Here is a 72,089-nt window from a genome sequence, read left to right on the forward strand (position 1 = left end):
AATTTTACTTTACTAGCTAATAAATATAGCATTATATGGGGCATTGCCTTTACTATAACAAATATTTCAGTTCTTAAAGATGTGCTGTATATGGTACATTTTTTCATAAATTATTTTATATTAACTATTAATAAGAATCAAGCACAACATTGTATGTCTTTAACTATACAATCCTGTACTTGTTTATTCAGATGTAAATCCTGCTGCACTGATATGGTGCTATTCCCAGGTAAGTGGGTACAGGATTGCAGACAAAATCCACTGACTAGAAGTTTTGCTGTGCAGTCTCTATTTTTCGGCTCATAGATGAGTTCCATTAAGTTCAGTGAGGCTTTGTTGTTGTTGTTAGTTCCGAAGTTGTGTCCGACCCATTGTGACCCCATGGACAACATTCCTCCAGGCCTTCCTGTCCTCCACCATCCCCCGGAGTCCACTCAAGCTCACGCCAACTGCTTCAGTGACTCCATCCAGCCACCTCATTCTCTGCCGTCCCCTTCTTCTTTTGTCATCTATTGTTCCCAGCATTAGGCTCGTCTCCGGGGAGTCCTTCCTTCTCATTAGGTGGCCAAAGTATTTGAGTTTCATCTTCAGTATCTGGCCTTCTAAAGAGCAGTCAGGGTTGATCTCCTCTGGGACTGACCGGTTTGATCGCCTTGCGGTCCAGGGGACTCGCAGGAGTCTCCTCCAGCACCGTAATTCAAAGGCCTCAGTTCTTCGGCGCTCAGCCTTCCTTATGGTCCAATTTTCACAGCCATACATTGCAACTCCATGTAATAAGTACTGGACTCTGACCATTGTGTTGAGCTCTAATAAGAGGCATCTATTTAAATGCTTGATTTTAGTAGTTTTGCATCACACAAGTCATCCGAGAAGGGTGTTTACTGACATTCACTTGCTTACTTTGTAGTTCAGATCTAAAATAGACTACGCCAAACCAACACAGCTTTGACTTCTGACATTTGGCATCATTTCAGGAGAAAGGAATCCAATATGACATTATTAGCATAGAGGTCCAAGTGCTGTTGCTTTACTTTATAGGAAAAAAATTCATACCTGACTGAGATTTATTTGAGGTTTCATTAACACAATGGGAAAAGCTCCTTACGCATACATGTTCAGGGAAGGGAATAAAGACAGAAGTTGGCTAGTCAATATAGCTAGACAACAGATCTCATGAAAGTTGATCTAATAAAGTATGCATTATTTCTTTGGTGCCTGGATTTGTGAAGGAAAAATAACAAGTCTGACATTCCAAATTTGCATTCAGCATTTAATATATACAATAAAAATAAACATATACAGATGAAATTTGGACACAGTCTTAAAATTAAACTGGTGACCTGTATGGAATGCTTTCAGCTATTTTTATTTCAGACTTCCTTTCTCCAATAGCTTCTTTGTATTTAAATCTTCCAGTAATTTTCAGGCATGTTTGAGCCACTTACTGGAATGATAACACCCTGCTTCTGCAGTTGCTGTAGAACATCTAACATTGAATCTAGTTCAATGCGAAATTTCTCCAGCTCTTGATTCTTGAGCAGTACAAGCTTCTTCCATTTCTCAGTTTCCTGGATTTGTTCCACTTCTGCAATATGCTGTGTTTCCTTTATCACCTGTGTGGCAAGAGACTATGCTGATTTTATTGATACCAGAGCACATGATTTCAATCCTAAATGTGTCAGTATCAGAAAATGGACACAATCAGTTTTTGTGTTTGTTTTAAAAATTCTTGGGGGAAGGGAAAGATTCTACAAATACCATTCAATATTACTATTTATAGTCAACCAATACTGGAAATGTGGGAAACCATCTTTACTGAAATGTATGAAGTCTAAGAAGCAGTACTGATGCCCCCCCCCCCCACCCCCATGAATGACCCAAGCTGTTTAGGGCCTTTTAGGTTATTACCAACATTTGATATTGAGCCCGAACTTCAAGTGGCAGCCAGTGTAAACAATATAGGACCAGCGTGATATGGGAGTATCTGCCACTCCCTGTTAATAACCTGGCAGCTCTATTCTGGACCAATGGAAGTATCTGGACCTTCTTCAAAGGTAGCCCCACGAAGAGCACATTGCAGTGGTCCAAATGGGAGGTTACCAGAGCATGGGTCACTGTTGCCAGGCACTGCCCATCCAGGTAGGAACGCAGCTGAGGTATCAGCCGAAGCTGAAGGAAAGTGCTCCTGGCCACTGCCAGTACCTGATGCTTCAGGGACAAGTCAGGCTCAAGGAGCACTCCCAGGCTGCAAATATGCTCTGTGGCCTTTATTTTTCCCAAGACCAAATAACAAGCCCTAAATCACAACAACTAAGCAGTGACAAGAACCTGTTAACCCTTGGAAAGGGGGAAAAATCTCCAATAGAACGCTTGCAATAATTCATTCAATTAATTCAACTAGACCTGTGTGCGAACTGAATGACAGCTGGTGGTAAGCAGTAAAGGTGGCACAACTGCGTTCTGAAGGCAAAGGATGAGCATTATGTCACAGAATGGTTGCTATAGCAGCCAGGCTGGGAAAAGCCACTATGAGCATGAAAAATCAGCTTTTTCAGGCAATGGCTCTATTTTATTTACCTGCTGAAGTTCCTGCTCTCTTTGTTCATATCTGGCTTCCAGCTGTTTGATCTTCCTTTCTAGACACACAAAGTGTTTCATCTCTGGGCTCTGGCTTTCTCTAGCCTCTCCAAGTTCTTCTAATAGCTTTGCCATCTAAAATGCGCGATTGGGAAATGATAACTGTTAAAAAAATACATGATCTACTGTGCAACAGATATAACAACAGTGAAGTTACTGTAACGAACTCTATTCACAAACTAGATCAAGGGGTTGCATAGATGCTGTCTGTCAATATATTTTTACAGGTATATATTAACTGACATTAACATTTTTCCCAAATATTGCAGTCTCTCCAGAAGGAAGAGGGAACATCCAGTGAACATTCCCCAGAAAATCCTTGACAATAACAGGGTGCTAAGTTTCTAAAATGCAGATTTGGTTTGGTAACACTACTGCAAATGGCCATTGTTCTGCAAGAACCACCTTCCAAACATCTAAGAACTATCCCATGTTGCCTCCCTTGTTTCCATCTGGGAGTTCTTCAAGACAGAAGTTCAATCAGGAGTCTTAATTCAATGAGTAGCTGGACTGCCTCCAAAAGTATTTCAAGAGCAGAGAACAGTAGAAGAGCTGGAAGGGGCCTATAAGGCCATTGAGTCCAACCCCTGCTTGGCTTTCACATGTGGTTACCCATCTGGCTGTGCCTTTTCAGCTTAGCAAAGGTGACCTGACATGCTAGCTCAGTGTACAGCTATGCCAGGACACAACAGCAGGACAGCCATGCACAGGGGTTTTTGCTCCTTACAGACACCCCAGAACACAGGGAGATGATATTGGGTGAGATGCACTGATATATCTTCTTGAGTGAGGATTTGCTAACTGGAAATTAAATTCACTACCATACAGGTGCCAAAACTGGCATGCAAGGAGATGAAGGGAAGAGGCATGTTTTTATTAACTAACAGTAGGTTTCCAGACTAAAACTAGGATAATGTTTTTAAAAACTCTGACTTGACTTTTTATTTACCTCTTTTTGAAGGATTTCCTCTCTCTTCTGTGAAACTGCAAGGGCTTCTCGATCTCTCTGCAACTCACAAACTTGTTGTTGAAGATGTTTAATAAATATCTATAGAAGATTTAAACATCCTGAATTATTAAATGGCATTTTAAACAAAATATTTATATAATCTTGCTATAAGCAAGATTTGCTTTAACAACTGGAACTACTGTTGATTAGGGCTGCATTAAGATCAGAGGGATTTATATAAGAGTAAACATATAGCGCTTGAGGGCTGCTCCAGTTAAAAGCCTACAAATTATAGCTACAGCTATATAGCATACCCAGCTGACACATTTAGATCAACTTTTGGTCTGCCATTCCTCATAATTCTAGAGAGCACCTTATCTTTCACAATGACAGGGCCTGCACAGCACCAGAACCCATCAAGGGTAGCTAGCCATGGTAGGTTGTTGCATCTTCTGAATTTGGACTGCTTCCTACAGGGTGTTCCATTCTGGGGCAACAAGCCACAGTGAGAATTCATGGCTTGTTCTAGATATTGTTCAACCCACAATGAGCTGTTGTGTCATTCAAAACAGCAGAGCAATTTTGACAGTTGTGGGAATTAGCTATTGAGCTACTCAGCAAGAATGGCAAAACCCTCACCACTCCACAATCTTGCTCTTGCGGTAACTGTTACTCGTTCAATACTTTAAAGAAAATGGCCACTGAAAATTGTGCAACTGTGTTTTTAAACTGTTGTTGCTGTTTTCCCAGTGTGCAATTGTGCACTTATGGCTTCCCAATGCATGTAGTCTCACTTTGTCAATGGCCTTGTAAATTTCAGCTCCCAAAAGGATGTGGAGTAAGTAACAGATTGCCAGGTAAGACTGCATATAAGCTTATTTGTACACAGTTGTCCAAGGAAAAGTAATGGAGGAAAAATGATGGAAGGAAGTGCAGCAGAAGGGAGTGGTGATAATGCAATGAAATCCTCTAGCTTTTAAATCTTGACTGACAGCTCTCACTGTCCTTTCAATTTTAACACTTTCCTGAGTTTCAAGCTCCTGGCAGCAAAGGGCGATATTGACTCCCCTACCATTTCAGAGCACTTCCTGCCACAGTTATGGTGGATCCCTGACAGCTGAAAAGGTGGCGATCACTGTCAGTTAAAACAGTTAAAAGCCAGCAGATTTTATTCTAAGGGATTGATATTGTCGGCACCCCATTTTGGTGCACTTTTAAGCATTCTCCCGCCCTTTATTTTTCAACTGAGAGCTGACAACTGTGAACAAATGGTGTGCTGCAACTATATGTTTCAAATATGCAATTTCACCTTGGTAATTTCCATATTTGTTATCTACTCTATTTTATCATTTGTTAACGGAAAATAAATAAAAAAAGTGACTCCAACTGTGCTTTTTTCACATTCTTAAAGATGAAAATGGGGGTGAATCAAAGGGGGATTGTGGTCAGGGCGGGGGAGACTAGAAGGGTTTTGCTATGAAGACCACTAGAATACTGGCTGGAGGACTGAGAGGAGAAGTGAGGCACCATGAGCTTCCTACCCCTGAACCAAGCACTCCTGCTGTCACTGAGCAGATTGCCAAGCTACACTTATTGTATATTACAATATCTTATAATCATAAACTCCATGAAGTAAACATGTATGCATGGTATTAAATTAGCTGTTTTGCCTTATTTCAACAATGCTGCCTGATAGTTCTGGAAGATATTCTTGAATATTTGAAACTGAGATCTAATATTTATCTCAAGTTTATTCATATTAATAATTTATTAATTAATTTGTCATCGGGAACCTTCTCATTTGTCTCCTTTCTAAATTAAAGGTAAAACAGTATTCATACAGGGTTGCTGGTGCTGCTTTTTGGTGCATAGTGAGAAGTTAAGCTTTTATGCATCACTGCCTGCTTCATTTTAGGGAGGAGACTATTTCAAGCAGAGGAGGCACTGAAGACTACACTGCAAGAAAGAAGGGCTCTGTACCAGTTAAGATGTACTGTCAAAAAAATATGAAGCAATGTTTGCTTTGCAAGGCAAGAGAAGCTCTGTAAGAGAAGCTTTGTGTCCAGAAAAGTAGAAGGTTATGGCTGCTGCTTGTGTCCTGATAGCAGAATCATTGCAGGTGTGCAGAGACAATGATTACACTGCATTTATAAGCCACCTTCTTCCCCTCATAACAACCCTGTCCAGTAGGTTAAGCTGAAAAGGGAGTGACTGGGCCAGAGTCATTCAGTGAGCTCCACAGCTGAGTGGGGACTAGAACCTGAACCTCCCACATCCCATTCCAAAACTGATCCCCACACCAGATTTGGCACCAAGCAACTTCCGGGAGGCAAGTTTTGAGTTCAATCCTATGCCTGTTTAGATGGAAAAAGAATCATAGAACCCTCAGCATTCTCCAGGCAGACTTTTTTCAGTTTTATAAGCACATTATAGTGCCCTTACTGTACAGAATACTGAAAACCAGGAAAACTTTCATGTCCTTTGAAGCAGTGAGTTGAACAACCTTACCGCTTGCGTTGAAATTTTGTTATTTAATTCTGTTACAGAATGTTGCATATCACGCTGACCAAGAACCTCTTCCATCTCTTTTTGATGCGATACTTTAAGGGCTGCAACATATTCTTCCAAGTCTTCCTTCCTGAAAGAGTATGAAAAATAATTCCTTTACTGCCCATGGTTCGTGGGTACAATTTTTTTTTGCCCCATTACAAAAAAGAGGGACACAGAATGGGAATGTAAAAGAGTTGTCCACTTCAAGGCCAAACTAAATGCAATGTTATTCACACCCTCAGCACTGCCATATTGCTTGCTTTCTAAACATAAACAGCTGGTAGAAAGGGGGACCAACCAGATCAAGACTCTGTGGGCTTGTTTGCACATAATGACATGCATTGCTTTAATGCATGCCCACCTACTCCATTTTTACCACACAACCCATATTTAATGCTCTTACAGGTTGTGGAGTGCGACGTGTGAGCCTGGAACAATAGGTTGTTTAGGGGCTAAACAACCCACTGGTCTAGGCTGGGCAGTAGAAATAAAACGGCAGGTGTATGGGAGGCAGCAAAAGAACTTGTTCAGGCTACCCATCCATTTTAAATTTCTGGATTTTTGTTATATACAAATCAGATAAGCAGGTCGCTTACCTGTAACTGATGTTCTTCGAGTGGCCATCTGTGCAGTCACACATATGGGTGCTGCGCCTGCGCAGTGCCTTTGGCCGGAAGATTACAAGCTAACGGTTTATTTTGGTGGGAAAAAGCTCCGCTCCCCCTCCCCCACAGCCTATAAAGAGTGGAGTTTCCGCCATTTTGTTCAGTCTTTGACGACCGAACGGACGCCCTCTTGTGGAAAAAATGACTTGTAAATGAGTTCTACCGTGAACAGTATTGGTACCGAGAGAACAATGAATATTGGTACCAAGAAACAATGATAACATTCAATAACAACAGAGGTCCACTCACTGACACCGAGCGGGGCTGGCGGGTGGGTTGTGTGACTGCACAGATGGCCACTCGAAGAACATCAGTTACAGGTAAGCAACCTGCTTTTCTTCGTCGTGGCCTCTGTGCATCACACATATGGGTAGATTAACAAGCTTACCATAACGGAGGAGGAGAGGTGACCTCAACGAAAAACAGATGAAAGAACGGCTCTGCCGAAGGAACAATCTTGTCGAGTGCGGACGTCTAAGCGGTACTGTTTGGCGAAAGTGCAAGGATTCGCCCAAGTAGCAGCTCTACATACATCGTCCATCGGTATTCCTGATGCGAAGGCCGATGAGGTAGCCACAGTCCTAGTCGAATGGCCTCAAGGGGTAGTGGGCAAGTCGATATTGGCCAGTTGGTAAGACAGGGTGATGGTATGAACTATCCACTTAGAAAGTCTCTGCGGAGTGACAGGGGTACCTTGGCCCCTGGTAGCATATTTAATAAAAAGTCTATGTGAACGTCGGATAGACTCAGTCCTGGATCTGTAGAATGCTAAACAGCGTCGAACGTCAAGTGAATGTAATGTCCTTTCTAACAGAGTAGATGGAGCTGGAAAAAAGGCAGGTAAAATAATATCTTGCCCCATGTGAAAGGGTGTGGATACCTTAGGCAGAAAAGATGGATCGAGCCGCAGGACAACCTTTTCTCTATGAAAATTGAGATAAGGTGGGTCTACGCGCAAAGCGCAGAGTTCGCTGGCCCTCTGGGCTGAGGTAACCGCAACTAGGAATGCTGTCTTCCATGAGACAAGACGTAAATCGACTGTGGCCAACAGTTCGAAAGGAGCTCTTGTAAGCGCTTGCAGAACAACAGAGAGACTCCTGGTGGGCATTACTGGTCTGATCGACGGATTCAGTCCCTTCAAAAGTCCCTTCAAAAACCTTTTAATAGTAGGTTGGGAGAAAATGGACGAACCGTCCACCATACCCTGATGATAGGCGATGGCCGCCGTATATACTTTAATCGAAGATGGTTTCATTCCAGAGTGGTGTAATTCCAGGAGGAACTGAAGAATTTGAGGAATTGACGATGTAAATGGAGAGAATGAACGAGAGTCAGCAAAGGCGGAGAAACGCTTCCATTTAGCTTCGTAAGACCTCCGTTTAGAAGGCTTTAAAGTGGAGTCCAATATGTATTGAATGTCCGGATGAAAGGCTGTTGGATTCGATGGCACAGTAGTCAGATCCGACAGTGCTGGTGCAGTGCCGTCCCCAGAGGATTCGGAGGTTGCAACTGTACTGGGTTCGAAAGTAGAGTTCGAACCTTTTGAAGTAGTTGTCGGTGTAGACATAACGAGGACAGTAGTGGATTCAAAGGTCGGATTCGAACCCCTTGGAGTAGTGACTGGTAGAGACGTAGTGAAGTCAGCTATCGGATTCGCCACGCTGTTAGTTTTAATGATAATATATCTGGGTGACGAAGTGCGCTGTCCTTCTGGGTTATCAAGAATGGGAGCGGTGGAAGATGTAGGTATTCCCCGTGAGAAATGTCCAGCTGTGTGGGAAACCAAGGTTGGCGTGGCCACCAAGGAGTAATTAGTATCCCTGTGGCCCGATCTTCGCTATGACTCTCATCACCAGCGGAATCGGTGGGAAGGCATAGAAATTCAGATTGTTCCATGGAATCATGAAGGTGTCCCCTAGGGATTCGTGTCCGATTCCCGCTCTCAAGCAGAAAGTCGCACACACCTTGTTCTGTTGTGTGGCGAACAAGTCCATGTTGGGGAACCCCCAGCAATGGAAAAGGTCGTCGTGTGTCTGGGGGGTCCAGTTCCCATTCGTGAGAGATGAGCATCCACCTGCTGAGAAGATCTGCTTCCACATTGTCCGTACCGGCCAGATGGACTGCTATTATCGTAATATCTCTCGAAATGCACCAGTCCCAGATCTGCATAGAAAGTCTGGCCAGGGTTGGAGACTTCGTCCCGCCTTGCTTGTTCAGATAAAAAATGGTGGCTATGTTGTCCGATGTTATCTGAACAACCCGATGTTGAAGAACATCTTCGAAATACGGCCAACAATTCCAGGAAGTTGATATGCTTCGTGGATCCTTGACGAGTCCACGTGCCTTGAGTATACAGGCCGGCATATCTTTCCCCAACCTAGAAGAGATGCGTCGGTACCGACTGTAATTGATGGGCCTCGGGACCTGAAGGGGACCCCAACAGTCAGATTGGTCAGGTTTGACCACCATATTAGCGAATGGAGGACCGAGGATGGGACTCGAAGGAGTTTTGACGGTGGATCCCTCTGTGGGTGAACACTTTGTTGAAAAACAGCTGCAACGGACGGAGTCGCAGTCTGGTGTGTGGCACCACTGCAACGGCGGAAGCCATATGTCCTAGAAGTCTCTGGATGGACTTCGCCAGAACCAATCTGTCTCGTCACATTCGATGAACATGGCAAGCGAGAGTCAGTTGTCTGTCCCGAGGGAGGAATGCCTTTTCCAACGTCGAATCCAAGTGGACTCTGATGAACGTAAGCTTCTGTACCAGAAGGAGAGAAGATTTCTCAGTATTAATGCAAAGGCCCAGGTCATCCAATAAGGCGCAGGTAATACGGATAGGAGCGCTTCCCTGGACCTGGAGACTAGGAGCCAATCGTTGAGGTAAGGATAAACTTGTATGCCCTGGAGGCGTAGATAAGCACAGACAGGGGCCATGCATTTAGTAAACACCCTCGGAGCGGTAGCCAAACCGAAAGGTAGAACCATGAATTTGTAGGAATTGGGGGCAACAGCAAAACAAAGGAAACGTCTATATTTGGGATGGATTGCAATATGAAAATAGGCGTCCCTCAAGTCCAATGAGGCGAACCAGTCCTCTTTCCTAAGCAGCGGCAAAATATTTTGGAGGGTGGTCATTCAAAACTTCGTCACGATGAACTGATTCAGACCATGTAAGTCCAAAATCGGACGTAAGCCACCGTCCCGTTTGGGAATGGTAAAGTATCTAGAATAGAATCCATGATGCCCGTCATGTTGAGTTACTTGACGAATCGCTCCTTTACAAAGAAGTTGTTGTATTTCATCGAGCAGTACTGGTGTGCAAGATGTAAACCGAATCGGACTCGATGGAGGAACGGTGTCAAATTCTATCCTATAGCCGTGCTGTATGATAGATAATACCCATCCATCAGATGTGATGGACTCCCAAATGGGGAGTCGGCTTTGCAGCCGGTCCCCAGATGAGAGGGGGGTGGGTATAGGATAGGGTAGAGGAATGGTTCGCCAGTCCCGTCAATGCTGCCTCCTGTCATCATATCGGCGATGGCCCTGCTGGTAGCGTTGCTGGGGCTGTTGTCAATGGCGCTGCTGCTGTTGCCTGTGCTGAGGCCGTTGCTTGGGGTGATACAGCTGTCTGTAGGGCGGACGGTTCCATGGCCACTTAGGCCTCGGAAGCGACTAGAGCTCCATTCGTCGGGCCGTCATGCGGGACTCATGAAGTTTTTTAAGGTTATGGTCCATCTTTGAATGGAAAAGCCCGGACCCGTCGAAGGGCATTTCCTTGATGCGCCACTTAGTCTCTTCGGGGAAGTTGGCGCTCCTCAGCCACGCATGCCTGCGAAGAGAAATGGCACCGACCAATGCCCTCGAGTTAGTGTCCACATGGTGCCTGGCTGTGGACAACTGTTGCACCGTGACGTGCATCACCTCCTTAATCAAGACTTTGGCCAATTTGCCTTGTTGGTCTGGGAGGGCCGAGATGACGTTGTGGAGGCATTGCATTATAAAATACTGGTATCCCGCCAACGTCGCCTCGTAGTTTGAGATACACAGCCCCAAGCCTGAAGCTGCATAGACCCTCCTGGCCAGGGAGTCGATCTTGCGGCCCTCCTTATCTCACGGCGTGGTGTGACCCCTTGCCTCTCTTCCCTGGGAGGACTCCACCACGACCGAGTTCGGCTTGGCGTGTTGGAGGAGGAATGGTATGTCCTCCTCCTGAACCCAGTACATGGCTTCGTACCTCCGCGATGTTGGTTGAGGGTGAGAGGGCAAGTTCCAGGGCTGGTCATCGCCTGCTGTAGGGTGGTGATCAAGGCCAGGGCGATGGAGGTGGACTGCTCCCCGCGGATGACGTCATAGATTTTATCTGTAGACGGTCCTGGCCGCTGGACGGTGTCGATGTCCAGGGATTGGATGAGCCTGGACATCAGCTCCGCAAAAGAAACGTGCGACTCGTCCGGTGATGCGGGGCCCTGGGAGGTCACCGCGACATCGGGAGAGGTAGAATTGACATCCAAGTCATTGGAGTCTGCGCCATAGTACAGAGGGGCCGAAGAAGAAGACTGCACTGGCGAAGCGGACCAGCTGCTTTCATCCCAGGGTACCGGGGATGTGCACCTTGGATCCAGAGGCAGCGGGCGATCACGAGAGCGTGGTGGGGACCAATCCCTCGGCGCAGGATAGTACCCAGTCGAGTATGGCTCGCCCCAAGATGGGTAGTTGGAGCGACGCCAGTCCTCAAATTGCTTGGATCGCTGCTCAGATCGCTGCTCCCTGGAGCGGCTCTGGTGGGCCCTGGGCGGGGATTCGATGACATCCACCTCCAGTGTGGCCATGGGCATAGGCATTGGTGACCTAGCCCTGGGGGGAGAGTCCTGAATCTCTCCGTCAGAGATCGAGCCCTGCTGGAGAGATGGAAGCAGTTCGGTCGGGGGGTCAGCCACATGACGGGGAGACCCTTGAGGGGTAACTCTCATGGCTGCCTGGAGCGCCGGCTCGGGTGGGGTCGGTACGGTGGTTGGCGCCGGTACCGACGCTGCCGTCGAACCTGAGATACGGTGTCGGGGTGGGTCCGGATCCTTCACCTTTCCGGCCAGCTTAGAGGGCTTCTCTTTCCTGGCCTTTTTGGCCGATTTGTCGGCATCGGCGTGCTTGCGCTTCTCGCTTTTCTTTTTGGGAGAAGCTGGTGGGGCCCTCAAAGTAGAGGCACCTTCGTCCGATGGGTGGGAGGGCGGGACCACCGCAGCCGGGCCAGGCTTCGTAGCGGTGACCAGTGGGTCAGACTGCATAAGAGCCCGATCCCACAGGAGCCTCCGGAGGCGGAGAGGCCAGACAGTGGGAGCACCTGTCAGTCCTATGCCCCTCCCCCAAGCAGTGGAGGCATAGGTCGTGCAGGTCAGATGGTGACATCTTCGACCCGCACTCCGCACATTTGCGGAAGGCCGCTCGCTGCGCCATTGCAAGAAGAAGAAGAAAAAGGGAGACAGTGCAGAGGGTAGGAATATATTTTTAGAAGAAGAACAGTAGAACGATAGAACTGCAGAATAACTAGAGCTAGGAAGAACTGTAGAAATAATTAGAGCTAACAAGAACTTAGCTCAGGGATATAAAACTGGGAGTAAAAGGAGAAAAAACAGGCTATGAGTAACGATAAAACTGGGAGTAAAAGGAGAAAAAACAGGCTATGAGTAACAATAGTCGAAAGCGGCACGAGGCACAGCGAACGGCGGTTGCAAAGACTGAACAAAATGGTGGACGCTCCGCTCTTTATAGGCTGTGGGGGAGGGGGAGGGGAGCTTTTTCCTGCCAAAATAAACAGTTAGCTTGTAATCTTCCGGCCAAAGGCACTGCGCAGGCGCAGCACCCATATGTGTGATGCACAGAGGCCACGACGAAGAACAGTAGGTATGTGCATGTCTTCATTTCTGTTAACATCTTGATTCAAATTGGCACATTGCATCTATTAATTTTTGAAGGAAATGGCACCAATTGGAGGGCTGCAGCAAGAGTAATTTCTCAAAGCCTTTCTGTTCCCATGACCAAGCTGAGATCTTCCCACTTTCCCCCACATTAATGAAGCCAAAGATGTGCAAATGTCACATTTAATTTGACTCTTGAACATCGATGAGAACAGTTACTTTGAGGGCAAACTCCAAATTACATTACATGAATGATTTAATTTAATGTATCAGTGGGTTTTTCATGTTTTTCTTGTGAAAATGCCATGCAGGAGTCAAATCAGGGTTTGGACTCTGGCTCACTGGAAACAGGTTTCAATCTTTCCCCCCACCTTGTGAGTAGACTGGCATTTCAAAGCTGTTATTTGCCAATAGTGTTTCCCTCCCATGCAAATAATATATGCATGTTGAGACCATGGTGAAGGAAGGGTTAAAACCTTCTCCATGCACCAATTCTTCTCCTCTGCCCCCAATGCACACCATAGCTACCACTTAAAAAGAAAACATAACACACATGCTTTCAGTGGAATAAAGCATTTACTGCAACATGTGGTTTTGTGCTTACTCAGAGTCAAGGCTGTAGGTCCTCTGCTCTAAGAACCCTTCACAAACTCTGAGCCAAGAAAAACTGAACTCTGCCAGTTGTGAGAGTGAAATTGTGCAAATTAAACAAAAGTTCATCATTTTCCATAAAGCATTCTGCTTTTATTAATCATGGAAGAACCAATGGTTTATGAGTGGCACTGAAGAATGGGAATCTTAGGTCGCCACTACACATAGTATGGGTTAACAGTGACTGATTTGTCATTTGAGGAGGGAAGTGTAATGCACCTGCAAGCAGCTACCAGTTTATGGGGGCAGGGTGTGGTTGGACTGGGGGAAGAGAAAGAAGATGTTTAACACTAGGGGACTGTTATTCCATCAAAATCTACCCCCACCCCTCAACTGCTGTTTGCCAGCAAGGAAAACAAAATCACAAAATCCAAATATAACTGAGTATGTCACTCAAAGGGACTATGAAATAGCCAGGTAATGGAGTGATTACCTTCACCAATATTGACATATATGTACTTGTTTTGTATTTCAGCATAACTGAAAATGTGGCTGCAGCTGAAATGTAGAGCTTGTATGTGAATCAATTTCTTTCTAAGTGCACTGGAACAACAGGTTTTTGCTTCAAGCTGTTAATACAAATTAAATTTGTAAGCATGACCTATGGGTTAAAAGCAGGTTTCTATACTTATATCAACACCAAGGACAAATTAAAGCAAACTTAATTATGCAGATCCAATTAACAGGCAAAGACCCCATTTGGTGCCAACAGAATCTTTGCTTGAAAGGCAAAACAAGTTTAAAGTTGAGTTGCATCAAGTTGTCCGTGACACTTATATATGGATCTAGTCCCAACCAAGTTCTAAATAAAGAAGACCTTGTTACTAGGAGACTCTGTGTGCACGTCACAGAATCTATGAAGCTTTAGATTAGGGTTGTGATGAAGTGCCAGGGAATCTGTCCCCCTAGTGCCTATAGGCTTCCTCTTGTACTCAGCCCTGCTTTAGAAAGTGAGCTGAACAATCTACAGACACCCATGGAACAAAGGTTGTACAACTGGCGACCATCCTCTGCATCAAGTGCAGCACAAACAAAAGAAGATGCTTGAGCAGTGATCATGGGGAAACAATTCCTGGCAAGCACCATGTAAACACCGGTTGTGCTCACTAGGTACTCAGGCACATGGCTATGACAAAGCAGACTGGAGTCCAGGGAGCCAAGCCCAGGGAATCCAACGAATTCCTACCCTCGAAACAGATTCCTCACACGCCCCTACTTCAGAACACATATTTGTTTGCCCCTCACTGGTTCCCTAAGCCAAACAACAATCCTTGGCCATAGGATTTTAAAAGTGGTTTGACAATAAACAGATTACCTTTTCACAAGTTTTTCAGAATTTGCTAGGGCCGCTTGAGCTTTTATCCTTTGCTGGCTTAGTTCAAGAGTCAACTTTTCTAATTCATCTTTCAGCTGGGTATTTTCTTGCAGGACTTCTGAAATATGAGAATCAGCAAAGATTTTGGGCTGGTATTTTTTATCATTAATCATCTCAGGAAAGAGCTCTTCATTTCTGGGATTCCTTGGATTAGAGCTGACAATATCTTTTTTCAAGATTCCTGAAGATGTTTCTTTATTGGCAGTTTTGCCAGATGACTCTTTTGCAGACAGCATAATCCGCCTCTCTTTCTGAAGCCTTTCTACAGTTTTTGTGAGGTCTTGTATTTCTCTGTTTTTGGCAATCAATTCCTGATTCAGTCTAACCAACTTTGCTTTAGCGTGAGTCTGTTCCACCTGGTATTCTAGTGACTGTAGGTCTGCCTCATCTGTTGCCTTCCTCTGAATTTCTAGCTGAGTTATCTGATTTCTAAGGGAAGCAATTTCTGCTTGAAGGTTTTTTATGACAACTTCATGGGCTTTGTTTACATTGCAGAATTCTTGCTCAAGTGCTGCAAGATGGGTTGTCTCATCTTGAGGCTTCTGTGGTTCATTCAGCAGCTTATAGGCCAGTAGCTGTTCAAGTTCCCCAATCCTTTTCTCATACTGAAGCTGCAAAAACAGATTACAAGAAATGAAACACTGTTGGTAAACTTCATTTGATTCACATCTTGTAATATTTAAACGAAATAGATGCTTTTCATGATTGCTTTTGATTTTGCAGTTTTTCATATTGTGTCTTTATTCTCTATTGAATTATTGTTCCCTCCACTCTTTTGTTAACTGTTCTGGTTACTTATTGGTTATTTTGTTAGCTTATCTGATTACTTACTATAAGATTGGATATAAGAAAAGCAACAAATGAAACAGTAACAGTGTAAACAACTTTCAGTGTATTTAATAAACCACATTATTGCAGAAGCCTTTTCAAAGAACATGTTGTATCTTTCTCCTGTTTTTCTTCATTTTTTCCCCTGAAGTTTGGACTGAAGAATTTTGAATGGAGTAATTCTACCAGTAGTGGTGGTACTCCTGTACCAGAGACACCATCATCTCCTAAACTCCATTAGCTTGTGCGGCCCAGAACAGGAATTTGTAGGTGAGGGAAGGGGGCATTTTTCCCTTTCCTTTCCTCCATTTGCTTCCAATGGGACGGGTTTACTATGCCAATTCTCAGGGTGGTTATTTCAAACTCTTTTTAGGGGAATGAGGGAGAACAAGGGAGTCTAAGTTTCTGTGGATCCTCAGACATCCCAATATTTTCTTGAACTTTCCCATTTTTGGGCCCACTGCTGTCAATGCAGCTAAGGGGACAGAAAGCTCCACTGCTGCCTAGATTGGACCTTGAAGACTGGACATCCTTTTCTGCTTACAAGAATGTTTGATATATCCAAATCTCCTGGGACATAAGATTACACTCCAAGAATCACAATAAGAGTGTTTTCTCCTGCACTGCAAAACCTGAAAGGTAGTTCAGGACTAAAATTGGCAATAACAAGAATGCTCTTTCAAAGCTGTCTTGTTGCCATAATATTCAAGAGATATATCAAATTATAAACACAAGAAGAAACAAAACAAGTTGGGCATGACAGTTAAACCAAGCATACTTTATTCAATCAATTAAAACAAATGAAATAATAAATGAAAAGCAGCAAAAGATGTAAGGAGGGTTTCCAAGAAAACTCTATAATGATAAAAGAGAAGGAATAATTAAAACAAGTTGTGGATGGTGGGGGGACTGGCATAAATATTTTCAGTTCAAAATTATTTCAAATGCTTGTGCTAGGTGGTTATCAGTTGCACTTGTTTTGCATCTTCTCAGTATCTCAAGCAAATTGAAAGCAAAGCATTTCACTTTTTTCACTGAGTGTGGATGGTATCACCAAAAAATGCTCCCACAGGAAACACAAGGGCAGATATAGAAGCCTGTCTGGCAGGTGGTGTATTGTACTTTTTCTCACTCTCTTTTCATTTTGAGAGAAAAAAGTGATTTTAAAACAAACACAAAAAAGCCCAAAACACCCCCCTTAAAATCAGCATACCTGATTGCCTGAGCAGTGTTAAAGTAAGAACTGCAAACTCCTAGGAGATCAATGGTGTCACTTCTTTGAAAATCACTATTGCCATTGTGATGCATCTTTTCACAAAATGGAGCCATGATCTCCTAGGAGTTCAAGGCTACGATGGAATGCTGCTCATGCAAGTACATTGATTGTATAAAAGTTATTTGTGCAAGTAGGTTGCTATGCATTGCTAAACTCATCTTTCAATAGCAAAGTTGTTGTTTGTATACCTGACGGATCTATATACAATGCTGTGCACATATTCACACTTTTATTGTGTAAGAGTTGTAGCAAGACCCTGAAAAAGCTGCACACTAATCCAGCATGAATCTGTACATTTAGAGTTTTCCACATGGATGGCTCATGTGCATCTCAGTGCATATCATGTGAACCCTCATGAATTCTCTGGATGTACACTTTGACATATATATAGAACTGAATCTGCATCAGAGCCCGCAGTTAGGGTGACTCTCATCCATGACTGTTGCTAGATCAGGGCACTTGTCTATAATAGAAAGGTGCTAAAATTTTGTTACTACAGTATCAATAATTTAAACCAAATATTTAAAGGTAGATATTATTTAGTTCAATGGTATCTCCCATCTTTGCTTCCTATTGTAGGATTCAGTCACTACTCTGAAGTGTCTATAAATAGTTCAAGGGATTCTTGGGGGAAAACATGAATTCAGTTGCATAAAAGCATAGTAGAGTCTACATCACCTTTATTTTTTGAAACTGCTGTTCCATAGCACGAAGACTTTTTTTAGCTTCATCATCTTTACCCTCAAGTTCTCCTTCTAACTTTTTCACTCTTCTTTCAAGGAAATCAACTGTGTTGGTTCTGGCTGAAGCATCACCATCTCCTTCAGAAGCTGCTGTGGCTGCAGCATATATCAAAGCTGGCAAAGAATTTGGGTGCCTTCTTTTCAGAATCATTTCCATTTCCTTAACCTTTTAAAAAGCAGGGAAGAAGGTAAGTATCACTTCTGGAAACAAGCTTTAGAATAAGTCAAAATTAAATAAATTGTACATTTTTAATGACAAAGAATACTTCTACTAGTAATTCAGACTCTAGCTGTAAGACTACATACACACACTTAATGGGGCTCTCAGTCAAGACTTGAACAGAATTGCATTATAAATGTGTTAGAAAGAACATTTAAAATGTTAAAGCATAATTATCAATCAGATATGACTGGGATCCAAACAGTAAATTAAAACTTTCTCATTTTCATTTGTTTGTTCTCTTTGAATAACAGACCCAGAATGTTATTACAATTCTCCTCAGGTATAAAAATGGCTTTGTAGGTAGTATGAGGAATACAATGTAATGGATTGAGATCAAAGGAAATGAACATGCTCAGTTTAAAGCAGAAGCTTTACCTACAGATGTTCCTAGTTTCAATTCCTGGCACTTCTGGCTGAAACACGTTAGGAAGCAGGTGATGGGAAAGACCCCTGCTCTATACGCTAGTCATGATAGACAACTAATCTGATCTGCTATAAGGTATCTCCCTGTGTTCTGGAACAAATGCCCAAACTCCACTTAGGGGTCTGGAGTAAGTAAATTCTTTAGTGTGTACACATGTGTGTGTGCACATGCCAAATATACATACACACATACAATGAACAGACTAAAGAAAAATAAGTGTTCAAACACATAGATAAATTATACTCTCTCTGTGTGACTGATTCACAAAGAACAGATTATGCTCTGATGTCCATCAGCCATATTTATTGACAATATTTGAAGTTTGGACTGTAGCTGCTTCTTCAACACCCAAATATTTCTCATATATCTGAAGGTACAGCAGGAATTATTTTTTAAAATACATGAAGGTACATCCAATCCTAATTACACAACATCCATCAAACTGGACTTAATTTAGACTAACATTAGATGCAACTGATGGGTACTTTGGAATGTTGATTATTTGCCCTTATTCCACCCAACAACAGCATCACTCATCCGTCCTTCCACCTCACTCCAGCCCAGAATAAGTCCATAGCAGAGCCACAGCTATGAGGGTTTCTTGGACTTTATTGCAGAAAGAAAGAAAATTGTAGTACATGCCTGCCGCTCAAGGTCTTGAATCCGTTTTGCATCTGCCACCCTGTCCTTCAGTCTTTTCTTTTGCTGTGCACACTGATTCCCAGCTTCACTTCTAAGCTTGTCAACCTATGCAATACATGCAGAAGTATACTGAAAGGATAAGTAATCCATTCTTCAAGATGACACAAAAATACAGCAATATTTATTCTTTATAATGCAGGACTGAATCATAAGTACTGAACTTTGTAAGAAAGTGAATAGGAAATTATATCTTCGGTATTACTGGACTCGCTAATTACTTGAGCAGTAGGGACAAAGCAGAAACCAACATGGCAGGTATATTCTTGTTATTTCCATGTGCAAAATATTGGAACCACATATGCTGAAGTGGAAAGGCTTCAACTGAATTAAAGCTGAGACACTGATTCAGCATAGGGCATAGTCTATTCTAACTTGTCATGAAACATGAGAGAATCAGCACACTGGCTGAGGGCAAACTGACTCTAGCAGCTCATACAAATCATATTTCTGATTACCTCCAAATATGTGAGAAGAAATAGAGAAAATTCTAAGAATTGCTAGAGGTATAAGAAAGAACTTCCCAGGGCACCACAATGGTGATCAAAGAACTGAAGGAATGATGGGAAGTTTTCCTATATATACTGACATTGGGGTGGGGCAGGGATTCCCATCAAAACTCTCTCAGATGTAGAATTTGTCTGACAACAGGTTCCACACAGGCAGAGAGACCACATGTGTGATGCCCAGAGACTACCACGAAGAACCAAAAAATACAAGCAGAAGGGTCAGCATGCAAGCCTGTGATAGTGGGTCATGAATTGGAAATGTGAGACATGTGGGTATTGAGTTTGAGTGCCACTACCCAACTTTGGCCATACCAGCAAATGAAGTTTTTTCTCAGCAGTAGGCCAGCATATTTATTTGTTTATTTATTTAAAACTTTTCTATACCATCCCATACTGAAGACGCCTCTTACTTCAGAGAATACTCCCTGAACTGTATAAAAGCTCTGGGTCAGTCTTGCTTCCTCCCCTTGAATGCACACCTTAACATGGGGAGGGGTCTGAGAGTGTCAGAGAAGCCGAAAGCAATGCTGTCAGAAGACCAGACTGTCTCTCACTAGGTTGGTCTCCTAGTGAAGTCACCCAAGACAGAATGGTTGAAACAAAGGGAACAGATTAAGATGCATCCACACTTTTCAGGAGTAATGGTCACATCAGCAGAAGAGGTGGGGGTGGAGAAACTTCTGAAGGGCAGCTACTAGGCAGCAGCAGTAATTGGAAGCAGCACTGGCAGAGGATCTTTCACAGATGACAGCAGTGACAAGCTAACTCTGTGTACTGTGAAGAAGGAGCCAATGGTAAACCACTTCTGATTCTTCTTACCTTGAAAATCCTTTGATGAAACAAACAACATTAAACAAAGGACAATAGAAGAAGATGAGACCCTTTCTCATAAGAGGGTACTCAGTGAGTTACTGGGGAAGAGCAGAGGACAAGTACTAATAGTGCTGTCACTAACAAGGCAACTAGACTGAAGCTGAAAAGGATGTCTAGTGGCTGACATGCACAGAGAAGAAAGGAAAGTCCAGTGCTGCAGAACACCACATAGTTGAAACATGGAATGTGAGAAATATGAATCAAGACAAACTGGAAACTGTAAATCAAGAAATGGGTCAGCTAAGCATGGTGGCAGTGAACTAAAATGGGCTGGATTGGGACATTTTCAGTCAAGCAAACACAAAAGGTTTTGCTCTGGAAAAAAAGAACTCAGAAAAAGTGGAATGACTCTAAAACAAAGGCAAGATGTAGGACGAGCAGAAAGGGATTATAATGCAAGATATAACTGACGCTCAAGCTGGATTTCAAAAAGTTAGAGGCAGCCAAGATCATATTGCAAATATATGTTGGCTACTGGAGCACACCAAAGAATTTCAGAAGAACATCAGTCGATGCATTATGGACTTAAGGCAAAGTCTCTGGTGTGAATCAGGAGAAGTTATAGAGGTTCCTGAAAGAAATGGTTATGCTTGTCCTGACGCATAACCTGTATGATGAACAAGAAGCTACAGTTAGGACAGAATAAAAAGAAACAGAATGGTTTCCCATAGGCAAAAGTGTCAAGGCTGTATTTTATTTTCCTAGCTTTTCAATCTGTATGCATAACATATAAGGACAACTGGATTAGAATCAGAGAAAGGAGTGAAAATTGACAGGAGGAAACGTCATTAATTTAAGATATGCAGATGATACCATACTACTGGAAGAAAGCAGCAATGAATTGAAATGATTTCTGTTAAAAATGAAAGTGCAAAAGCAGGGCCACAGCTTATGATTAAGAAAACAAAAATCATGGTTACAGAAGAATTACAGAACTTTACTATTAACAAAGAAGACACTGAAATTGTGAAAGGTTTTGCATACCTTAGCTCAGTCATCAGTGCAGAGAGACTGCAGCCAAGAAATTCAAAGATGACTGAGACTTAGAAGGGTAGTAATGAAGGAACTAGAAAAGATCATCAAATTCATTTCACTGGAACACAAGGCCAAGAACATTCACACTATTGTATTCCCTATCACTTGTGAATGGATGTGAAAGCCAGTGAAGAAAGTCTGCAGGAATAACATTGATGCATTCAAAACATGTTCTGGAGGAGACAGAAAAATGAACATGTGGGTCACAGATCAAGCAAGTCAGAACTTTCCCTAGAAGTGATAAAGCTGTCATACTTTGGGTACTTCATGAGAAGGCAAGACTCACTGGACAAAACAATCATGCTAGGGAAACTTGAAAGCAGAAGAATTTTCAAGTGCTGAGCAGGGCTGTCATGGATAGGACATTTTGGGGGACTTTTATTGATAGTGTTGCCATACATTGGAGAGGACTTGACAGCACATTAACAAAAGCAGTCTTGCTTGCTTAGTCTAAGTGAGCACAGTGGCAATGGTGTTAAAGTAAACTTTATGGCACTTGTAATATTACAATCTGACAAACTTCAAAGATGAAAGGTATGGTAGCATCATTGTGCTCAAACAGTACATGGCCCATGGTGGGCTTTCAATTAAATATGTGAAGTTTAGGATGCATGTTGCTCTTGTATTTTTCTGAGCATTAAGGAGACCTGTTTCTAATGCCTAGCTAAAGACACTTGTGCCTATTTCAACTCCACTGAAGTGGCCCAATCTTACAATCACCTCCAGTTTCAGTTTATCAATTTCTTCCTTTGCTCCTCTAAGGTGAGCTGCATCTTTGTCCAAGAGCTCCTGATTTTCTGCATACCACTGGAGTCTTTTGTGCAAACGAGTAATTTCTTCTTTGTAAGATTCTTCCATAATTTTCATCTCATATGATTTTTCAGCTAGGAGGTAAAATATTCCATTGAAAAATGTGTGACAAAACATTGACATATAGATATAATTTTCCTCTTCATTGTTGCTTTTTAAATGAGGGGAATTAATTTATTTAATTGTAATTATTTTTACAGATTATTAGTGCAGAGTTGAAAGTCAACAATGAAGCATAAAAGCAAAACAAAAGCATTTTCTTCCCAGTTTCTTCATAGTGAAAAAACCCTCTTATTTAAAAATGTAGTTTTTCTTCTCCCTAATCTACTAGAGACCTGCAGCCACCATTTTTGTCCACGATTTCCTTCCCTGTAGCATCAAAAAGAGTGTGGGAGATCTTTCCACCTCCGCTTCCACCTCTTGACACATGCTATCACTCAGAACTCAGTGGTCTTTTCATCTTATTGACTGTCTCTGCCTAATTCATGTATAAGCAATGCCATTCTGCAGGGGAAGAGTGGGCAGACACCCCCCACTCTACCACTTACTTCAAAGACCAGAGCAAGGTGCTTTTCTAGGATGTGATAGCACACATGCTTTCCCTGGCAGCACTGGTTGAAAGGATTAGGTAGCAGGGGATGGAAACCGCTCTGCCTGAGACCATGGAGAGCGGTTACTAATCAGATTAGGCAATACTTGAGCTAGATGTGAACTGGGGAACCTCAGGCCTGAGGGTCAAATCTGGCCTTCTGGGGTTCTTTCTTGGTCCCACCCCTTTCTCTTAAATCAACTCGTTAGTTGTTTCCTCAATTTTGTAATTGTTTTCCCCCCACTCTAAAAGGTTGACATCCCTCTCCTACAGCCTATTTACTGGCAGTGGAAGCAATATACTACAACAGGCTGGTATTTTAGCCTTGCCCACTGCAGGAAAGCAACCTTCAAGCATCTCTGAAATTGGCTGAAAGAGGTTCTGGGCAAGAGTAATTTGATGCAAGGCAGCTTCCTTTCATTACAAATTGAATGGTGGTTCCATTCATGGGATTACCATCGCTCTCTCCTGCTGGTCTCTCAGGGGAGAACTCACACAAGTGGTGCATCCAGCTCACACATTTGTGGAAAAGAAAGAAGGAGGGCCAAAGTATGAAAATGGGGCTGTATTTCCCCTTCATCCTGTATCCCAGGATCTCTTAGTTCTTCTTTGATACATTCACTGTTTGTAACAAGGCTTCACCGTCACAAGCACAATGCAAGTGTAATGGGAACCAAGTATTCATAGTTTTGATTTCTTTAGAGAAATACTAGTGAAGAATGTTTATATTATCACAGGGTAACAGGCTCTTCAAAGCAGTGCTTTACCTGAAGTGGAAGCAATCTGAACTCTTGCCAAATCTCGCTCCTTCTTCACTTGTGCCAAGTCTACTTCAAGAGCTTGTTTTTCTTGCTTTAGATGCTTTCTTTCTTCAAGTAAATTGGTTTCTATTGCCTTCACCACACACCCAGAATGAGAACAAAGGTATAAAAAATACAAGCCATGAGGATACATGATGCTCTTTTTAAAAACTGAACTCACAGGTGCCTGGATATGGTGAGAGATTACCATGAACCCATCTGCTGTACTGGGGACACCGCATGGGAAAATACTCTCCATATTCAGCAACCAGTCTGCACAGCTGCCTAAGGATACAGGTATATCATTCCAACCATTCCCTCAACAGTGGTATTGTATGGTTTATAACTGAGTTCACCAGTGGGAAGCCAAAGTTTAAATGAGCTTGAGGTTCAGTGCATGGTGTCAGGCAAGTAATGGACATTCTACATGTCAGTGACCTCCTTCAAATGGTCTTATCAAATGAAGTGAGGGAAATGTCTATTTATGGGAGTGTAAAGAGAATATTGAAATACATTTGTCTGGCCATAAGCAAGGCAAACTATGAATTAGTAGGTGGATATGGAAGGAAACATCCTTCAAGTAACCTGGCTCTGAAGCCATTCAGGGTTTCAACTTGATGTACAGAGTGAGCAAAGTCAGAATTTTGTTGACAGTATTTTTAGACTTTAAAATGGAAAGTATTCAGCAAAGTAGTTATAGGAATAGGAAAGACACTTACTTTGGCTGCTCGAAGTTCTAAAATCAAGTCTGTGAAACTCTGATTACTAGGTGGTTCAACATTCTGCACTGCTCCACATGATAAAATATTATTTTTATCCACTTGTTCTCTAATTTAAATTAAAAGGGGAAGGGCAAGATTAGCAATTTTGCCTGCAATTTTTACTTCACAAAGGACACACAGTGGTTCCACTTGGATCATTATTCCAGAGTTCCATTCCTGAACCCAATTCCAGTGCTAACCCCTTTAAAGCATACACATGTCCCCAAAATACTTTGATTATATAGCACCTGTTCAGCCACAATGGACTTTCTGAACCTCTGCAGTGAGATTTCTTGAATGGTCCCCATTTCAAAGCTTTTGAAGAAACTTCAATTCAAATAAATTGAAATCAATATTCAAACATTTCCATTCTCATGCTTATGTACAGGCTGTATAAAATCTTTTGCCTTGCAAAAGTCAATGCTATCCATAATATAAATCTTTTGTGCAGAAAAATCACTAATGGTTCAGACCAATTCTGCTGGTAACTTTTTATGGTATTAACTAAAAATCACAAGTTAACCAATATATTCTGAATTATTTAATTATAAAACTGAACATTCAGAATGCAACTTTTACATGTGTCACCTAGTATATGACAGAGAATGTGATACAGCCAAACCTAAGCACATCAAACCCAGTAATTTTAATAGGAGAGTGATGTACGTGGTTTTACTCCCTCTAGCTAAAGAATGAATTGCAATGCAATCCATTGAAAATACACTGGGATGTATGCCCCATTGGGTGGGTTTGTAGGTCATGCTAAACCAACATGGGTTGGTTGTTCACTGGCCAATTCACAATATTCTTGACAGATGACTAGGCTTGTTGTGGCTTGTTCTTCCTCTCACTCTCATTTAGTCCTCAAGCTTGGAACACCCCCCCCCTGCACCTTTAACTGAAACTCCTTGTTGCCACTTCTGCAATCAGTCCATTGGGGTTGTTGGCTACCAAGGGAAACCCCAATGGACTGTTTGCAGAAGTGGCAACAAGTGGCTAATGTTTGTCTCCCTAAATTAGCCCTCCAAATGAAATTTTATGAGACTTTAATACTCTAGCCCATTTGCCAGCTTCTGGTGGGGGAAGGGGGGAGGAAATGAACCTTTGTTATTGTGTAAGTCTGCCTCTATGATATTTAGCCAAACACCTCCATATTCCTGTCTACTACTTCAGCATTTACACTGCTACCTGGCAAATGCCTTTTAAAGTAATGGCTACTTCATTTTACTCTAAAGGAAGTGGACCCACTCTAGAAGTAAGAACACTTGAAGACAAACAGCCTTCTCTCCAGCCACTTTCGGCTCTCTCCCATTCCTGCATCTCTCCATTGCCAACTGTCACATCTCAATATGGGTTATGGGAGCAATGAATAAGAACAGGAAATATACACAAATGTCTTGGCAAAGCTGTAACATGGAGAGGCAAATGGTGGAAATGCAGAGGCTGAAGGAGGATGGTGGCCGTATGAAGATGATCATGAGGAGCTGCAGTGGTTTTTGCCAGTCTGCTTGGTCAGCTTTCTAGCCATTCCCAGTAATCCATGATAAAATTGCCCCTCTGGGTTTGGATGACACAACAAACAACCACTGGCATGAACAACCTTAAAACAAGGCATAGGTTCTCAGAGTGGTTTGCTCATGAAAAATAAGCCACCCTGCAGAAAACTTACAGGGTCTGTATGACATTGCAGCCCAGCATGATGATCATCCATGGTGGGCTGTTGGGACCGGTGAAGCAGGTAACTGTGCCAAATGGGATTTACTCAAAGGTAAGTCATATCTTCCTCTTTATTTTGGCTTTCTGTGTTAAGACCCATTAAAAATTTTTATTAGAAGTTCCAATAACTCACCGTAAGGATGCTAATTCAGTCATTAAACGTTGATTTTCTTTAAACATATTTTCCTCATTTTTCTTGTTTTTCAGCTGTAGCTCTTTCACTTGCTTATATAATCTTTCATTTTCCTTAAAGATCAAGATTTTTTTAAATCATAAAGAATTAATGCAGGAAGACTTGCACTATTTCTCTGTGGTAGCAAAGCAATTTAACCAGTGTATGGTTCCAAGATCTGCAATGACCTGGTCCTCATGATCAAAATAAGCTACAGTGGCTTATTTTGATTGTACAATACAGTTCAGTGTATACCTTGTGGACCATTTACTGGTTATAGTGTTTTGCTATTAGAATAATAGCTCTACCATGGTATTTGTAAAGGTCTATTTAGGCTATTTAAGCCACTCTGGTTTGCTTAAATAGCAGTGAGTGCCTGGTGTCCTCTGAAGCCAGGGTGCATGGCTTGCTGGAGCTGGAAGCAAATGTCCAATAACATATGGAGGGTACATTATTGTTGGAGGAGAATTGGAGGTCTGTTTTTCCCTTCAACAAGTCAGGCTACTCTGGTTTGGAAAATACAGAATCTGTGTAGGGATTTAAATAAGCAGTTTATGCAGATTCTTAGTCTGGTCCTAAAGCCTGAAGCTTTATTGAGTTGGACACAACCCACTGCCTGCTTGCCAGTGGAAGACAAACAGATGGCAGAATGGATTTCCCCTCCCCTGCTATACTCCCAATCTGCTCTGAAGGTATGGGACACTCTCAGGAACAGATTAGGAGAGAGAAGACCAAGGAGAAGATCTATTATAGAAGTGGACGTGTACTCATGAGATAGTGGATTTGACCCATTATAGTTCTTCCTTCCAGTGAACACACAAATAGTAGAAATAGGGCATTTGACATTGCTTTTAGGTTTAAAGTTGTTGGCTCAATAAAATATATAATTTATCTAGCAGAGTAACACAGTTAAAAGATTTCTACCTGTTGATACCCTTGAAGAAGGGTCTCTTGATTTTGAACTTCCTTTTGGATTTCTTTCAACATTTCCCCATCATCTGGACTTCTTCCCCAAATGTGTGACCACTTTGTTCCTTTGTTTACATCTTCTCTATTATTTAGCTGAGAACAAAATATGCACTGTAAATAAAGTGCAGCTTACAAAATTACCAGGAAGACAAGTTTTCTTCTATTAAAAAGGTTCTGCATTTAATGGAATGTTACTATCTTAAACAGATTTCTATCCTGACCTTCCACCTATGAGCTCAGAATGTCATTTAAAAATTTATCTCATTTTATGAAAACAGTACATGAAGAGGGGAAAAAAAAACCACGGTTTCTACAGAGGTCATATCTTTTCTAAGATTATATATTTTTACATGAAATATAGCCAGTCAGATAAGACTACAAAATGTAACTTGATCAGCTATGAGTCAATCCATCCTTATTCTAAAAGCAAAGAGTCACATCTTGATGATTTCGGTCATGAGTAATGCAGTGTTTCACAATTTGATTTTATCAGAAATTAAAATGACAGAATAAGTGGCATTCTTAGTTGGTAGTTAACAAAATAGACTATTTTTCAATGAAAAGAGAAAAGGCATAATTAGTACCTGTGTTCGAAGAGCATAATTTTCTTGGTTTAGCTGAAAAAGTTCTTTATTTTGTTGCATTTTCATTTCCAGGATTTTTGTCTCCATTTCCTTCTCCTTTTGCAAAGATGTGGCTTTTAGATGTTGAACCAAATCATTGGCTGCATTCAATTTTTCCTCGGCTTCCTGAACCCTTTTTAGTAAATAAAGCTCCCTTTCACTATTTTGGAGAGGAGAATATGAAGCAACCTAATGACACAGGGAAAAAAACTATTCAGATTGCTAAAGAAACCAAGATTAATTGACCACCTTCTTTAAATATTTTTCAAATATTGAACTTTTCAACAAATAATCTCAATCAATATTTTAAAAGCTAGATAGGAACTATGAAGTGTTAATGAGGATATATTTCAAATGCAATAAGATGTCATATGGCACTTGCAGGAAGGAAAAAACTTAACATGGCTACATTAGAAAGCTCAAAAATGCCTAGTGCCCAGTCAGTGGTTTGGAAGGGACTAGTACAGTAACACTGCTGAAAGCAGCATGAGTTCACAGCTCAATGGAGTTCCACATCAGTTGTTCTGACCTTTCTGAAGCCAAGCAGAATATAAAGTGAAATGAAATAGTATTACGATGATACCTGGATCCATTATTATTCCTTTTCCATGAAGAGGAATGCTGTCATGAATGAGAGGACCTGTTTCCTCTGCAGGTGGGGCTGCACTGTAGCAGAGGCTTCCATGAAAATGGGAGGAGGTCATTTTTTCCCTTTTCTTTTGGCTAGCTGGTCCTTCCACTGCAGCTTCCTGCACACATTCCTATGATGTCTGGAAATACCCACCAACCTTCCCTACAACAGATTTTGCCTTGTGTGAGGAACAGCAGAGGAGGGAATCAGTGAACATTACCTCTTCCCACCCTGTCCATGGAGTATTTCATGAACATAACCCCATTCATAAACCTCTAGTTCTAGCTCTATGCAATTTTAAATGGCAGAAGATTTGGCTACCTACAGTGGACTCCTATTGAACTGAAAGGGAAACTGTAATCTAAGTAAGATATCAAATGCATGCATGAGATTTTTGTGCAATGGTTTGGGGTTACATTATGGTCTCAATTCTCACATATGACACCAGACAATGGGGGGATCAACTGGTGTACCTTTCTCATCGTGGAGGGCAGACTACATGGGGGGCAATGAGACAGTTGGTTTCAAAATATTCTGCAAATAGATTTGTTGCTGTATTACTTTCTCTGACACCTCCATTAAAAAATGCAACCTAAAAGTTGTGACTAAGGCTTACAGTGTGTATCTGGAGGCAATCCTTAGCTTGCTGTTGAAGACTACTTGCAGATGACTTTCCAAGTATAGCACAGGAATTTCTTTTTGGAGTAACTGAATCATTTGTTGTCTGCATTATCTTAGTTCCAGAAGTTTCTTTGATAGGAGAAATAATAATTATTGTGTGCTATATTTTAAAACACTAGATTTACTCACTTTACAAAATGTATATTGAAACCTTCTATTTTTGTTAGTAATTAATGTAATGTACAGAAATAGTACTTATTGCTATTATTATTGTTTCCTAGTTTAAAAATCAGATGGATACAAGGTAAAGGTGTAGCTCTATGATAAAACAAAATCTCTTTCCACGAGACACTATCCTTTTCTCTATACTCCGTTACCTACCAACACATTTAAAACTACAAGAAACACTCTTCCAGTTTTTGGGACAAGATCCCCTTTAAACAAACATTATGTAAGGAATGTGCCTGCTGAAACAATGCACATGTGTCTGTCAATCTGTACAGCGCCTCCACACCCCTTCCTCTTACCATGAAATCTGACCATAGCCTGAAGTGGCATCTTTCCTCCAGAGTTTCTCAGTTGCAAATTTCCTGTTCCCTGCACCAGCAACTTTCACAGCTACTCTAAAAACTACCACTTTGCTCAAAAATGGTTCCCAGATGCACAATGGCATTTCATAGTCCTTCAGGGGAAAAAATAAAATACATGGAGACCCTGATGTTGCCCTTTGGAGGAGTTTAAGGTCACAAACTGAAGTCTCATGTATCCAAGTATAGCTCTTACCCTCTGCTTATGCTGATTCTATGAACTTGAAATCAGATACATTTCCTTCCACATCTTGACTTGTTTGCAGAATACATTTTGACACATTTCAAGTATAATATTATATTCACAGTTATCTAGTTAAGTATTGAGCTCTGGTTCATTTACAAAACATTGATGCCAAAACCATGTTTCTACATTCCAAAGCTTTCATGTTTTTAAATATTCTTTTGCAAGATGTAGTATGCAGTAATGTAATAATCTTGATGAATCTTAAACTCAAAGGGCAGCATCCAGCTGTGTCATTCTATTAGCATGAATGATGCTGCACTAGTTAAACTAGTTTCTGAACTATGCACAAGAGAAGAATTCAACAAAAGTGATGCCTGTGCAAGAGTAGTTGCATGCATTTTTTGTGCAACTCATTGAGCAACTATTTCCACAATCTATTCTGCAATGGGCAATGGAAAGTTGCCCAATCACTTGGGCAATGGAAAGTTTCAGTGGAGCTCTGTTAGGATTATTTGAGCTTGTGGATGACACCACTGGATTCTACCCAGCGATTTTTCTTCAACAGAATAAACACTTTTGCATTAAACAGCAAGTACCTTTTTGCCTTGGGGGAGATTTGGATTTCAAAACTGGCTTTTTGATGCTTTCTGTCTTTTCATTACCAGCAGGAAAGTGCTTTAATAAACAACTGGATTTTCCATACCCAGAACTTCTAACAGAGCTATGAGGTCCACTCAGAGCTTTCTTTCTATGTATTGCTGTGCTTTTGGTATTCTTGTGCATAACTTGTTTTTTAATCAACTTTAAATCCTCTTTAGTCCAAGTGCTGTGCTGATGTATCTGTGGACAACATTATATATAGACATTTTTACCAAGACATGCACTGGATTGCACCTTTAGTGATTAAAGGACACACAAGCACCTAGTATATATGGCAGGACAAGTACGTAAAAGCTGTGCTGAATCAGAACAAAGTTCACCATTTTGTTCCCAGAGTAGCCAACTAGAAGCCTGTGAGAAGTTTGAAAGCAGGACAGAAGCACCCTCTTGCTCATACTTCTCAGCAAGTGGGGTTTATTTTATTTATTTAGAAAATTTCTATGCCGCCCCATTCGCCAAAGCCTCGGGGCAGCTCACAAATATATCAATTAAAATATTATACAATAAAAATATAAAACAAGTTAACAATATAAAATAAGTCACCCTGGCCGAAGAATAAAATAAATAAATAGTATTAACAGTTAAAATGACGTTTGAATAAAAAGGTCTTCGCCTTGCGCCGAAAAACAAATAACAAGAGGCATATATATTTCTACTCAGAACTTTAAAATAGTTGTATGTAACAGGGCTACATATGAACCAGAGCAGTTCACACGAACAGTCTACATATGTAAAGAATGTCTTGAAAAATACTATGTCCTGCTCTTTTAAGTCTCTAACAAAGTTCTACAGATTCTCAGGATAATGTGAAAAGAACAATAAATCATTTTGTGATTTATACATGTATAAAATTAACTATGAACAATTTAAATAAGACAAGCTGATGCTGCTTACCTGGCTATGATTTTTGTCTTGATGCAATGCCAAAGAATTTACAAGATTATTTTGTGTCAAGGTATCATGTTTAATTTTATCAGCCAGTTTGTCTTTGCCAACACATTGCTGAGGACTGTCTTCCTTTACAACCGGCTGAACAGACCCATCCTCTTGCTCACTAGGATGGTCCAACGAACAGCTATTGTTTTGCTTTTCCAGAGAAATAACATTCTGGTGCTCTTTAAATGGCAATTCATTTGTGTCATTGTGTGTGACTTTCACACAGCTATAGGCAAATAAAAAAAGCATACTTGATTAGATCTCACCTTTCCTCCCTAACACAGATGATACAATATCAAAAGACTATGTGCATTTGACACTGGGTTACATGCTATACTTATGTAACTATTAATGGAGAACATTAAATGGATGGCTTGACCTTTCCAAATGGGCTTTCAGCAACCTTGACAGAAACAGCAGATAATATAATAGCAGCTACACAGCAGCATTGTATACTCCACCAAGTGCGACAGGGAGAGATGTATGGTCTCTATTTTTGCTAAAAGCTCCTTACCCCAAAAGCTGGTCCTAGTCAGGGATTGCTGCCAAAAACAAACAGACCCTGCCATGCCTGTTGCTTCATCAGTACAGTTTAGGGGAGTGCTTTAAAGCTGGTGCAAGGAAGCAAGAGGAACACAACACCCAATCTTATTAGCTGTTCTCCCACATCATGTTTCTAAATAAAAGCAAGTGTTTAAAGGGAGGCCTTATGCTTATGCATAATGGGAAAATAAACGATGCCCAACTGAAGACTGGGCAGGGGAACCTCAAGCCCACTAGCCAAATCTAGCTCTCTTGCATTCCACAGATGGCCCTGTCCCCTTCCACTTACCACTGATCACTGGGTAGCTTCTCAGCTTGTGTGAAGGATTTTTCCTATTCTAAAAGCTCAAAATGCTGGCAGTAACAGCTTTAAGCTACAATATGCCCATAATGGTGATATTTTCACCCTATCCCTTTTGCCTTTGTCTTCACCTCACATTTGGGCAACCATATATTATATGATATAATCATCTTGCCCTCATTTGGGCAACCACACTGTGCACTAACTGAAGTTTCTGGATCATCTTCAGAGTTTCCAGACTGGCTTGGACTACACTCTTAAGGCTGCTAACCACAAAATGCAGATTATTACTGAGCCTTAAAACCCCTGGACAGGGGTTGAGGATGGGGGGGAATGGATCAGAAATGAAGGATGCACCATGAATAATTGGTTCAACCAAGAATTTTCTAGAATGAATCAATGAATACCTTGCAGGTTCCAGGTCATAGCCTCTGGCAAAAGATGAATCTGCCTTGATAGGTTTCATCAGTTCTTCTATGGTGGGCAAATCTGAGAAGAGGAAATGAAAGTGTCCTAGATAAAGGCACAATGGCAAAATTCTTTCAAATAAAATGTACCCATTGATTTAGTTACATTTTATTTGATTGCAATAATCAATGCATAGTTTGACAGTTCAAGAGCTCCCAACATCTCCAGTTATATGGTGTCTGATATTTCGTGCCCAAAGCTTGACAGGTATATTCATGTCAAGCATCCCTTTTGTGAGTTAATTCAGAACCACCATGGGCTACTTTCAAATCACCGAATCCTTATTTTATATATGTATTTTCATTGTTTGTATTTCTCTACAGTTGTCTTCCTACATTTTACTCCTTCACTTTTATGCCAATTCTCCCAGGTAAATCTTTTGAACAGAGAGCAGATCAAGCAATTACAGTACAAACTGCAGTTTTAAAAGCAGTATTATCCTCAAGCCTGGCACAATGGTCCTGAAGGTATGTATATATTGTAAGACAGACTGCAGCAGTAATTATGCTTGGTTGTGTAACAGCTTGCATCGATATTTAACTGATGAACAGATTGCTTATATAGCAGTCACTGCCTATTAAGCAGGAGCATTGGGCGATGGAGATAGAGGGACTGGGAAGAAAGTGCTAAGGAATATGATTCCAAGTCCTGGTTCACATATAGCAACAACCCAGAGTGCAGCTTGTCATTAAATCATGGATTGTTATGATGGGTGAACTCTGCACTATGGCTGAACTACTGGATGTTAGCCACTAACAACTCAGAGTTCACAAACCCAACTAGAAATCATGGGTTCTCTTCATGAAAATTGTATGTTCAAAATCCTATTTTTAAACTGTAATGCATGGTTTGCACATAAGGACAACCCACAGTTCAACAACAATTCATAATTCAGTGACAATCCATATTCTGAGTTGCCATTATGTGTAAACAGTATGAAGGCCCAACAGTATGAAGTTATTAATAAAATGAATCACTGACTGTATTCACATATATGCTCAAATGTGTGGGGATCACTTATTTATTTGATTTCTGTCCTGCCTTTTAAAAAAAGAACTCAGTGGTTTACACCATTCTCATCCCATTGCTCTCAATCTTTTCTACACAACAACCCTGTGAGGTAGAGGTTGGGCCATGAATCTGTGACTGCCCCAAAGTTACCCAGTTGGCTCCATGTCTGAGTGGGGACTAGAACCCAGACTGCCTGAATCCCAGTCCTGTGCTCTTTACCATTACATCACACTAGCTGTCTTCCTTGTGTACAGATAACGGAACTCCCTTGGCAGCATCAACACCCGAATCTCTTTCACCCAATAACTGCTTACCATTCTTCCCAGCTTGATGATAGCTAATACTTGAATTAGTCGCACCTATACAATTGTAGAAGTGGCTGCTGCATCTCTGCAGCAAACAAATGGGGTCATCAGCAATTGCACATTACAAGGAATAGTAGTCAAAATTCTAGTAATTCTCTGAAAGGACCATTGTTTGTCTTCTTCTTGGTTCTATCCAAAAGTTAAAATGCATATTTTATTTAAATATGCCTTATCAATTCAATATTGGGAAATTTCAGAATTTACCAGAATCGGTAGCGGAGGTATTTCTGGGACAGTCTTCTTTATCCTGTGAAGCATCTCTGATCAAGTTCTCTGCAGCTATCATTTTATCAACATTATTTTTTTGCTCATCAGTATCTCCTAAAGACTGCTCAATGTGGCAGTAAGCCTGATGCAAAGCTTCAATATCACTATTTGTTTGACCACAGGAAATACCTGAGGAAGGAGAAGAAAAAATTTTGTAGAGTGGAACCAAATGAAAACATCTATTCAACACTAATATACTGGTAATTAAAGAGACTAACACTGCAATGCTATAGACTGGGTGGGGTTCATACTTCATGAGAATCCATTATTGCACTTTGCCATGATGAGCTGATTGTTCCAGAAAGAGAAGACAATTGGATGCTTCATTCTTGCCCTCCAATTTGGTCCTCCAGGAGGCTTTCCAGGAGATACCACAGGAGGAGCAAGTCTTCCTTCCCTTCTTGATGGGAAGCCAAGCATTTTCAGGTTGCCATGGCTGTTTTCTCTTTTTTAAGTCCCCTCAGAGAGCAGAAAAGCCGTATTTTCTGATTCCCCTCTGGAATGCCACCAGTTCCCTTCAAGAGGGGCTGCCTTAGAGGGGCTACCATAGGGGTTTCTTATCAGTCTTCTGAAGTGAGTTGCTCCCATGATGGTATCAATCGTCTGGCTTCAGATGGCATGACAACTCATCACGGTAAATAGTAACCCTAAAATGTCCTGTGGGTTCTCATCATGTGTAGTTTGGAAAAAACTACCCACAGTGGGAATCCACATTGGGTCCATGTGATGTAACAACCAAATACTGACTGCTATTCTTGGTTCACCAAGTTCAGGAAGACTTACTTTCAAGGAAATAAGCTTAGTAAAGCTGGGGGTCACAAAAATGATTGTTACTGATGTCACTAAATGTGGATTACATCTTTTACTATTAATATAAACACAATAACTAAAGAAAATCAGTCAAAAACAAAGCAAAAGAATTGTGTATTTTTTCTTTTCCTTCTACAGTTCAGAACTAGAATTTCGAATCTGGTCTTGTCTACATGTTCACATATTTTGAAAAAAAAAACAAAACAAAACATTAAGCAGTGTGGACACAATCCAGCTAGACTTAAACATGCCCAGTCCTTTTGATTTATCATGTTTGATTTTCTCTGAGAGAAATCTTCACAGGCATTAGCTTTGCTTGTTTGGGCCCTTAAAGGTTTATAATTCATGATCAAAGAATAATTCTGAATTGAATTTTCATAACAGTTAGCAAATGAAGAAATACATTGTCACTAAAAAGTTGTACCTGTTCCATTCATTTCCTCTGCAGTGGCTTCATGAGGTAGTGAATGTTCTTCCAAAGCTATATCCTGCTGTTCATTGACTTTTTGAGCATCCAAAGTTGAGTCCTGGGAATCAAGAAGAAGAACTAAAAAGGAAATAAAGGTTACAGAATACTGCCATTTGACAGGATTATAACTCCTATAAAATAAAATAGCCTATGCCAAGCTTCTGCTTTTCTATTAACCAGAATGCTGCTTGTGAACGATCCTTCTAAATAACCATAGCTTACTCTCAGTTTACTCCTGAAAATGTTTAGTTATTTTATAACTAAACAGTTATTGGGCAATGTCTACAAGGAAGGCTACCCTTTTGCTGATTCCACTGAGACCCACACATTTTGTCCCACAACCAGTAGCCTGTGGTTGCGAAACAAAGATTTAGTACTCATGAGAGTAACAGCTCTTTTTTGGAACAGGGTGGATTAGTGGAACTCATGTAATGGAGTTATGCTGATCTGTCTTGATCAAAACCAGAATTTCTGTTCATATCAAGGCTTTCTCTAGGAACCATCAACTCTTTGTTGCACAAGCAAGAAGTCCTATTTGCATAGCAGAATTAGCTGGAAGAACTGGCTGCTTTGCAGAATTGAATCAGAACTGAATCAGAGATGGTCTAATGGAATTCTGTGGGCATATCACCTCACTGGATACTGCCCATGGGAAAGTTCACAAATAAGGTGATGTTAACTGCTTGGAATATGTTTCAACTATAGAGAGGTAGTATATGAGAGCAGGTGAACAAGCAAAATTAGTAACAGAGCTTGAATAATTAACAATTCAGTATAATACCAGACAATTCAATTGTACCAAATGATGGCTTTTTATTATTAGGCCATTGCTTCTGTGTCCACTTAAGATTTGATTTGTTTCTCACAATTTTCAAAGCTAAGCCTGCAAAATTATGATCACTAATTTGGGGAAAAGCCACACTGACTTCAGGTGATATATTTCTAAGTAAACATATGTACAATGGGTAGTATGTAGCTCACAGTAAGTCAAGCTGGAATGGTATAGTGCATGTCGGTTTATCTTTGTAGAATGACTGGTGGTGTACTGAAATCTAAGAATAAAGTATTTGATATTATTTAGATTTTTAAATTCTGTTTAAAGCTGAAAAGTGAATATTTCTGTTAAGTGCTTAGTTTGTTCTTATATTAAGTAAGGTACACATTTAAACTTCCCTCTTAAACTGATTCCTAGGCAGATTCAACCCAAGAATACATCTGTGCTAGTTTGCATTACACTGATTATTGATGACAGATTTGATACCAAAACCTTGGTGAACTCTTTCTAGACAAAAATGGAGATAAATAAACTAATACTGATTACTTTGATTCGAAAGGGAAGTATAAATGGCTCAACTTTGAAGTAAAAGGAAAAATACTTATTTCTACAGCCACAAACCATTTCTAAAGCAAAATTGCCCTGCATATTCAGAGCTAGCGCTGAAATCTTTTTAAGGATACAGGCCTATGTTTCAGCAAAATTTGGCCGTGGCATATGCAAAAATCTGTTTGTGTGCTACATTTATAACTTGTTTTGTTATCTCTTTTGAATTCTGTACCTTTAGCCAGCATGCCAGTCTTTTCCTCCTAAAAATTAAGAGAAGGTGAATGAATATTCATGGATTTTAAAAGTATGTACTTTAGTTACTAAAAAGGAAACCTTTATGCAATTGTTTACATTGTTAACTGCATGGCTTATCATTTAGGGTAATCTTTCCCAACCTTCTGCATTCCAGACATGTTTGGTCTGCAACACCCAGAATTCCTAGTCAGTGGTTCTGATGGATGGTAATTCTGGGAGATGCAGTTCAAATGCCTCTGAAGGACATTATGTTGGGAGAGGCTAATTTAGGGTACCAGAACCATGTAATCTTGCACCTGTATAAAATTCAGGTGGGACTAAATCATAAGATTTACACTACTGGTAAGTGCTGTAGTTTTGAACTTAGAACAAATCATAACACTCAAAGTACTGGTCTAAAACCAACACTGTGCAAGCAGACCTCTGCTTGTGTGATGGGGGCTTCCTTTCCCCTCATTCTTCTTGCAGCCCCAGCTCCCTGCCACTGTGGAGGATCTTCTAATCTTCCAGAGTAAAGCACAGAGCTGCTGGAACAGAGGGGGAGCTATTTCAATCCATTAGCAGTGTCTGTTCCAATTAGAAACAGATCCCCTTATCAGAAGGTATGGCCACATTAACAGAAGAAGCTGCCTTAAACTAGGTTACACTCCTGGTTCAGCAAGTCCAATACTTTCAACACTGACTGGTGGTAGCTCTCCAAAGATTCTGGCAGGATTCCTTCCGAGCCCTGCCTAGACATGCCAGGGACTGAAATGGGGGCCTTCAGCATACAAAGCAGCTGCTCTATTATTCTATTATTCCTTCTTGCTCTTTCTAATTAGCTGCAGCTTTCAAAGGGTACTCCATTGTGTTGCATTTGATGTTTCTATTGTTCTTTGCTATTTCAAGAACTGTTTGTAGTGGTTATAACAAACAGCATTTCTATCCCTGCCACCATAGCAAGGCCAACCAATAAATCTTTACCACCCCACTTTCTTAGAATCTGGATCTTTTTGGCCACTGTTCATGCATTCAGCAAGGCAACAACTGAACTTGGTGCGCTTCACTTCTGAGTAAACATGATTCAGATTGCACTGTAATTGTCTGAACAGGTCCTTATTCAGATATAAACTCCCTCAAAATCACACAATCTGATTGCCAGTGATGTTGAAAACATAAAACAGCTGCACTTGTCCAAAAATCTTACATTGACTTCTGGCATGACAGCTTGTTCAACTTTCTGGTCTTCATTAGATTCTGAGTCTTCAAAATCCTCACTATAATCACCTGTGAGGAAGGAGGGGGAGACAAGGTATTTGTTAATTCTTCATGGGAAATAGGCAGAAACAGCAATGCTGTTTTCTTTATAAAGATCTATATAAACCTTTCTTGGATCGGATCAAATGGTGGGAAGATGCTACTTCAAGCCATAGTCTGGAATCGTCCCATCAGCAGATCTACTCGTTATTCCCTAGCCTCCTCCTTCAGCAGGCTGCACAGGTTCAAAGAGCAGCAGAATTGCTCCAGGAGAAGGAAGAACTGCTTGCTTCTCCTTTTAGTGAAGAGAACCTAGATCACATAAACTCCAGTAGTAAAGTCCTAGTTCATTTAATTATACTGTATTTAATTCATTTAATTATGCAGTACTTCCAATAAAACAAGCACTGTACTAAAAATGTTGCTATTCCGCAGTAAGTACTGAAAAAAATTGTTACACTTTCTTTAGCAATATTGTGATGTTACATGCACTGTTGGAAAGGCCTGAATGAAGCCAAAGGTGCATCTGATCCAGCACTTTGTTGCCAAGAGTAGGCAACAATATATTCTATTTTTCTCAATAGTAGCATCACCCACACAGCATATGGAGATTGTATTTTAAACATTTGTGATGTATCTTTATTTATGTATTTGTTAGATTTATATCCTGCTTTTTTCCTTTTAAAGAACTCAAAACAGCTTACACCATTCTCCTCCTCCTGCCCTCAATAACAACCCTGTAGGTAGGTTGGGCTGAAAGTCTGTGATTCACCTAAAGTCACCCAGTTGGCTCCATGGCTGAGCAGGGACTATGAGGGGTGTTCAATGAATTCTCGGTATCAGGTTGATTTGCTACTGATGTAATTTAATTATTTCATTTGCTAATGACACTATCTGAGGGCAAAATTTCAAGTAAGTGTGATCATTAGTTCCCTAGTGAAAGACGACCGTAATGACTGACGCGACAATGTTGAAGAAAATCGAGCACCGCGCTGTGATTAAGTTCCTTACAAAACAAGGAAAAAGTAAAAAAATCATTCACGAAAAGACGGTGGCCATTTACCAGGACTCTGCACCTTCATTATCTACTGTTCAAAAGTGGTCAAGTGAATTTAAAAGGGGCAGAGAAAGCATTGAAGACGACTCTCGCTTGGGCGGGCAGGTTACTGTCACTATGAAAGAAAATGTGAAAAAAATTGAGAAACTTGTATTGGAAGATGCCTGAATAAAAATCAAAATGTTAGCAGAGATGACAAACCTATCCATTGGTACCTTATTTACTATTTTTCATGACCATCTTAACCTTTCAAAGGTCTGTGCAAGATGGGTGCCGCGAATGCTCATGGCACCTCAGAAACAAGTGCGAGTCGAGTGCTGTAGGGAGTTTTTAGAGCTCTGTGGTGACGATCCATCGAGTATTTTCAACCGGATTGTTACTGGAGATGAAACTTGGGTTCATCACTATGACCGTGAAAGTAAGCAGGAGTCCATGCAATGGCATAAAAAAGGTGCTGACCCTCCGAAGAAATTCAAAGTCACTCCACCGGCCAGAAAAATCATGGCCATAGTGTTTTGGGACTCAAAGGGAATTTTATTGGTCAAGTACACGAAAAAAGGTGAAACCATAAACGCAGCATTTTACACAACCACTCTGCGTAATTTAAGAGAAGCAATTAAAGAAAAAAGGCGGGGAAAACTGACCACAGGTGTGTTGCGTCTTCATGACAACGCACCCGTTCACATGGCGCGTGTTTTGAAGGCTGCCGTGCGAGACTGTGGTTTCGAAGAAATAAACCACCCACCCTATAGCCCGGCCCTGGCCCCCAGTGACTACTACGTATTCCTGAATTTAAACAAAGATCTTCATGGAAAGCAATTTTCTGATGATGAAGAGCTCAAGGTGGCAATTAATGCACATTTTTTAGACAAGGAGGAAGGGTATTTTTTACAGGGGACTGAAAAGTTAATTTCTAGATGTAATAAGTGTATTGAAGTTATGGGGGACTGTACTGAAAAATAAAAATTATTTCACTTTATTATTCCTTTTTCTTCATGCTGATACCGAGAATACATTGAACATCCCTCGTATAACCCCGGTAGCCTGAGTCCCAGTCCTCTGGTCTTAAACACCACACCACAAATGTGTTAATTCAAACTGACTTTGACAGCATCCTTTGACAATTCATTCCACAAATTAATAATTGTTCATAAACTGCGGGCTACAAAGCACATTATCTCAAAGCCACTGATCTCTAAATTACCAGATTTTTCATGATCCTTAGGTTCACAGTCATTTCCTTCCTCCAACCGGTTTACTTCTGGGTGGTTCCTACAAAATATAACAATAGTATTTATGACAAAGTATCTTTCACTCAGTGATAAATTGAAAATATATTTTCTAATGCTCATAGTATAGACTGCTCTGTTGTTCTGGCAACTAACAGCATACCTTTCTAAACAAACAAACAAACTGTATATACAGACAACTTTAAAATTAGTGCTTAGGTCTCTACATAATTTTCTCAAGTAAAGTCTTCAACCACACCATCTCCATAAAGATAAAACTTGAAGGATACCTCATTCACCTAAAACCACTGAATCCTAAAGCAATATGAATTCTTTCCTCAAGCTAAATAAGATTAAATTCACAGCTAAATTTTTATCATAGCATTTCATGGGTCCATCATTTTTGAACATAATCAACAAATAACTTTAGATAAAATAGTTGCTTGTGCTATTTTCATTTCTTGTACTTTAATTTAGTGAGTGAGGTCCTTCAATGAAAGAGATTCTCTGAAAATGCACATTTCAGTAATCTTTTTAAAATATTTTATTTAAATACTTTATTTTATATTTTATTTTATTTAAATACTCCCTTAAATCTGATCTAATATTTTATTTAAATACTCCCTTAAATCTGATCTAATAAATAGATCTTAGGTGTTTTTTCTCAGATAAATACTGGGAGTTTAATTAATCCAATAATAAAATAAGCTGGAGAAGGCTGATCTGTCCACAATAATCTGTGCTTTGATTATCTTGCAATTGGACTATTGCCACACTGTATATGTGGGGCTATCATTGAAAATGTTTAGAAACTAGAGAATGTAATGTGGCCATCAGGCTCTCTTCAGCATGCACCTTAAGAATCTTGAAGCAACTACAGAGCATTCCAACTTGATACCATGCACAATTCACAATGTTGTTTTAACTTTTATAGCACTAAATGGCTTGTGGTCTGGAGAGTCAAAAGATTGCCTTCTTCTGTATGAGTCTGCTCCTAATTTGTGATTTCCATCAAAGGCCTTGTATGTCCCATAGCTGATGGAAACCATTTTCAGTATTTTTTACATTTATATCCCACCTTTTCTCTGATGTGCTGAAGTGGCATACAGACCATTCTTCTCCTCATTTTGCCCTCAAGAAATCCTGCTAAGTAGTTTAGTCAGAGAGTCATTGACTTGCCTAAAGCTACACTGTGATTTTCATGGCTGCATGGGGAGAATATTTCAAGTCCCAGTCCTAAATGTTACACATCTTTTGCAACCGGAATCATGACTATACATTTGTCATAGCATGACTCTTTAATCTGTGTAATTAGTCACAGCACAGAATTTTGCTGTTAGAAAAACTTGGATATTTAAAATGAAATTGTTGATAAATAATACTTATATACAACTAAAACAATAAAATTTTGAAACAGTTCACAACTGACTGTTTTGAAATTTGAGTGCTAGAATTACAACCACTGTTGATCCCTATTACTTTACCTTAGAAATGTTTGTAATTCTTCAGAATTATTGGAGTCCAGCTCCTTATTTAATCTTGAATAGTCAATAGTAGATGATACTCCCTTCTCAAGATCAGCAAAGAACTGCTCCTTTTCCTCTTGTTCTTCCAAAGTATCCAATCCGGCTAGCAAACAATTCTCAGCAGGCCCCAGAGCAACAACTGAATCTACAGTGTAAAAGCATGCCAATATAAATATTAATACAAAAGTGTAAATCAGTACAGTTAATAAGTATGCATTCATTTTCATCAGAGGTAATTACAGGGGAATACTATCTAATAATGTGCAAACTCAGCTTTAAATAGTAAAATGCACAGATCTATGATGTCACCAAATGCATGACTTGATCCGACACATATCCTTTCAAAACCAGAGATTCGTATGCATCAGGATGCAAATATCTATTGCACATGGCTTTGTATTCCCATTTATTTCAATACAGGAAGTCAATCTAGGCCTACAAACGTTCTCCATATAGAAAGTAACAGGAAATATGTTTTGGACACTGTGAGGGTTTGTACACTGGCACTCCAAGAGAGTGTTTTGGCTATTGGGCAGTAAAGAAATGTATTAAATAAATGTTAGAATGAACCACTGGATTAGAGCAATGATACAATGGAAGCAATTCCGAAAAACCCAAGATGCTACTTTTTTCAACTGGACTGAACTACTGTAGCTGGAACAAGCCAGTGTTTTTAATTATGGCACCAGCATAAAAATAAATGTGTAGTACTGTTGTGAAATGTTCAGTTCAGTATTCTTACTTATTCAGCATGTATACTTGTTTAAAAACTATGTTTATAACTAAAACATAACCTGAGATATGTTGGTTACTAATTGGTTAAAAATAGTACAGTGAGGAAGAGGGTATTTCAAGTACTTTTACCATTAGTTTCCAGGCTATCCCTACTTAAAGAGACAGAAACATTAGGTTGTTGGAGCTGAATGCCTTCTGCATTATCTTCATCTACTTCCACAATGGAATGAGAAAGCCTTTTTGACTTCAGAAAGCTACCCCTTCTGCCATGTATTCCTTAAAACAAAGAAGGGGAAAGGGGAAAACATTATAACATTTTTTTAAAGGAACATATGAATATTTTGTTTAGGTACAAGTGTACTGCATGATGAAGATCTCAAAGAACACTTTATTGGTAAGTACAATTTACATATTGCTTTCAAAAGTTACCTCAAGGACTGCAAAATGAAAAATAAAATGCCCCCATCATGCCCAAAGCACATGGGTGCTCTTTAGATTTCTACTGTACACCTTCAGTAATAACCAGGCTACTTCATTCACAGATTCTTGCCAAAAGATAATGTACATCTAAATCCTGTGCGCAACAGGCTGCTAGTTCTTGGTTTATATGTAACAGATAGGTATTCCCAAAGGTTGAGTGTTCTATTAATACATCCAATAATTAAAGACAAACAATTAGAACAGTTGGTAGGTTGTAAAACAAATAACTAGATCCGCACATATTTCAGGAAATAGAGCCCCGGTTACTTCATTGAACCCATCATCACCTTGGTTGTAAAAACCAACAGCTTTAATTCAAAAGAGGTAATTTTTTAATAAAAATGTGTGTTTCAATTATATGTAAAAACAGTGAGAAGCCAGATTAGATTTGTTACCCTCAGTATCATTATGATTGTCAGTAGCAGAAATCTCTTCATTGTTTAAATGTTCTCTTTTCTTTGCGTTAAGGGATTTTTCCAATGTTTTGTATTTAGCCAGTGCCTTGCTGCGGGATGCGCTTGAAAAAGGTTTAGGAGGAACTACTTTGACTACGCACAAAACAGTTTACAAGTAATGGGTTAGGGGCCAAAGAGAAGGATAAATAATGTTATCAAGCTTAAAAATGACTCAATATTTAGTTATTTTCACAGTGCAGGCTGAACTGTATCACACATAATTAGACAACTCCTCTAAAATATAATGTACTTCTTTGGATTTAATTTTGCTGGATTAACAAAAAGCATACACGCTTTTGCAAGTAGCATTATATACCTCCATTCTACTTGAAACCTACCCAATCTAAAAAATTAAAAAGTAAAACGTTTAAGCACTCAAGTAGTTTGCAGTGCAAATTATCAAAGTGACTATCATTGGTTTGCCAAAATTAGACTGAATGTTAATCAAAACACCACCAGTTTCCATATTTATTTCTGAAATACTTTAACAGAACTTAGTCAATTTTTCAAGACAGATGGAATGGCTCAGATGAAAATCCAAAAGTCTAAATTGGTGACCTGCAACAGTAGAGGGATTGGACCTGATGGCTCTCTTGGCCCCTTCCATTTCTACTATTCTATGATTCTAAATGTCAGTATCAGCATATCACATTTATAGATTAAACTCTTTTTAATTGACATGCTTCCAATGTTCCAACAAGCTGACATGCCCTTCTGAAAAATTCAATCCACTAATATATTCTGAAGCAGTCACATGATGACAGAAAATACAGAAAAGGCTATGAAGCAAAGGGTTGGATCTGAGTTTACCTGTGAGCTAAAACTCTGATTAAGGAAACTAAACCTAATTATGTTATTCATACAAACAGCAGCATGCAACTTGCAGAATATAGCTAAAATTACATATATTCTTAATCCATATTTCAGGACAAAGGCCTCCCAAGGAAAGCTCTAACATATAAACTTACATTGTATGAACAATGTATTTGAAAACCACAAAACAATTTATAAATAAAATTAGAAAGTTGCAAGAGCCAACAATAATATTAAAACAAGTAACAGAAAGGGCAACAAAAACAATAGATTGAATCCAGTGGTGTCATTGCATTAGAGAAACACTTCCACAGGGGGAAACAGGAGGAGTTGATTCCCTGCCCTGTCAGCAGACCCTCAAAATCTGTTTGAGGGATGAGAAGCTCTTTGGAATATGATTTTTGGGTGGCACAAAGGACTTCTATGGTTGAAATGCAGAACATGCTAGGAGGAAACCCTATATAGCCTTCTGGGGCACATTTAAAGGCCATCCTAGTTAGTGTCAACTCCCGGTGAACTCCTGAACAGCACACTTGGCCCTCCAAGAAGGAACATAATAATCTTTCACAGTGCTTTCTGACCACAATCCAGCTAGATGGTCAAGAAGAACATGACTGCTAATCGTATCAAGGGTACAAGAGAACCAACAGGGATGTATTAGCCATGGTTTAAGTCATCAGGCTCTGATATTGCAGGATTCCCCCCATCTGATTCTGGCCAATTCCCTTTTCTATTACAGCCATGTACAATACAACGCACAATGGTCAGTAGATTCTCTTAGTCCTCTGGAAGGATTTTAAGTAGGTACAGGGAGTATCAGGGGAAAGGAACTTGCCTTCTACTCATGCACCCAATGGACAGAACCCATAGATTACTTTTTAAGTGAATAGTATTCTTCTTCAAATAGTGGTAAAAGTAATCTAATTAAACAAAAGAGATTATATTTATACTAAGCCAAGCTTACAATTGCAGGATAGCATTCAACCATCTAGTGTTTATACTGTGAATCTGTAACTTTACAAACTCCATCTCATTCAAAGGAAAAGTTGGAATTCATATAAAACTGGAACACAATAGTTCTGTGCAGCCATTCACTCCAATGGTACAACAGAGAAAGTCTGATTGAACTCTCTGTCTCACTGCAGTGCACCAGTCCAGGTCCCTGCAACATTCATATAATGAATGCCATGTTTACATAGTCTTACATGCATACCACACAATCAGATGAGCACTGATTACACATTTGTTATACGACAGGTCTCTATGCAAACATGTGTTGGAGACCAGATCCAGGTTGAGATTTCTTAATCTCAATTCCTTATTAAGCACTGAACTATACATCTACATGGGGCTCATGAAACAAAGACAAATTACAGAACTATTCAAACTAGCTCAACATATTTTATAGGAATTTAAAAACTGCTTATACTAAGTGAAAGCAACTAGATCCCTTTGAAATGGAATCCAGAAAGACAGCCTGTAAACTGAAATAAAATAAATGCCCTAACATTAGTTTTCCAGATTTCTAGACAGGCTGTTTTTCTTGTCCTTCATGGAGAGGCCTTGGACTGGGCCCTTCTACATGCAAGATAAACCATCAGTTTTTACCAATTTGCTTTTGTTAGTGTGTGTTTTCTAATTATTTTTGGCAACAGCACACAGAATTACAAAAGCCATCAAACCCAAGAAACACATTATTACTGAGGAGGGATTGATTTTTACTTGCAACACAAAACAACATCAAGCTGCTAACTACCAACAGAAATTTAATCTAGTACCAGACTGGTTATTTGAAAGTAGTATCTTCTTTTCACCATCTTCAACCATTTCATCTTTTTCTTCAACAAACTTCTTCTCATTCCTTAGTTTGATAAACCTGTTTGTCTTAGGAACTTAGGGAAATCCAGGGAGCATATAGCACAGAGAAAAATATGCAAGAGTGACCAAAAAGTAAAAACAAAGCTGTCCAAAAAGGATTTAATTAAAGATCAAAGAAGACACACTGTCTAGATAACTTTGTTGTTGTTTTAACACACTGAGCATGGATTGGAAAGTACCTTGCTTAAAAACAAAGCATCCAAGTATACTATCACAATAAGGTGGTATAGATTCCTTTCTTACTGTCGTAGAGAATAATTTCTTCAGGATCTGGTCAGTGTGTGAATAGGAGCTATTACATCCTCCATGCAGCCACGTAAGTGGCTTGTTTATTCAGTCTTTTGCAAATTAATCTCTTCTTAATCTGAAGCCAATAACATTATTTGAGTTATCTCACCAAAGTTCACTTCATTAGACTACAGTGTAATTTTGCTTGTTTTCTATTGGAGCGCTGGCACCAACATTAAGGAGGCTTCTTAAAGGTATTTCTCCAGAAACAAAACAAAACTAAATGAAATATCTCTGGGTAAGTAATCTGGCAACCTTGACTTATGCACATTAACCTATTTCAACTTTCCACCAGCTGTGGAAGTTCTGCAATGATGCTGGCAGATATTGCTATCAGTCAATGCAGAGAGAGAATAACAGTAGCAATGATAATGATAATGGCTTTTTTGCTCATGGAATAAATAAGAGATTGTGTAATACAAAACCACCATGCTGTTTAAAATTTGCTTACATATTCCACTGGAATTTTACTGACTATAGTTGAACTAATGTGGTGTTGACCATCTAAGTGTGTCACATACGCAGGGCAGTCCAAAATCTAAGGCTGTTTCAACTAATGGGTTTGGATTCAGAAAACCTGTGGCTTGCGTCCCAGCCACATGTTCCCACTGGCAGAAGGAGAGGTGAAATTTTAGCAGATTTTTCCTTCTGTTTCCATCTGAAAATAGGTTCTACATAGTTGGAGAACCATCCAGAAATGTATGGGAGATGACACCAAGAATTGCAGGGGAAGGGTGAACTCATAAAAACTGCTGATTGAGCCAAGAAACTTTCATGAACTTGCATTTAAAGAAGAGCAGGTCTACATCCAGACCATAGAAAAGTAGATCATACAGCAGAAAGCGTAGTGGCACCTGAGTCCTGGACATCTTTATTTGTTCTATTAATTTGAAATCATCATATGTCAAAATATGGGTGCTTAGGATCACAGTCCAAAAGCTGAAAATACTGCAGAACTGGATTTAGAGTAGCTTCATATAAAAATATGGGGCCTTTATATAAAGACTTTGCACAGCAAACTTACTTCTGCAAACTGAGTAAAAGAGAGATTTTCAGATTTGATGGAATGTTAGTGGCATATCTGGTGAAAATAAACCAATGTTCATCTCACAGTTGTTATATGAATATCATTTGATTTCCAACAATTCTAAAACTTATTTTGCTCTTCATACTACTTGTTCCTAATTTATAGCCAGGTTTGGCCAAAAGATGGGATGAGAAACTAACCATTTATCATATAGCTTCTGCATATGTGCAGGAACTGTAGTATTACAAAAATATTGCATAATGATGAAAACACAGAGGAACAGACAATTGCTTATCAAATATCTGGGTCTGTAAAATTTCCTTTGGATAGAAAATGACAGAAATATTCAAATAATTCTTGTGTTTTACAGCAGAGGCACTCCACAATTTGCCCAATCTTTCTTTATACTATCCTATGCTAATTCAGCTCCAAAAGAATATATGATCAAAAACAATGTGATCCTTTCCATATTTATTCATAAGGAATTTCTACTGAACTCAATGCAACTTAATCCCAAATAATTATGCTTCAGATTGCAAGTGTATCCTCTCATTTTTGCTATCTGGCAAAATCTAAATATAGAAGTAAATAAGGAAACATTATTCATGTACCTTGAAAGGTTCCAGAAGAAAGCAGGAGAGTGTTTCTGGAATTAACTGGAATTTCTTTTGGATTTCTTAATTATTAGCAGAACCAAGAAGGAAAAGCTAAACTAGTATACAGCATAGAAGTGTGACTTTGTACTGTAACCCATATTTCCTAGACTTTCAACTGTCCTTGTTCTGAAAGTGATACTGAAAAGATACTGTCTTGAACACTAAAATAATCTCACTAAATGAAGCTCATGGAAGATGTGTTTCCTCTCCTCACTGTAGCCTTCTGCACTACACCCCACATTGTTCAGGAAAGGCTGACCCTCCAGAAAGGATTTTCAGAGGGGATGACTGCACAGATGGCTGCAGAGGGGAAGAGTGAATAGGAAACTTGCCTTTTCTATACTTTATAGGATCTAAGAAATTAATCTTAATCCAGAGAACCTGTTATGTAGGAATTCTTGCAGTGCTGCTATTTTCTCAAGTTTGTGCAAAATCTTGCATTCATAGCATTCTGGTGTGCTTATGGAAGGTTATTTCATACACAAATGTGCACACTGGTTCCACTATTCATATTTTGTATTTAAGAACATAATTTTCAAAACTGAAAATTATCTTGCAATATGAAATGCAGTCAGTAGTAGAAAAAGTACCAGGAAAGCTGTTATTGACACAAAAGGACTTGACTGACACCTTGTGGTCACAAAGAACAGACACATTACATCAAATTGAATTTCATACCATCATCTGAATCTTCCTCAGATATCCACCATGGCACAGAATGCTTCTTATGCCTAGCCTGTCCCATAGTCTCAGGAATACTGGATTTTTTCTTTGGTTCATTTCCAAGTGAATCATCTGAAAGAGACTGAATCAGAAAGAGAATAATTTGTGCTCTTTGGGTTTTTGTTTTTTGGTCCCTATTAAAAGTGCATGGTCCAGCCTAAGTCCCACTGAGTTTAAAGAGAATTAAGTATGTGATGTTTATCTTCAGTTAGCAGGTATATACATGGGTATACACTTTGTGGGGATGCAAATAGTGCAGTCATATTGCAAAGAAATGAAAAAATAACCTGTGACAATTCTATGCAAAGCTTTAACCACAGGTTACATTCATGTGGCTAGTACTGATGATAACACACAATTGTATCAGCTGGCAATGTCAAAACATATGGGTGAGAGAAGGATTTAATGTGTTATACCTCCAACAGTTGTCTGCGTTAGATAAAAATATGCTATTAATGATGCTGTGGTGTCCAATATACTGGAAACATTATTTGATTGAAACAGACATAACTTAAGATCTGCTAACCCTTCCAAAATAAATGCCAATGAAGCAATCCATTGAAAGACAATCCAGTCTGTTATTCCATTCTTGCTTAAGACCCTGTGTACCATATTTATTCACTAATAAGTAATACTTACAAACCAAAATCATTGGTCAATACAGCTGTTTAGCCTTATTCGATACTTCCAATTTTGCCCTGGAAACTGCCAAAAGGATCAAATTGTAATTGATCTGAAAGTATAAACACCCCTCCAACTGCTGTAACTGTGGGAGGTATACTATCTGTTTTGGCATAATGAGAGCCCAATACAATTTATCAAGGTAGAGGACCCAAATCTGTAGATTCCAAAACTGAAGGGCAAGTTTAATCAAAGTGGGAAAAAAAGTCTAGTCAACAAATAGGCCTGATTTGTTGGAAGTTACATCCTTTTCCAAGATGTTTGTGGCTGAGCTAAACCCCACAGAAATGTATGAAACAAAGCATAATGTTCTTGAAAATACTTGCCAGGTATAACTAAAGAAATGTCTTGTAGAACTAAACAATTTGAGGCACTACATTATTTTTGAGTTCATTTACCCTACCCCATAGACTCAAGTTTAAAGATGCTCATCTACTAATGTCCTGTAAGAAAAAATGTTTCATTTATGAACTTACTGGAATTAAGCTTAATCATCTGAGACTTATCTGTATGAATGATATTCCCAAATGAGTAATGAATTTTGACTTTGACTAGTAAGTTCATTAGCCAGACAAACAACCCAAAGTATCAGTCATCTGCATCTAAGTTGGATCAGATGATTAGGGTTTCAAAAGAAACAATAAAAATGGATTCTGAAGAATTAAGCACAAATCTGTGAATATCAGGATTCTGTCAAATAGCACACACCAGGTATTCCAAACAGAGGGCAAACAGCAACATTTCTGTCTCCGTTTTGTACCTTGTCCAAATAAAAAGAAATCAGACAAAAGGTTTTTAGTCCAAACTCTAGCTTTTGGGGTTGAATATAGAATTCTGATTTAAGAAATTCTACATTAAAGTCAACATTCTAATAAATGTTGTCAAAGGCCTTTTCTGCATCTAGAGAACAATAATAGTTGTATCTGTTTGGTCCTTATTGAGTGCTACCAAGTCAACAACCAGTCTAAAATTTTCTGCCCCTGTCTATTTTTCATAAACTCCACTCAGACTGGCTGGACTATTGTAATAGCTTGTTGCAATCTACTGGCCAACACCAATGTTAATATTCTTAATGTGAACATTGATTAGTAAATAGGCTGATAATGCAATAGATGTGATCCCTAGCAATCACAGAAATATATGCATCACTGAGTGCTGACAAGACAGCCTGATCTGAATGAAAAATAAGTTACTTATAAAACTTTGGAACGAAATGCTGGAGAAGGTTTTATATCATTCAAATGAAAATCCATCCATCCCAAGTGATTTTGTAGTTTTCTTATTAGTTATTGCTTTGTGAATTCCTCAGTAGTCAAAGGTGTCATAGCCTTCATGAAGAATGTAACTGGGAAAGACTGACATGAAGAAAAAAAACACTCGTACTGCTCTGATATTTCACTAACTCTATTATATACTTCTGAATACAATTTTAAAAATTGGGAGTTTTATATTTTCAAGAGAAGTACATAGATTGGCACTCTCATCTTTAATAGCCAGCACAAGGTTGGGAAAAAGTGAGCTAAAATTCATGTGGGAAAGCGGACTAGATGAATATTTGTTAATTCTATGGACCTATTTGCTAGACTGCTATACCCTTGCAGTACAAGAACTAAGCCATTTAATTTGTGTAAGACCTATACAGGCATATTTCATACACTGAAATCACTTCTACTTAGGAAAATGTTTGCAATCTACACATATATAGATCACCATTTCCTTTATTTATATCCTGTCCTTCCTCACCAAAGAGCCTAGGGCATACTCAAACAACATTAAAATCTTAACTCTAAAGTGCAATTAAATGAAACACAATACAACTACAGCAACAACACTTGCCTATATCCCTACAGCTTTCACAAAATGTCTAAGTGTACAACTGTTGCATACAGAGACAGTTCAAGCGTAACATCAGCCAGTGAATTGCAAATCCATACTTTGTCATGAAGTCTGAACCAACACTATATAATAACATATGGTGTATGACTGGCCAGGAACTTAAGCCATGATTTGAAAGTGTTTTTCTGTTATATCCATTCTGACAAATCATAGTTTAGAACATTGCTCCATATTTGAAAGCCGTTGCTTTGGATACCATCCATGGAATCTCAGAGAAGGTGCGGGGGAACAAGAAATCAGCATAAACCATGTGTTGCCTATATGTTTAGTGCACAATCATGGTTTGGAGCCTAAACTATGGTTAGTGCAAGCATGACCTAGCCTTAGATCTAAACCAAGCCATAATGATTTAAATTAAGGTTTTACACTTTTCCTGGAGAGTTTTCCCCAACCTACTACTCTTCAGATATTTTGGATTTCAACTCCTATCAATCCCAGCTACAATGGCCATTGGTCAGGAATTCTGGGGGTTTCACTTCAAACATCTGGAGGATACAGATTAGGAAAAACTAGTCTAGTAGTAAAAAAACAAAACAACAGAATATATGTTTAACTCTTCCAAGTTGTTGAACTACCCAGGGAAAGCAGATTTACTTCTTTAATATAATTTTAATATATAGCCTATAAATAAAATAGTCCATGTTAAGTTCTGTTTTCTAAGGCACAGACAAGAATTAATGCAATACCAATGCCCCAAAACAACTGAGTTGGGAGTTATTGACAGGTGTTTGATGCATGTTCTGTTATCACTTGCTATTTCTTTTGTAAGTAACTGCATTTTCTGTTCAACAAGTGGGACTTGGATGATGCTGATACCCCTCAGGGTATTGTAACTGAAGAAACTGAAACCTCCCCAGATGTTGTGACTGAGATCTGGAAACCGTCTATGTCCAGCCATCTTGTCAACTTCAAATAGAAGAGTAACAGCTGGGGAAGGAAACATTTACAGAAAACTTGCCATTACAGTTCCCTGAAATATTAATTGTCTGACCACTATTGAAAAGGGAACGACTCTCCAGGTCTTTCTAAATGTAGCATTCCAGTGCTAGTTTAATGAACAAAGTTTGTATGTCCACAGAAAAATATAGTGTACACAGAGCAGCTAGATAAAGGCAGATATTTCTTATTAGTAAGTCAATATACAGTGATAGTGTCAAGAGCTGCGGTATGGGTGGCAGGAGTCAAGACAGAGGGACTGGGACAAGGGCAACAGAACCCAGGGCGATACAGAGTCCTAAGTCCAATAGCAAGGTTCGATAGCAAGCCCAAGCTGTAGTTAAAGAACAGGCCAAAGTGAGAACCACAGACATGTACCGGGGAAGACAAGAACATGGACATTAACAAGCCCATGGTTGAGAAGCAGGAGGACAAACAGTGGTGCAGGTGCTTGAGACAAAGCAGGGCCAGGAATAGTGAAGGTGTGGCAAGGAAGGCAAGGCCTGTGCAAGAAGGAAGACCTGTGCTACTGAGGCAGCTTCTGGAGAGAAGAACTTGCCCTTATATACCTTGTCCCTCAAGGCTCCCAACTTTCACTTATCAGGAGCCTCCAGCAAGACCTGAAACAGATTCTACAAACACTTAGATGGGTATTCTTGGCTCTGGCCAACAGATGGAGTCCACTGCAGCTCAGATACTGACGGACAGGAATGTTTAAAAATTCACATGCAGTAATAGTTAAATCAACCAAGTTGCCTTATTAATGATGTACACTAATAACATTTTGAATACACGAGTGTTAAGACCCAGCACAGTTAGCCGTGAGTACAAGGTCATCATCAGCACAATACTACACACTGTAAATGTGAGAGTGAAATTCAAACTAGCAAATTCAGTATTTCACCAAAAACATAAGCTTACTCCTCATTTTTGCCCTGCTATGAATAATCTGGCTGCATTAACAACCCTGATGTGGGGCACTGATTTCCAAAACAAATAGGACTGGATGGCTAAAAGCAGAAGGCTTGGCCACAGCCCTACCTGTTATCTGTCAAATAATAAACACCCAGGCATACATGCATGCTCCTTCCCCACTCCACTACAAACACCCCCTCACCCCCAAAATCAAGCACTCCAAGGGTTCCTGTTTGACCAACCTGGGTGCCTTAGATGGCCATGCCCTGTTCCCCTAACCCCCTTCCTTCTCTCCAACTACCAACTGTTTGGCAGTTTCCTGTGTTTTGTGAAGTTTATCATCCATTTTAAAAGATGAAATGCCTCTCCTAAGGTTTAGTACTGGAAGTAAGACCTTTAACCTAAAATATCAGGTTTTAAGCTGGTACCTTTGCTTTTCTACTCCACACCTTTTACATTTGGCTCTGTTAACCAGTTAAATGCAGCCTGAGACATTCTCCGAAACTGAATTCAGTCCTGTGATTACAAGAGTTCTATATTCCTGACACATATACACAAAGAGAAAGAAACTGAGAATGCATCGCTCTTCCCAGTAGGGCAAAGCTCAAGAAACCAGGCTTCAGGTTGGATGTCAGTAAGTGCTTCCTGATGGTTAGAACCCCTTGAATATGGAATGGGTTTCCAAGTGAGGTGGTTGAGGCCCCATCAGTGAGGGCATTCAAGGAAAGACCAGACAACCACATGTTGGGGATTACATGAGAGGAGCTGGGTGGAGCCAGGGGGTGGGGGTCAGATGGCCCAGGAAGCCGTTCTGACTTGCTCTGTTTCTATGTGACGGAATGGCAATAGTTATAAAGTACATGGCCGTGATTAATGGGTAGATGCACATATACACTTGCCTCAGAAGAATAAAATGCTTACAGAATGAACTTTATCCATATGTCAACTGAAGGGAAGCAACCCTGCTATGGCTGCTAAACACTTTCTCCAGCTTTCATGTCTGGAATTATGCCTGAGCTGTCTCAGTATGTGACAACTGCAGTTACATGATTTGTGCAAGCAATGAGCATATACATTGAAGGATTTCCGCAACACCTTGTGTACATGCTCAGATTGTAAAATAGCATGACTATTTGAGCACCAATATTCCAATGTAGTCTTACTTAAACCTATTCTCCTGAATGGGATTTCTGATTTGATTCTTAAACAGGGAAAATTCCATTGGTTTTGGATTTTTCATTCCAAGTAATTAAAGACTGAGCCCTAAGTCAACATGAATAATAAGCATTTATGTGGTACATTTCCAGTGGTCAAAGAACTCCAACTACATGGTCTCCTTTAGGTAAGCTGTGGATTAAACCATAATAAAGCCAAATATACAAGTTCTGAAGTGCTGATTCACATATCAAATACAGCATTTTGATTAAAGATAGCCAGGATACAGTGCAAGGTAAATAGAGAAAACTGGAAAAGTTTGCTCTGCATGCTGCTGAACATATTGAGGAACTCTCTTGATAAAGCTAGTGGCTGACACAAGACTAAGCTGCCTTCAGGAGCTGTGGACAATCTGGAAATGTTGAGAAATAGGGCAATGGCAGGATGGTATTAAATGTAAATGAAACGCTTAAAGAAAAACACACCTACCTCCTTCAAAAACTTTTCAAACTCCTCATCTGTGTCTTCTTCAGAAAATCGATGAGCCATAGTCAACAACTGGATTTAAAGTCCCAAGTCACTAAAATGACTAAATAAATACTGAAATGAAAAAGCAAAATGTAATTATTGCAGCATGGTACTTGAATTGAAAATGTATTACTCCTCATGCTCTTCATGCACATAATTTGACATCTGGCCCTAATACACTACACTATACTACACACATAAATACAAAAAAAGCCATTTTTAAAAGAAGTTTATATTCTGCAATTGTTAATGTTTGAACTGAGGCCAGGAATATAATTTCCCTAAATTCTTTTACATTTTAATCCTGAAGTCATTTTTGTCCAAGCATGTATGCCTTAAAATGAAAACTCTTCTCATCTAAGCTTCTAACTGTGGGATAGAATAGCCTTCCACAACCTTGTGCCCTCAGATATGTTAGACCATAATGCCTACCACTCACTGCCAATATGGTCATACTGTCTGAGGATAATGGGAGCTGCAGTCTGACACATCTAGAGAGCATTAGACTGTGGCAGAATTGGTTAAATATAAGCTTCTTAGGGTGCTAATATTTTTCCTTACATTACTCTCTGTAAAGCACCATGACTACTGAGGATCCCATATAAGCAGGCAGGCAGGCAAGCAAGCAAGCAAGATTGGTTTTGTTCAAGAAGCCACCTAGTCCAAATAACACCACAAAAATAGTCCTTAGATTTAAATAATTACAGGCAGCACAGTACTACTCGGATATCTCATGATTTATTTTCTAGTTGTACAGTTCTCATATACTTTTGCATAGATCTGTAAAGAACAAAATACTACTTACTCTCATTACAAATATAAACACATTGCACAATTACCTGACAATGAAGAATTCTTCCTGTGCCAATACAAATGGATGCACACCACTACAGAAGATTTTCTGAAAGCAGTTCAGGATCCATGGGAAAATGTACTATATAAATATAAAGTAGAGAAGATTAGATTTAATGTGACATTTTAAAGTACTTTCAAAATGACAACTACCTGCACGAGATGTTCTCAACAAATTCCAATTTCTCTTTCTCATTGCACACCTGTTACATACACAACACATTAGTAGAACAAGAATGAGTGCACAAAATAAAATAAAATAATGTCACGTAAGCCCATGGAAACAGTCTCAGAAAAGATTATAAGAAGATTACAAAGGCTACTTCTCCTGACACGTAATCTAATCTGCCTTTTTAAAGGGTACAAGAAATGATAACAAATTGCTTTAGTGATAATGAATACAACTAAGTACAGCAATATTTTATAATTTTGAGGTTTTGCAAAGAGAAAAAAAGCAGTTCTCTTCATAAAATAAAACCTATATAGTGTACAGGCATTTTCCCCACATCTTCCATAGCCAAAGCTATCTGGGCAATGAACAATTGTAAATACAATAAAATATAGAATAAAGGAACAATATAACATAATTAAAAATTTTAAGCCAATATTTTTACAGCTAAGCAGCTAAAACCAGACCACACTGCTAAGTCTGCTAAAAAAAAAACAACAACAGCTAGCAATAATCCCTGTGTGCTATTTCAAGTTGGTAAATGCCTCTCAGTTACCTGGAGCTACAAAAATGGTAGGTAAAGTTGGAACGAGGTGCACCTCAGTCAGGAGGTTATTGTATAATTTGGGAGCTGCCACACAGAAGCCCCTCCTTGATGCCACCAGCTAAGTTTCATTTGAAGACAGCATTCAAAGGAAATCCTAAAATGCTCCTACGAATGTAGTACAGTATCTATACACTGCACTCATATTTTGAGCTGAAAGCCTGAATCCAATGTTCTCCTAAACCCGATTGTCCTACTGAAACTATTAAGAGCAAAGACGTTTGAAAATTTCAGCTGCATGAATCCAGTCCAAGGCAGACTGGACATTTATATTTATGTAGTTCTGAAGTGTATTAACTATGGGTGATAAGAACATCCTTGCTTCATTGGATCAAGTATCCATCTAGTTCAGCCTTAAACAGTAAGCAGTCAGATACCTCAAGGTTAGAGAGCATAGAAGCAGTACATAGTTAAAGGCTATTTCCTCTTGTATGACCCTGATGTTCCTGCCTCAGAGATATAGAATCCACTAGTTACCATAGCTAATAACTGGTAATAGATCAATGATTCATTATTTGTTGATTCCCTTTCAAAGCTAGTAATTATGGCCATAAAGTGTCCTAGTGAAGCCCCTAAGTTAAATATGTCATTGTACATGGTATCTTGTGTTGAACCAACTACAAAGCATTAGGCAAGCTTACATCTGAATATCACAAGTAAAAAATACCTACAGTCTTTCCACTATTTACAATTTTATGAACCTCAATAATGTTCACAAATTGCATTTTTTTCCTTTATCAAAAAGACTCAAAGGCTTTAGCTTTTCTTTTGTAGGGAAATAGCTCCAATCTCTTGATCATTTTAGTTTTCATTTTCTATATTCATTTTGGACTGAAGTTATAGTTATCTAAACAGGAGATACTGATGCAACATGTACTACATTTAGCATCTTTGCTACAGGAGAATACTACATAACAGCAAAACAATATTTATTGCACAGCTCCTTTCCTAATTATTCTTAGCACTGTTGCAGTGCCTCATGCATGCATACTCAGTGCCACATAATGACCTGACATATCAGTGATCTTTCTACCATAGCCTCAAGTTCTTCCCCCCCAGGGTGCAATCCTAAACACACACACACACACACACACACACACAAGGGTATGACTCAGAGAACTCAGTGTGGCTTCCTTCTGAGTAAACAATTGCATCTTTTCTTCTGCCCATTCAAGTTGGAGAGTTTTCTTCAGTGTTCTTCACAGTCTACCCAGAACTAGTGAGAGTTAGGTATGGTGAGAGCCAGTGTGATTAGCACTGGTATAGGACTCAGGACAACTGGATTCAACTCTGCCATAAAGTTCACTTGGTGCCCTTGGGTCTGTCACTGTATTTTAGCCTACCTTACCTTTCAGCCTAAAAGGGTGATGAAAGGATCCAACCCCCCCACCAAAAAAAACCCAAACACCACCCTCAGTTTCCTCAAGAAATAGAATGCTGTTATTACTTTTATTGCTACTGATGTTACAACTATATTATGTTTTGATGTAAGCTACAAACTTGGTGTTCTTCATTGTTTCCCAGTAATTCTATTCCATGTACAATTGGGTGATTTCTTTTTAAGAGTGAAGCATAGCCAATGATGCGGATGATGGGAATTGCAGTTGCATAATATCTGGAGGGCCACATGTTCCCCAATCCTGTTTTAAGTCTACTCTCAATTTCCTGTTGTGCCAAATGACGTTTGCACAGGAACAGAACGGTGAGTTTAAAGAAATGGAATTGCATTTTGGTGCTCAGACCCCTGATTCCACTATGCCCTTGTCGCTCAGACATGGACACCACTGTACTGCTGACTCTGGTTTTGCGACTGAGACACATGCTTATTTATTTATTTAAAACTTTTCTATACCGTTCTCTTACCAAATAGTCTCAGGACGGTTTTACAATAAAACAAAGTAAAGCACAGCATCATTTCCATACAGTAAAACCCAAATAAAAATAGCGCGAAAATTAAAATTTTGTTCGAACTTCCCTTACTCTGGTTCAAGGCTTTCGTGATTCCTCTCAACACAAGTTTATGACTGAATTCCCCACCCCAACCCGTTCTTCTTGACAAATGGTGACGAGGCTGTGGGACTAATGCAGCTGCGAGCGGAAGGATGCCCTCAGGAACCGCGACAGCGGGACCGCTCCGCAAGCTCCAGGGAACGCTCCCACCTGCCCTACCAACCACAGGCGGCACGCGAGGCGACCCTGACCGACCTCCCCTCCCGTGGCGGACCTCCCACCTGCCTCCCACTGCAAACAAAAATGGGCGAAGGCATCCCTGTACCCCCTGAGGGCTTCCTGTACCCCCTCCTCGGACTTCACCTGACGAGCTGGAATCCTCCGCAGAAATCGCGGATTCCAATCGCAACTTGGTCCCACCGGCTCCCGGCGTCGGCAGGGAGGTTTCCTAGGAAACGAACGGAGGCCGCGGTAGCGAAGGCGCTCCGTACGGTGATAGGCTATTGCGTAGTCACGTGGGACAATTCCCGCTTTGAGAGGGAGAGTATGTGGTAGAAAAGCGTCTTCGTTTTCTGGTGTCACGTGGTAAGTACTACTGTATCGCTTTCCGTCTCTTCTCTCTCCGCCCGCCCTTAAAGCAATTCGCGCCTTCTTTCTTCGTCTACGGTAACGTCACTTTAGATGATGGGAAGGAGGGAGCATAGAGCACAGAGCTAGGTAACTTAGAATTGTCTGTATGGGAGAATTCCGGGTTCATATTAGAAAAGTCATTTTAAACGATCCCTAGAGCAAAAGAGCTGCTTCCATATATCAAAAAAACAAGCAGAGAGGCGTTGGCCATAAGCATAATTCTGGTTTCGATTATTAGCGTATACCTTTTTGTGTGCGTGCGTGTGCGCAATATGATCTTTTGGTTGGCCTAATAAAGACTAAGGGGTTTGAAATTTTAAGTCTGCACGCCTCCTTTCCAACTCGAAACCAGCGTCTTGCATACGGACTTTTTTTGACATGCATGAAAAATGTACTTTTAAATGTTTAGACTATTAAGAAACGCACGTTTTTCCCCCACACAAAAATATTAACGAATGAACTCTACTTTTTTTCTGCTTTTTGTTCGAAGGTATCACATTTGAACGCAGCTCTCATAGCTGCGGGGATAAAATACTGCGACCACTCGGTTGATTTCCATGGACAGATCTCACGGGAGAAGAAAAAAAATAAATCGGGCTCTTGGAACCGGGATGCAACCATGGCAGGAAGCTCCCAACAGCGCTCAGGTTGCTGAAGAAATGGTGCGGAGCCATCTAACGGAGGGAAGGGAAAAGTGCAAGAGAGGGGGTAGGATTTGGGGGTGGGCCCGATGACACGAGGGCAGATTGGGAGGTCAGCGAGGGCTTTTTGCGAGTCCAGTCTGGCGGCAGGTGGCTGCTGGGCCACTTCATCATCAAGCACTCTAGGCAAGGTTCCGCAACCTCGTACCCTCCAGATGGGCTGCGACTACAACTCCCAGCATCCCGCGGGAGGAGTGGCTCAACTCATCTGAAGGACACCAGGTTGGGGAAGCTTATTATATAATGCTCGGTGATGAAGTGTGCCATTAGCAAGCTACTGTCAGATGCAGTGCCTGATTTACATGTCCTGCAGCTCAAGGCCTCATAATCTAGGGGAGCATTGGCCTCCTAACATTTTTTAATTACTATTTTATTTCATTTGTAATGATAAAAATCAGGGGTGTATGTAGGAGAAATATCATTTTCTAGACTAAAAGGGATAAAAAATGATCCACCATCAGTAATATCTCAAGATTGCTTGTCTGATCTAAGCATTCTCTGCATAGAAAATGATAAACTGTGACTTACTGATTTTAATGATATAATTAGTAAGTTTGCATCCAAAAAAGCTTGAAAGAAACTGCTTTAACTTTGTATATAGTGCAATGGTATATCATAGCTATGATACCCTTATGATTGTTTTGTGTGAAGGTCTTCATTAATTATATTAGTTAACTTATTAAAGATTATTAAGTTTAAACAATGTATCAGTGCTAAAAGTTCAGCAGTGCTTTACTTTCATTGAGTAAAATGAGAGAATGGGGTTTGGTTTCTCACCATCAGATGCTATTAAGTTTGGGCCTCCCAAGGTCTCCTTAGCCCAGGGCCTCCAGCTGCTTCAATCTTGGACTGGCCAGATGGGACTCGGAAAAAGCCCTCACTAATCTCTAAACTTCCCAATTCACACTCATGTCACCTGGCCTGTCCCAATCCTATCCACTCCAGTGAGGAGTGTTTCCTTTTCTGTTTCTTTGCTACATAACTTCTAAAATACAATGTGGTGGAGTACGATTCTACAAATACCCTATAGGGGAAATAATGCTTTCTTTCACTTTTACAATTAAATGCTACATTTTCCCTGCTCTGGGAAAGCTCAGGCAAAGTCTTGCTTTAGTGAAACTGGGAGGTCATAGAAATATGGACGAGGATATACATGATAAATGCCACATGTAGAAAAACCCCAAGGAGAGACATTTCACCCTTTTAGAATGGGGAAAAATGGCTAAAGCCAGGAAACCACCAAAATTTGGTGATTGGGGAAAGGGGGCTGGGCTATGGGAAAGGGGTATGACCACTTGGAAAGCCATGGCAGGCAGGATTGGGATTCCATGGATATGAGGCTCAGCCCTCCCTCCTGCGCTCTGAGATATGTAGAGCTTCTTAACATGTCCTATGGGCTTGTGATCCGTCTCTCACGGAATTTGTGGGTCTCTTTCACAGGCTTCTGCTCCAGGGACTATCCTCAGTTTTCCAACCATTTTTGCATGTGTTTTGTGTGTGTCTCTCTCTGTGTGTGATAAGTCAGCTGTTAAATTTAAACATGAAACAAGCCAGAATGAAAGTCTTGTGCATTGTCACAATGCTGCTATACTGCAGTTACTGTATATCACAGCAGCACTGTGTGCTTTGATAATGGGATATGGCAGAAAAACCGAGAAAGACAAACCTGGGGGCTGAGAAGCCTGCATAAAGGTCACACTCTTCCTCCTGCAAAGAAAATGGAAGAAGAACCCTGAGTAATGCAACAAGTTAAACAGCTCACATGCAGAAGTCCATTGTGTTTCTCCATGCCTCTGGCATTGTTGCTATATGTAACCTGGGATTCTTTGACTGCACGTGCCCATCTTCCTTGACTCTGCATGCATGCAAATGCTATGCACGAGATCAGTGTTGGTCCCAAATGGGATGGGAACCACAGCTTGGTGGTCCAGAGCTCTTCATAGGCTTTATCCAGCCCTGCTCTGAATGAAGGTTTGTTTCATAGTATCAAGATCATGAAATGAGGAAACTGAAGAATTTGGAGTATTGTTGTGGGTTTGGAATTCCTTTCACCTTTGTAGAAAACAAAGCTTAATGAATAGGTAGAGGTGCTTAGCTCAAGCAAACAGGCTATAAGGGCAGATGACCTATGTGCGCAATTCTATGCAAGTTCACTTGAAAGTATTCCTGTGATGTTGAGTGGAGGGTACTCCCAAATAAGCATTTTTTTTAGGATTGCAGCCCAAGCTTCTGTTATACTTAAAGGTGTCTAGACTTTGCAAGCCAAGGTACTCTGACATGACGTTTGGATGGTAGGGTTCAGGGGCTACAAAGGCCCTCTTTGGTTGACACATACTGAAGTGAATTGATTTGAGGGCGTTCTATGAGCAGCAGCAGAAGAAAAGTAAAGTTTAGCAGTGACACGACTGTAAAACAGAATGTGTTTTTTGGCATGGATACTTCGTGTCACTCTCAACATGGCCCCATCTGCATCTGGTTTGTTCAGCGGGGACTGAGTGGGGGACTGAGTTGGTGGTCCTCTGGCAAATTTGTGGCTAGGTTGCTTGAAGCCTGAGGCTACGACTGAGCAGCAGGAGTGGAGATACAAGCACTTGGCTTTGTTTTTCATTCCACCGCAGCCTGTTCTTTAAAGTATAGAAAACTGAGCGGTCTTTCTGTTGGTTCATCCGGATGCCATATCAAAAATCACAGATCCAGCATAGCAGCTAATTCAATTTAAGGTATTTACCATTTCAGGTCTTCTAGATAGAGTCTCTTTGTTTTTATTGAGGTTATGTTCTGGGGTTTAGAAGCTGTTTCCTATAACTGGCTTCATAATGTATCATGTCATAATGTAGCTGCCTGGGAAGGCCTCTGCAATTATAGGCGGCCTATAAATACATGTATAAATACATACATACATACATACAGCACTCTTCACTTTACTACCTATTGCAGTTCTTATTTCATTCATGTTCGCAACAATCCTGTGAAGCACTGCTTTGCCCATGGCAACTGGGCTTTGTGTTCAGGTGGAGCCAGGGTCTCCCATGGGCATCCCCAACACTACACTTTTGAAGGGAGATCATCTCACTGGAAAAAACATGTTGGTTGCACTTGTATTTGCAATCTCTTGTAGTCCTTTGTATGAGCAATTCCCCATTCCCAATCTGTGTTCAGAATCTCTAGTAATGAGTAATGATCTTTGCCTCCATGAGCACATCAGCTCTTAAAAAACTTCAGAAGAAAACCAAGGTGTTCTGTGTATCCAATCTGGCCACCAAAGAGTTTGTTGTGAGGGTCATGTGGCTTCAGGAATTTTACATTTTTAATACAATTATTTGGCCTTGATCACGTGCCTGAATTCTGTGTCACCTCATATGAAAAGAAAAAGACATTTTGTAAAGTCCTGTTGAAAATTCAGGTTGGAAATTATAGTTATCTATTTTGTTAAGGCTTTCTCTGGCCTTCAAGATTCCCTCATGAGAGAAAGAGAGCGAGAGACAGAGAGAAGGAATGCACTGGGCGGTCAAGGACAGCATCACATGGGGGCACTCATCCACAGGGTTGCCATATCACAAACATGATGGCTTGCAACAATTTATATGAAAGTTGATTTATTTTAAAATTAGGGGGACCATAAGCAGAATCATGGGGCAGGAGGTGACCTTTAGATAATGTAGCCAACTTCTAACGTCTTCTTCAAAGGTAGTTTCATTGTCATTACAGCCTTCTTGACATTCATACAAAGATACATTGCTTGATTTGAATATGCAAATAATTTGCAGTTGATTGGACTGGTTGGATGCACCCATAGACCCTCCACAGGAATACAGATGGGTCCAAGAGTAACTGAGGGGTACAAAAAACAATTACTAGCAATCTGATATATAATGATTATTGACTTTCTCTGGTTAAGGTCTATTTTCCCTTTTTTTATTTTTTTTTTAAATACAGAAAAAAACATATCAGCATCACAATTTTAATCGTGTTACACACAAAAACCAACTAATTAATAAAAAAGTGCCCCCACCACCCAGGAGACCAATAATATATCCATTTTAATTCATATATTGTAACAATTATTAATATATACTATAATTATATCCATATCCCCTCCAAAAATTCATATAAACTTGATTAAGCTTACAACCTTTACAAGCTATCAATACTGCTTTTACAAAATCTCCCCAAATTTCATTATATTTATTTGCTTTTATTAACCCTTTTAACATTTTTATTTCTGTTGTCAGTTTGTCATTAATTACCATATTCCACATTTCATTATACCATTTATGCCTTTGCATAACCCAATTCTGTTTCCAATATTTAACTATCACTAACCTAGCTGCCATTATCAAACTTATGATCAATTCTTTCTTAACTTCATTTATATCTTATTTTTCGTTAATTTCATTTAACACCATCTTTTGTATCTTATCACAATCCCACCACATATGTTTGTAGGTTAAGGTCTATTCTGATAGGGTGAAGATACAGAATGCATTATAAGAACAAGCCTTTTGTATATATTTTTAAAATTATCAATTATACAGTATAAACCATGACCAAAACTTAGATGCACTTGTGTCTCCAGCAGCAAAGCTTGTGAGAGCTAAAACCTATATCAGATGTTTTGTCCAGCTCACACAACTTTGTGCCATAATAAAGTTGTCAGTCTTCAAGGCACCACAGGACTGTTTGGCTATAAAAGATCAACACGACTGCCCTTCTGGAATTGTTTCTAAGCAAACCAAGACAGTGATTAGGCAACCGTTAGACTGATAGGTAACTACTCTGCAAAGTAATATTTTCACATTTGCCTTGCATGGAGACTACCAGGGACACAGATATATAGCATACACTCATGTTATAACAGAGCCAGAACTGAGCATTATTAAAAATGCTCTTCACCAAAGGAGGACAAGGGATTCAATTGTCAAATAATATGCACTGTTCTTAGGTGTTTTCTTTCAGATTTATGAAACAATATGTTTTATGTGAGAATTTTTGTAGCAAACCTCTCTCTGCTTATTCTTTTGTATTTTTTTTATTTCCATAACTGTAATATGCCCAAATGTGAAGTGGCTTTAAAGCGGAGAGAAACATTGGGAAAGAATGCTGAGCCTGGCTGAGGCATCTGATTAGATAGTATTTCAGGACTGAACTTGCAAATATGTGAAATAAGATATTATGATAATAAATCCTAGGCTGTTTTCAAAGCCATGGCTTTTTACTTAAAAAAAAAAAGGTTAGAAGTTTCATACTGGATGAAAAGCAAACAAACAGCACCAAATGGAGAATTTTCCTTAAACTGCATTTTCTGTTCATGGTCAGTGCTGATACTTCCTTACATGACCATGCATAAAAATAACACAGAGCATGTCCGTCCAAAAGATAGGAGGGGTGCTGGTGGGAAGAGCATACCACACATGTATTAAGAAATACAGAGTTCCGAATTTCCATGAGATTTCTGGAAGGCATTCATTATTTTTTAGAAAAATAATTTGGGCATCTGATGGATTTTATTGCTGCAGATTAACATTGGCCCTCAGGGTATAAGAGGGCGGTGGGCAGTAAAGGGGTCACTGCAAACTGGTCAGCATAGGTGCACCCTCCAGGACATGTCTGTTGGCGTGCACCGTCTTCTGTCCTGCACCATGGCCCCCTGTACAGGAGGCAAGCTATCTGAGTAGTAAGCAGTCCCAGTCAGAATAATTCCATCTCTAACAAATTCATGGTGGCGTCTGCCTAGTATAATGTCTGCTTCTGCAGTTAGGTAGCCAAACCTGTGTTCTCAAAATGGACCAAAGGTGACCACAGAAGAAATGTAAATACTCATCACTGTTGTGCTATAGAATATAGCAATAGAATGAGTAGGAATTGCAAGAAACTCCTGAGTTTTGTTGATCTTGTGACATATTCAAGTTTGCTTACTCCAAAATGGCAAAAACAAAGTATCTTTACTCACTGCCTGAAAAGAATGGCTGCCTCAAAAAATGGAACAAAACCCTGGTCTATGACAGCAAGGGGTGTGTAAAAATGGGCAGAATCTAGATGGAGGTAGTAATTAATAAAAGTAATTATAAGAATGATATGTCTTCCAAATAACTATGCCTAAAGATTTCAGTCTAAAGAGAGTAAATCACATATGCAACCTATGGACTGGGTTTCAAACCCTCTTATGGACAAGTAGAAAGTGCTTCCAGGAGCACTGCCAGTATCTCTGCCCACCACCCCAAGGACAGGGCTTCAGAGGGGCCTTGACCTTGGGGTGATGGCAGGAAAGCAGAGTAGCGGATGCAGTACCCCATGATGGTGCTTCAAATCCCAGTTCCTCTTAGCAGCAGTGCTAGCTGGTAGCCACAGGCCACAGATGCATGAAGGAAGTTCCATGAGCACAGAAAGGCAGCTTATTGGATTCCCCTCAGCCCTGCTTTTCTTCTCAGCTTTATGCTGGCTTTCTAAAACATACTGAAGGAGGGAGGTAATACTACACTGTGGAACTTGTGTAAAAATTCATGATGAATGGAAGACACTTTGATGGAGAACATTGGGCATCTGCCCAGCCTGTGCAATTGATCGCTGGATATATGACAGTTTCTGGAAGTGTGTAAAAATCCCCTGTATGCTAGCTCTTAGGCACTCAGTGCATGCTGACCTGGGCCACTGCTATGCACAGGGTTCAATGAGACACTGCAAATGCTGAAAAAGTAACATTTGTAGTGAGGTGTTGTGGTAGCGGATCCCACATTCCCCATGATTTAAGGTCCAAAATAGACTTGCTCAGCTACCACAACTGGATCCTTAGTTAGAACAAGTTTCACTGAAATAAACTTAATCTCTTCTTCTTCTTCTTCTTCTTCTTCTTCTTATTATTATTATTATTATTATTATTAATTTTTAGCAACTCCTGAGAGAAGAGGGTTTTCCTTCATAATGAAGAATTGGGCTCCTGATCATGTTTTGCTACGGTTGTGCTCCTACGGAAGGTGTAGACCAAGTCTGTTGAAGGCAATCACTTCTTCATTCTAACTAGTTTGCTTCAAAATGCTGGTAGAGGTTTCAGCTGGACATTTCAGATTCCTGCTTGGTTATTTTTAGTTCTTCTGAAGCCTGGGAAATCAGAAATATAACAACTTTGAACAGTCTAAAGAGCCAACTTTAGAAGAGCCTCTGAATTTGATTAGATAAAACAACAAAGAGGTTCTGTTAGGGCAGAGGCAGGAAGAACTGAGGTGGGTGGCAATATCTGTCATAACTCAGGGGAAATGTAGCCTCAAAGCACTCAAAAGTGGGTGTAAAAATAACATAAGCAATAGACAACTTTCCCACATCTTGAGGTCACTCTTCAGCCAGAAAAAAGTTATTTCCAGTCATTTTGGGTACTTTTAAAGTATAATAAACAGCACATGAATGGGTGGTTCTTCTGAGAATCTTAGGGAAGAAATCATCAGAAGCCTTCTTAAAATCTGTGCTTCAGTATTCTGGGTCTTAGGAAACAGAAGCCTATTACAATATCGTTTGTCAAAACAGTAGAATCAGGTTTATATGTAAATCACCTGATGTTTCTAATTGAAATGTATTAATATGTTCAATTCGTCTCAAAGTCTCTTGTTTAAGACCTATGCATTAGCCTAAGAGAATGTCCATGCTTTCAGAATAACTCAGCAGTATTGAGCAAGAAGGGGCTTCTTACCTCAGAATATCCTTCACTCTTTGGTGTAGAATGAGCAACCCTGCATTTCCGTCATGACAATTTGACATAGACTTTCAGTTCCTATATTAGTGGCGGCAGGTAGAGTTAACCATGAGGTCCAGCAATCACCCAACCATTCAATCAAAAACATAGAAAAAATGCTGGCCATCTAGATTATGCAAAGAGGGAGCTCATTAGTTAATTGGAAAATGTTGCCATTTAGAATTGAATAGCAACATGTTCCTTCCACAGTGCAAAAGGATGTAGTGGAACTTGAGAGACTCTGCACTGCGTGCACACAATTTTTTTATATGCACCTACCCCTTTAATGCAGGAGTAGGCAACTTTTCTCTGTCAAGGGTCACATTCCCTTGTGGGAAATCTACTGAGGACCACATGTCAGCAGTGGCCAACATCAGAGCCAAAAGATGCGCATCATCTCTTTTCTCTTTCTGCTATCTTCTTTTCTCTCTCTTCCTCCTCCTCCCTCCTTTCCAGTGGGCTGCCAGTGAAGAAATTGAAGTCCCCCATGATGATTATATCATTCTTGGAAATGTTGATAAATTGCTTTTCAAAGGTTGCATCCTTGTCCTCTTTTTGACCGGTTGGCCGGTCTTAGACACCCATAACTATGTTTTTCTTACTTTTTGCTCCCTTTAAATTAAGCCAAATGCTTTCAGTGGGGCTACTAAGTTCCTTTTCTTGTATTTCTGTGCAGATATATGTGTCTCTTATGTTTAGTGCGACTCCACCTTCCTTTTTGTCCTTTCTATTTTTCTTGTATCAGTTGTAGAGTTCCAGTCATGTGAGTCATCCACCAAGTTTTAGTTATTCCTATAAGATCGTAATTGTCCTTTGTGTTGTTTGTTTCCCATACTCTGGGCACTGGTGTAGAGACATCCACTTCATTCTCCTTGTGCCCTGGTTTTCTTCCTACATCTTTGGGGAGACTGGTATTGGGCCCTGCTTGCAGTTTTTTCTCTGTTGAAATATATAGGACTTTGTCAGGTGATGGTCTGCCATGCTGCATATCTCCCTCCTCTATATGTTTTAGTTTAAACCCCTTCTGATTAACTTTTTCATGCAGTGGCTAAACACATGCTTTCCATTCTTTATAAGATGCAGCCCATCATTTGCCAATAGTCTGTCTTCCAGCAACCTTAGCTTGTGGTCCCAGAATCCAAATCTCCCTTTATGGTACAACTATCATAGCTAGTCATTCACTTGAAGGATTTTCTTTCCCTAACAGTTCCTCTTCCACATGCTGCTAAGACAGGGGAGAAGACTATCTGGGTCGCAGTGTTTTTGATTTTCTTTCCTAGAGCTTCGAAGTCTGAGGTTATTTCATCAGAGTTTATCCTGGCAGTGTTGTTAGTTACCATGTGGAAGAAAAGGAAACGGTATTTGTCAGTGAGTTGTGTGAACTTGTTGGTTAGATCTTTAATCTTGGCACTAGGGAGACAGCATACCTGGTGATTCTTTGGGCCGGCACAACATACATATTTTTTCACCTCACACAACACGGAATTTCCCAGAACTATCACTCTTCTCCTTTTGTTTTGCTTCCTTTCTAGATTGGCCATGTCTCTTCTTCAGAGTTACACAGTGCATCATGTAGTTCTTTCACAGTGGGTTCTTCACACATCTATTCCTCAAGTAACTTAAAGTGGCTCAAGAGAGTTCAACTGGTGCAGAGTATCTTCTAGGTCTTCTGTGTCTAACTGGGACCCTGTTCCAGGGTGTTTCCTCATTTTCCCTTTGCTCAGGATTTTTCTGCCTCAGCTTGCTGATGTTCTTCTTGCTTCTGGACTACACTTAGCTGTTACAGCTCCTTCACTCTGTCTAGGAACTCCTTATTTTCTTGTATTATCTGGAGGGTGGACACTCGCTGCAGTGCTCTCAACTTTTCTTCCAGCAGGGCTACTAGCTTGCAACTGTTGCCTGTGTAGGCCATGCTGCTCTCAGGTAGGAAACCAAACAATCCACTGTGGGGGCTCCTTGGTCCATTGTTCATGCAACCTTAGTGATTCTGTCTTGCAGGGCGGTTGTGAGAACTGGTGCTTTCTCCTGTCTTCACTAAAGGTTAGCAAACCAGTCTTACTAGTCAATTGGAGTGTGTTACAAGGAGGAAAACGTGTGTGTGTTTGGGGAAGGGAATTGAGATGAAATAAAGAACAACATCTAGTAGCAGATGCGAACAACAATAGAAAATACCTTCTAAACCTAAAAATAGATATGACCAGTAAAGCAAAAATAAAATCAGTAGAAATGCAATATTGCAAGAGAAAAATCACTTCAAGTCACTGATGGGCCAGTTCTAAGTGTTTCCTTGGAAGTAAGCCCCATGGGACCCCTGTAGGTGTGTACAGGAGTGTGACCTGAATCCACTAAAGGACACTAAATGCAGGGGTAATATAAACATTTTACTTTCTTTATGGTAAAAGTGTTGCTGCCTACAGGAAACTGCCTCACATTATCAGTCCATTGAACCATCTGACCCAGAGCTGCCAACATTTATTTATTTATTTAAAAAATTTCTATGCCGCCCCATTCGCTGAAGCCTCAGGGCGGCTCACAACATAAAATTAAAATATAATACATTCAAAATATAAAACAAATTAACAATATAAAATAAGTCACCCTGACCAGATAAAATAAGCAAATAATATTAACAATTAAAATGACGTTTAAATAAAAAGGTCTTCGCCTGGTGCCGAAAACCAAATAACGACGGCGCCAGGCGGACCTCTCTGGGGAGCGCATTCCATAGATTGGGCGCCACCGCAGAGAAAGCCCTCCTCCGAGTACCTACCCTCCTAATTTCTTTCATGGAGGGTTCCCGGAGAAGGGCCTCTCCCTCAGATCTCAAGGGGCGGGCGGGCATATATGGATGTAAGCGCTCCTTCAGGTAACCGGGACCCAAGCTGTTTAGGGCTTTATAGGTCATCACCAACACCTTGAATTGGGCCCAGACTTCAATGGGAAGCCAGTGAAGCTGATGGAGGACTGGAGTCATGTGAACATAACGTCCAGTCCCCGTCAGCAGCCTGACAGCTCTATTTTGAACCAATTGAAGTATCCGGACCGTCTTCAAGGGCAGCCCCATGTAGAGCGCGTTACAGAAGTCAAGGCGGGAAGTCACCAGCGCATGTGTCACTGTCGCCAGGCAGTTGTACTCCAGGTAGGGGCGCAGCTGATGGATCAGCCGAAGCTGAAGGAAAGCGCTCCTTGCCACTGCTGTCACCTGAGCTTCCAATGAAAGCTCTGGGTCGAGGAGCACTCCCAGGCTGCAGACCTTGTCCCTAAGAAGGAGTGCAACCCCATTCAGGACTAAGTTCAATTCACCCTCACCGAAGCCCGATCCGCCAACCAACAGGACCTCCGTCTTGTCTGGATTGAGCTTCAGTTTATTGGCCCTCATCCAGCCCATTACCTCGGCCAGGCACCAGTTCAGTACAGCCACTGCCTCACCTGGATTGGTGGAAAACGAGAGGTAGAGCTGGGTATCGTCAGCGTACTGATGATTCCGCAGCCCACACCTCCTGATGACCTCTCCCAGCGGTTTCATGTATATGTTGAACAGCAAAGGGGACAAAATGGACCCCTGCCATGGCGCAGAGCCATAGTCCCCCAGCACCACCTTCTGGAACCGGCCATTGAGATAGGAGCGGAACCACTGCAATGCAGTGCCTCTGACCCCCAATCCCGCTAGCCTATCCAGAAGGATACCATGGTCGATGGTATCGAAAGCCGCTGAGAGGTCCAGGAGAACCAACAGAGACGCACTCCCCCTGTCCTTCTCCCTGCACAGGTCATCATACAGGGTGACCAAGGCAGATTCAGTACCGTACCCGGGTCTGAAGCCGGACTGAAATGGGTCCAGAGAATCAGTTTCATCCAAGAGAGCTTGGAGTTGTCCCGCCACCACCCACTCTAACACCTTGCCCAGAAACGGGATGTTGGCCACTGGTCTATAATTAGTGGCCATCTCTGGATCCAGTGACGCTTTCTTCAGGACCAGTTGGACTACCGCCTCTTTTAAAGGGACAGGCACCTGACCC

General features: G+C 40.3%; 1 protein-coding gene across 3 annotated transcripts; it reads right to left on the minus strand.

Annotated features, from left to right (window-relative positions):
• Positions 1-1,269: 1,269 nt before the first annotated feature.
• Positions 1,270-59,480, minus strand: CEP162 (centrosomal protein 162). Of its 3 annotated transcripts, XM_044422157.1 has the most exons (28): positions 59,383-59,480; positions 56,284-56,378; positions 55,406-55,516; positions 49,289-49,415; positions 43,143-43,289; positions 42,237-42,423; positions 40,728-40,795; positions 38,417-38,496; positions 37,208-37,235; positions 35,607-35,729; positions 34,310-34,501; positions 32,669-32,750; positions 31,376-31,643; positions 30,418-30,661; positions 29,043-29,176; positions 27,757-27,984; positions 27,128-27,265; positions 26,165-26,277; positions 24,274-24,382; positions 23,522-23,648; positions 22,076-22,239; positions 18,882-18,986; positions 17,528-17,758; positions 14,686-15,356; positions 6,095-6,224; positions 3,587-3,685; positions 2,578-2,712; positions 1,270-1,613 (listed from the first exon to the last, which is right to left on the minus strand). In XM_044422157.1, the coding sequence occupies exons 3-28, from the start codon at positions 55,463-55,465 to the stop codon at positions 1,404-1,406; spliced, it is 4,200 nt and encodes a 1,399-aa protein (XP_044278092.1). In that variant the 5' UTR covers positions 55,466-55,516; positions 56,284-56,378; positions 59,383-59,480; the 3' UTR covers positions 1,270-1,403. The 3 variants fall into 3 exon arrangements, 2 of the variants coding, with proteins under 2 accessions (XP_044278092.1, XP_044278093.1); XR_006413905.1 differs by lacking the exons at positions 1,270-1,613; positions 2,578-2,712; positions 3,587-3,685 and adding an exon at positions 13,804-13,939 and having other exon boundaries at positions 6,164-6,224; XM_044422158.1 differs by lacking the exons at positions 43,143-43,289; positions 49,289-49,415; positions 55,406-55,516; positions 56,284-56,378; positions 59,383-59,480 and having other exon boundaries at positions 35,607-35,709; positions 42,237-42,372.
• Between the last annotated feature and the right edge of the window lie 12,609 nt (positions 59,481-72,089).

The sequence above is a fragment of the Varanus komodoensis genome, unplaced genomic scaffold, assembly GCF_004798865.1.
Source record: "Varanus komodoensis strain SLA01 unplaced genomic scaffold, ASM479886v1 scaffold12, whole genome shotgun sequence".
Taxonomy (NCBI): domain Eukaryota; kingdom Metazoa; phylum Chordata; class Lepidosauria; order Squamata; family Varanidae; genus Varanus; species Varanus komodoensis.

Bases quoted from the DNA above. Each gene is read 5' to 3' on its own strand.
- CEP162 (XM_044422157.1), bottom strand. From the start codon at position 55,465: ATGGCTCATCGATTTTCTGAAGAAGACACAGATGAGGAGTTTGAAAAG. The intron at 31,644-32,668 runs GTATTCATTGAT...ATTTGCCTATAG, and splicing joins TATGACCTGGAACCTGCAAG to CTGTGTGAAAGTCACACACA. The intron at 1,614-2,577 runs GTAAATAAAATA...CTTGCCACACAG, and splicing joins GAGAGCAGGAACTTCAGCAG to GTGATAAAGGAAACACAGCA.